We start from the raw sequence: 72,089 nt of genomic DNA, 5'->3' as shown, positions 1-72,089 counted from the left end.
CCAGTAGTTATGTATGTGAAAGATGCATGGAACAGAAAAGGAGCACTTGAGTCAGTACCATGATAGCCCAAAGGTTCAGTCCAAAGGCTGAAGTCATGGGAAAGCAGAAACAAAAAAACTTGCAGAGGAAACTTTGCAGAAAGAGAAATGAAGCAGACTTAGAGATAAAAAAATATGAGAACATCGCACTCTTCATAACCTTAAACATGGCACAGCAACTGGCATATATTAGGTATTGACACTGAGTATATACACTTGTTGAATAAATGAATCTGGGTCTACAGTTAGAGTCAGCCTATAGCTCCAGTCCACTAGCATATTTGTTAAGCACCCTCTGCAGTACCTATCCTAGGGCTATGTATATGAAGATGCTGATTAATGAATAAATGCTAGAGATGTAGTTGTTTTATGATAATAGTTTATAAATAGTTTTGAAAGCAAAGAGGATTTTGAACTGATAAACAGTAGAGAATCATTGCATGTTTTTGAATGGGAAAATGAAATGAAACTTAGCTTTTGAGGGGCTGTATGAAGTAAATTGATGAATGGTTATAACCCTGAGGTAGGAAATTGGGAAGCTGTTGCAATAAACCGGGTACAAGGCTATGGGCAAGTGGACTCAAGAAAAAGCAATGAGGGATTAAAGGATGCAAACAAAAGGGTCAGACATGAGGTGATGCTACAGCTCCTGACTAAACCTTCATGGAATGACGCTTTTCTTGTGTGACGTAATGGTTAATATCTTGGTCTCCAGGGTCAAACAAATCTGAATTCAAATCCCAGCCCTGCTGCTTAACTACCTGTATGACCTTGGGTATATTACTTACCTTCTTGAGTCCTATTCATTCATTTAACAAGTATTTACCATAACCTGTTATGTGCTAACCACTGTGCTGGGTCTTGGGGAGACAGTGGTGACCAAAATGGACACAGTCCCTATGATCATCAAGTATACAGAACAATCGAATAGACAGGCATTTAATATCATGTAACATATATCAGTACAAATTGTAATATTTGTAATGAAGAAAATATTTTGGATTATTCCCTTTGTCATTTCTTTGAGATTTGATTGCATCTGTATTTAAGTTAAAGTTACCAATTTTGGTTTTGAAAATTATTTCTCAGTCCATATTTTAATTCTTGTCATTCTCTCTAATTTAGATCTAATACAGTACATTAATGAAACAAATATGAGTGTTGAACATCTGGCTGATATTCTTTCTGAGAGAACTGGGAGCAGCAGCTGGGTGGTGGTTTTCAAAGCCCTGGTTACTGTGCATCACCTTATGGTGCATGGAAATGAGGTGAGCATGGGCTGTGTTCAAATTGCCTTCCTTTTAGTCCAAAGCACTGTCAGTACAATTGCAAGCTGTTCTTGGTTTGTCAAGGGCTTCCTACCTTTTACTTTCGTTAGTGACAATTGGGGAAAGTGAATAGCAGTGGGTATTAAAAACTGTTTTTCCATTTTTACTTATGAATATATCTTTGCAATCGGTATTTGAGGTATACTATTCTGGCCACTGGATAATAAAGTGAATAATAGAGTGGATATTTCTCTCAATTATTTAGATGATTTAGACCAAAAAAAAAAAAAGAAAACTCTCAAAAATGTGTTGATGCATAACTGCTTTACTTTACCAAGGGAAACTGCATACCTGAATGTATTCCACCTCTCCCCACATCCAAACACTCTTCGTATTTTACACAACAACTGAAATGTTCTGTAACATTAAATTACTTATTATTTTCTACTTTAAATTAACATTTTGTCTCAGTGACCTTTGCATTAAAAAATTAAAATTTAGAAATTGACTGGATTTTGAAACTTATTATAAAGCAACAATAATTACACATTATGTTATTGGTAAAAATATAACGTATATATAAATGGAACATGATAGAGAGCTTGGAAGTAGAACTGTGCTTATGAGAGCGTGGTGGCACTAAAGATGTGGGGGAAAGTATGGAATTTAAAATAAAGCCTTTTGGTACAAATAACATCCCTAGGAAAAAAATAGAGTGAGATCATTGTCTTACCCCATATACAAAAATAAATTCCACATGAATGAAATATATATAAATGCAAATAACTAAATTTTAAAATTGAAGAAAATGTAGGAGAATATGATTATGACATTCGCTTAGGGAAGACACCATAAAGTTGGAATAAGATATATGCAACAAATATATTGCAGACAAAAGATTAATATTCCGAGTACATTATCAGTAAGAAAAAGGCAGTCCAATGGAATAATGACCAAAAGAAATGAACAGAGAGTTCATAGAAGAGGAAATCAAGATGGCTGATAACTATCTGAGAACATGCTCAGATAAGCAAGATTTAAAATGCATGACAGGGGCTGGCCCCGTGGCTTAGCGGTTGAGTGTGCGCGCTCCGCTGCTGGCGGCCCGGGTTCGGATCCCGGGCGTGCACCGACGCGCTGCTTCTCTGGCCATGCTGGGGCCACGTCCCACGTGCAGCAACTTGAAGGATGTGCAACTATGACATGCAGCTATCTGCTGGGGCTTTGGGAGAAAAAAAAAGGGAGGAACATTGGCATTAGATGTTAGCTCAGAGCCGGTCTTCCTCAGCAAAAAGAGGAGGATTAGCATGGATGTTAGCTAGGGGCTGATCTTCCTCACAATAAATAAATAAATAAATAAAACTGTTTTAAAATGCATGACAGTATCAAGAGTTGGGAAGACCTTGAGGAAATGGAAACTCGCGTACCCTGTGGATGACATGTAAATATTAGTTGCTGCAGTTTATCACTGTGGAGAGGAGAGCATTGAGACATGTTTAGTAAAATTGAAAATGACCAGCCCAGTGACCCAGCAAATCTACTTCTCATAGCATATTTATAATAATTAAAAAGTAGAAATCACCTAAATTTCCAGCAGTAGGGAACAGATAACTAAAACAAGGTGTGTTTATACAACAAAATACTATATAACATTAGATGGGATGTGTACCAACAGGTAGATCTCAAAAACAATGCTAATAGAGGAAGAAAGTGGCAGAATGACATTTAGAGTACAATATCATTTATGTAAATTAAAAAATACACACTTAATATTTGTCCATGGAACAAATATATATGAAACTATAAAGAAAATAAAATGTAAAGATAGCACGTTAAAATTATGATACCGGTTACTTCCAGGTAGGAGAAGGAAATGGAACTTAGGGATGGGGCAAAGCGTACTTTTAACTTTATTTGTAATATTTTATTCCTTTTATGTTTAAAATAATCTTGAATCAGATATGTCAAAAAGTTAGCAGTTGTCATTTCTGGGTAGTGGGGTACAGAGATGTATCTAATTATTCTTTTTATTTTTCTGTAAATTAAATTATTAAATAAGTTAATATTAATTATTGAAATACAGTTGGCCCTTCGTTCATTTTGCATCCGTGGATTCAATCAATTGCGGATCAAAAGGCCTACGATAGTTGTGCTGAACATGTAAAGACTTTTTTTCTTGTCATTATTCCCTAAACAATACAGTATAATAGCTATTTACATAGCATTTACATAGTATTAGGCATTATAACTAATCTAGAGATGATTTAAAGTATACGAGAGGATGTGCATAGGATATATGCATACACTACGCTATTTTATATAAGGGACTTGAGCAGCTGTGGATTTTGGTATCCACAGGGTGGGGGCTGTGTTCTGGCACCAATCCCCCATGGATACTGAGGGACGACTGTAATTAATTAAAACCTCTCAAAATCAAAAACTGGGGAATGGCTCCATAGAAAGTCTTGGGGTAAAAGAGTGTGTATTCACATGAGCTTTAATGTCTACCCCCTTATTTATTTGGGGGTCATATATATAGAGGAGAGCTGACAACACTGCAGATCCTTCTATTGGGTAGCCCAGGATATGCTTGTGCTCACCTTAATCAATGTTCCTGAAATAGATAGAAGCTGTGTGATAGAATTATGTTAAATATGCATTCACAATGACAAAATCATTAATGCACTCTTTTTGTGGACAGAAACTAATTTTAGAATTTGGCACATTTGTTTGACAGCGTTTTATCGAACATCTTGCATCTAGAAACTCTTTGTTTACTTTACACAATTTTCTGGATAAAAGTGTCGTGGAAGGTAAGATGATTCTTTGATGGAAGTAGTTCTATTTGGGAAGGAGGGAAAAGTTCTGAAAACTATGCTTGGTCAAAAAAGTGGTTCTAAATCATGAAGGGTGTGGTGTGTTGTACATTTTACAGTGGTAAATATTTTCTAAATTCATTGATACAACACATATTTGAGTGCTTACTAAGAATAACAGAATATGTGCTAGAGATAGAGGAAATTGAAGTCTTCAGGTGTTTACTCAGTGAGGCCTTCCTTGGTCAGTCTACCAAAAGTTATGGCATAGCCCTGTGCCCCTTCTCTGCCTGAGTCTTATTCTTTCTGCTTCTCACCGACTAACCATCTCTGTGTTTTTCTTTTCTTTTGCTTGTCTATCTATCCGTATTGGAATGGCAGTTCCACAAGGGTATGGATTTTTGTCTGTTTTGTTCACTGCTCATAGTAGGCAGTCAGCAATTGTTGAATGAATAAATAAATTGAATAAATGAATCAAGGTGCATTTGGAGGTTGAGTAGTGAGGAGTTGAGTTTCCATCATGGCCTTTCTTTCTCCATTTTGTCTATGAAGTAAGGAATAAGGTCATTTGCTGAGTGGAGGGAGAGTGAGAGAGGGATGGTGACAGTGAAATGAGATGTTTCAGGAAAATGCTAAAAATTTACAGTAGTTTCTGTTGAAATGTGAAAGAAACTGATAAAGTTCAATTATTTCCTCTGTTCAGGAATGTCACTATCAACACCACATCATGAGGTGATAGCAAGGTTTTGAGGAAATAAAAAAATAATCTTTAACAGAAAGTTTGAGGAATGTTGGACTAGATGATTAATAAAGACCATTCTAGCTTTTGTGCTTCCAAGATATTATTGAGGTATATGGGTGAATGTGGAATGATAAGTCTTTGCATTTATTGACATATATTGTAAATGGTTAATATTGGTTAAATTGGAAAAATAAAAATGTTTCATTTTTAGGCTATACTATGTCGACCTTCATCAGACGATATAGCAGGTACTTGAATGAAAAGTCGCTCGCGTATAGACTGATCGCATCTGACATCACCAAAACCAAGAGAGGGTCAGTATATATCACTAGTTTGTAAGCAAGAAATACTGAAATACATATGTGCTCTGATATGTAGTTTGTCAAAAACACAGCTTTATTTCAAGATGCTGATGTCACAGTACGTCTCAAACTCTTAATTATTGGTGTTATGCATTTCTGTTATATTTTGTAGGACGAATGGTATGATGAGAACTATGAATACTAAAGAGCTGCTGAACACACTTCCAGTTATTCAAATCCAGTTTGATGCTCTTCTTAATTTTAATGTAAGAGCTTTATAAATCATTTTCTAAACTATTGGTATATGGCATTGTTTAACTGTAAGTGGGAGAAGGAATTATTTTAAACTGTAGTGGTAATTGATTACTCTTTTATTTAACTTTCAGGCAAATTCAGACGAACTAACTAATGGTATAATACATGCCGCTTTCATGCTCCTCTTTAAGGATTCTCTTCGCCTCTTCGCAGCCTATAATGAGGGGATCCTTAATCTGCTAGGTAGGCTAAAGAATACACATTACTTTTTAAAAAATAAACTGGTAAAAATTATTTGTAAAAATCTTTTATCTCTACATTTAGACTTGTTTTTGTTTTAGATTCAAAACAGAAGATCTTTGCAGGGTCATATATTTTTAAATAATGAGACGTTATATTGATTTTTTGGTTAAAAATTTTTTAGGTAATTAGCAACAGAACTGTTCAGTTTTTATATAAGTGCTAACTGATATTTCTGGGAAACTTACCAGGGAATCAACATGGGTTGCCATATTTATACATTACACATTAAGGTCCACTCCACCAAAGTCAAATAATACAGTTCTGACTTTCCTAACAAGATAGGGCCTGTAACATATGTAAATGTTATTCATTATATACAGGCATGTATTTCTTAGGCATTTCAGGAAATTTCTGTCATCATTTAGCCCTAACGGATGATTTATTTTATAAGAAGAGTTCTCCAAACTTCATTGATGAGAATTTGAGGTTTTTCTTATACTGAAGGAGTACCGAGTACATTTGTAGCATTATAAAAGAATAGGAAACACAGCCCCTTCCCTCAGAGAGGTTCAGACTTGATGTTAATCAAAAAGATTACAGACTAGAAGTTGTAGAAATTAAACTAAACTATCTAAACTATCCGTGTATGCTACTAAATTCTATATATATTCCCAGCACCAGTGTTTGGCATGCAGTGGTTACTCCATAAAAATCTGTTGATTATACAGATTGAGCAGTGTTGTGGCTTGTTAAAACAAAAAATAACTGGATTAAAACTGTAATTATTTTGAACAAGTTAAAATCATATCCAGAATCAGCTTAAAATAGAATCATCAGAATGGAGTGAAACTTGAAAATTGCTAAGATATTGGCTTCTTCATGGTAATTTTTTTTTCTATTTATAGACAAGTATTTTGACATGAGGAAGAACCAATGCAAGGAAAGTTTGGATATTTACATCAAGTTCCTCAGAAGAACGACCAGATTGGCACAGTTCCTAAAAGTTGCAGAGGTATAGAAATCTATTTCTATCCAAGGCTTTTCTGCTGTTTTCTGTATTAGTTTATTATCCAGTATAACTATACCTCCCCTCATCACCACCACACAAACACAGAAATTGGTAGTAGTTTTAACTATTTTGTAAACAGTAAAACTAAAAACTAAAATTAGGTACTTCAGATGTACCATCCAATGTGCACTTGTGCTCAAAAGCAATCTTACAAGGATTTCTGTTTGCAGCCATGAGGATAACTGATACCAAGCTTACTTTCCCACCAGAAACAACTGTAAAACTAGGCCAAAATATATATGACATAAGTCTTTTCAGGCAGTGGATAACAGGTAGAACAGTTCTGTGATCAATGAGAGAAGGAAACACATGAGGTGAGCCCCACATTCGCCCTGACTCCCAGAGGAACCCAAGCAGGACAAATACAAAGACCTAGGGGCCGGCCCGGCGGCATAGTGGTTATGTTTGCACATTCCGCTTCGGGGGCCCAGGGTTGGCAGGTTCAGAACCCCAGGCGCGGACCTATGCGCTGCTCATCAAGCCATGCTGAGGCGGCGTCCCACATAGAAGAGCTAGAAGGACCTAGGTCTACGATATACAACTAAGTACTGGAGCTTTGAGGAGAAAAAGAAAAAGAGGAAGATTGGCAACAGATGTTAGCTCAGGGCCAATCTTCCTCAAAAAAAAAAAAAGAAAAGAAAAGAGAACCACACCTGAGACAAGCAATAGTTGAACTTCTGAAAACGAAAGCAAAAAGGCATATTAGCCACAGGAGAACAACAATATGAATAGTAGCTGATTTCTGACTGCTTGAAAAATTAGAACACATTTGTGTGATATCCAAAATGCAGCTTAGCTCTTCTCAAAACAGGAAAGACTCAATATCTGGCCAATCTTTTGTGGTTTTATCCTTAGGACAAATATAAATTTGTACTTAAATATCCATGGCATACTTTAGCCTGATGTGTTTTTCTTGATCAGATAGGTCGCAGCCCAGCAAAGCACTCATGCTCTTGGGCTCACAGTTGCTTTTCTTTGTTGCCACTCCATGCTGTAATGTGTACTTTTTTCCCCTGTTTTTGTGAATTCAGCAAGTTGGAATTGACCAGAACAACATTCCACATCTTACTCAGGTCAGTGTATCTCTCCTATGTGTTTAAATGACTTTTTGTTCCTTAGGTTTGTGTGTTTATTATATTAGCCATCATCTGAGAGGCCATTCTTTGCCATGTACTTAACGTGTGTATTTTCATTTCTCCATGAGTAACACACACACACACACATGCATACATACATACATACATACATACATAGACTTGTGTCTTCTCAACAGGTCTGTGAGCTGTTGGTCTTATAAAAGAGGCCATTGTCTGCTGAGTGGTAAATGGTGACTCATAGTATAACAACTAGACCATGCTTTTTCAGTGGAGAGAACTGATCCGTGGAAACAGTAGAATATTTGGAATAATGAATGTAGGTTTGAGGATGCCTTGTCCGCCTTTCAGGTGTGTAATCTCAAGCAACTCATTCCCATTCTCTGTGCCTCATTTCTGCAACTGCAAAATGGGTGTAATACTATTGTCTGTCTCATAGCAGTGTTGTGGGAATCAAATGAACTCAGGCTTTTTCCTTCCCCAGAAGCTGGTCATCAGGAACCCCTTACATGACCATCGCTATGATGTGAGGTAGAGGAGCTCATGCAGCCTGCCTGTGCCCTCTGAATTTGCCAGTGCTCCGTTCCAGATGTACCATAGGGCTGGAACAGCAGGACTGCTGGCCCAGCCTTGACCTACTACAGAGTCCTTTCCTGCTCTGGGCCCCAAACTAATGCGGCAGGCTTTTATGTTACCTTGAATATGGGCCAAAGCAGTTTTCCCTTGTGTGGGAACGTGCTGTCTGCAAAACCCAAAGAGGCCTACCAGGTGTTAGGCTTCCTTTTTCGTGGTGGGAAGTGCAAGATACAATAGTTTATCTTTTATTTTGGATGGGATTTCCTGGTAGACCCCTGGCCACTGGAACCCTAAAAATTTTACTGATGTAGAAGGCTCCTGAATCTTTGTAGGGTTTATCTCCTACTCTCTGGAGAGCATGTAGCTTTCCAAGGTCTCCACTGTACTGGCCACTTCCTGCTCATCTGATCCAATTAGCATGACATCATGGATATAACTGGATCAATGTGATTTTTCTGAGGGGTAACCAGATGGTCTAGACTTCTTCTGACCATATTATCACAGAGGGTTGAAAGAGTTAACGCAGCCTAGGTCAGAACTGTTAATGTATACCATTGTCCATTCCATGTGCCTACAAACTCTGATCCATACTTTTGATGGCAATGGAAAGTAGAACATTCACCAAACTGATAGCCACATACCGTCTACCTGAGACTACAGTAACCCACCTCTACCAAAGAAACTATAGTAACCGTGGCTGTAATTGGGTAGCTACTTGATTGATTATGCTGTAGTTTGTCATTCTCCAGGGCCTGACTGGTTTTGGGGGCCATACTGGTGAATTACATGTATATGTGATGGGGACCATCACCCCTGCATCCTTTTTATCTTTAAGATTGGCATTAATTTCTGCCATCCTCCTGGGAGGTGATCTTATTTTTTATTTACTATTTTGCCTAGAGGGCGGGTGGAGGGTGTTTCAGAGGCATGTCCCCAGCTAGGCTATGCTGTGACTTAAGAGTAGTTAGAGGTCTAGAGGCCAGGAGAAGAGTGGGGATAGATCCTGATGGAGCATGTAACTTGTGAGGTAGAGGTCTCTGTATCATCTCCAACAAGGGAGGAGGAGGACAGTTCTTCAGGACTTTCATGATCATCCCCCCAGCTCTCCCCATCCCATAAGTCAGGGATTTTACTCGTTTCCAACCAGGACCTTGACCCTGGTGTGGGAGACCTGCCTTGGTTGGGATTGGAGGAATGTGGAGTACTCAGACAGTGCCTGGCTCAGGTGGTAGTCTTGTGTATGGGAAGAAGCCTGTGAAGAGAGAAAGGGTGAAGATATAGGGGGAGAAAGGGGTAATATTGAGGTCCCCTAGGCAATGAGATAGGATATTGGATCAAGAATACAGTGGATCCAGCAATGGCCTCAAATAAGAGGATAGAGGAGGCAAGGAGGAGAGGATGGTCAGAGATGCAAACAACTGTTAGGTTTGGTGGCAGAGAAGGACGGAGTTTCTGTCTAATGTCTTCTCATAAATCTTTAAAGGAAAGAAATGTGTCCTCTCAAGTATACACAGCACAAGCATTCCTTCGTGTACAGATAAGTACAAGGGAGACTTGTGCACAGACATGGAACTCCATAGAGTGGGGTGAAATAATGCACGGCTTTCTGTTTTTTTTTGTGTGTGTGTGTGTATGTGAGGAAGATCAGCCATGAGCTAACATACATGCCAATCCTCCTCTTTTTTTGCTAAGGAAGACCGGCCCTGAGCTAACATCTATTGCCAATCCTCCTCCTCTTTTTTTTCCCCCTTTTTCTCCCCAAAGCCCCAGTAGATAGTTGTATGTCATAGTTGCACATCCTTCTAGTTGCTGTATGTGGGACACCGCCTCAGCATGGCTGGACAAGCAGTGCGTCGGTGCGCGCCCAGATCCAAACCTGGGCTGCCAGTAGCGGAGAGCGCGCACTTAACCGCTAAGCCAGGGGGCCGGCCCCAATGCCCTGATCAGAGTTATCAAAATGTAGTCCTCTGATTTTTTTTTCCACATTGACGTCACTTCCTCGAGGGAGATGGTGGAGGTGGCAAGGAGTCCTTTGCTGAGAACAACAGCTTGGCCATCGTGGGGGCACAGACGAGCATTAACTGACCTGGTCTTGGCATCTTGGCTTCTGCTTCCTTCAGTGCTCAGCGCCTGTGGCCGGAGCTCTAGGGAAACATCTGACAGGAGGAGCTGCAGGATGGAGGTCCACGGTTCCCATTGGGCCACCCTCTCTTCTCCTTACTCAGGACTCCTGAATCAAAAACAAAGTAGATGGCTATGGGAGAGGCTATGGAAGGCACACGAGGGTCTTTGTTGGTAAACTTTCATGCAGATCCCCCTTCCCTCCTCCGTAAATCAACTCCTTTTACTGGAAGAGCTTTCTTATCAGTAAACTGGCCCCTGGGCCCCAGCCAGAACAGAAAGTCATTTGTCATGGCCTTGGGTTGGCAGAGCTGCTCCTGCCACGTGCTTTCTCGGGTGTCTTGGAAACCCTGGAATGGAGTGAAGTGCAGGGCTCCATGGGGGGTGGTTGAGGGAGGAGGTTAAGGAGGCAAGAATTAAGTCAGCCTCTTCTTGCCCCACTCAGTCAGTCTCCTTGACAGAGGTCTACTCAAAACAATGCACAGTTTCAAGGAGCATTTACAGCTGATCTGCTGCTAGATCTCTCGAAGGGTGTTAAGTCTTCCTCTGTGCCTGTAGGTTGGCCAGTTTCTCCTTGTGCTTCCAGCAGTCTTTACTTTATGTGAATGGATGCTGGACTCTTAGGTGCTGGCTCACCAAAACCCTTCTGTTTTCTTAAGTAGAAATCTCCCTCCTTTCCTCGGCTAATCCTTTCTGCCTTGCTTTTGACATCGTCTGGGCCTCACAGAGCCTCCTTCTGTGAGCGGCTGTCTGGTGTGTCTGTCTGTGTCTGTCCCTCTCCTTTTGACCATTCCATGCAGTTCATGTTGGGTGCCCAACTCTAGGAAACTCACGTAGCAGGGTCTGCTCTGTCTGCAACCCGATGCATTTTCATTTTTCACTAGAATAGTTCAAACAGATATCTCTGGGCCACACCCCTCATCACAGCTCCAGGGGCACAAACATGGGGACCTACCAGATGGTTCCACCCTGATGTGCACCTGGATGCATTTTCCCACCTTCGCCACAGCGTTTCCGTGGTTTTTGTGGGTGGAGGGTAACGGTGTGCCTCACAAAAGAGGTCTTACGGCCTCACATCTACCCTTTCATTATAAAGCACCTTGGTGCATTTTAAGTTTTCAGTAGTTCTAAGCAGTGTTCCACTAATCACGTCTGCTAACCTTGGGTGGCAAGGTTTCCACAAATTTATAGCTCTCAGTGAATTGTCTGAAAGCAAGTCAGATGAAAAAGAATGTTTCCAGCCAACATTGTTCAAGTAATGACCATGTTTGTTATTTTAAAATATTATTTATTTTTTGTTATTTTGTTATGTATTTAGAGAATGACTGAATGAAAGAACCAGAAATACTCTGTCCCTTTGCCAAACATGTATATTTGCCCTGGGGACACTGGCAGTCCCCTGATCATTTTTGGGAGTCCCTCCACTCCTTCTTGCCCATCTTGTATGTTTGAACGTTTGTAGTTCACCCTGGGCCCTGGACTTCCTGGTCTCCCCACTACCAGTTCAGCAGCCATCTATGACTATCTCTGCCACTACACCATCATCCTAGCTTAAACTTCCTTTATCTCTTTTTCCAACCAGTCTGCCAAGTATATACTCTGCCCCCTGCTGTTTGTTTTACACAATGCAACCAGAGTGCTGATCTGATAACTTGCAAAATACAGATGTGATAATTTCACCCCTCACTTAAAAGTCCTCCAATGGTCACCCAGTATTCTTAAGATAAAGTCCGTACTTGCCAACATTGCCTTTAACTTAAAGTCCTGCATCATCGAATCCCTACCTACTCTCCGGCATCATCTCCCCCACACTCCCCTTTGCTCTTTCTGCTCTAGCAATGTAGTTCATCTTTATTCTTGGTCTGTGTCTTGTACATGCTATTCTCCTGCTTACAATGCTCATTCATCTCCTACCATCCTACTTATCTCCTGGATATCCTTCAGATCTCACCTCAACTGCTACTTGCTTCTCTGACCCTCCTGACTTGGTCAGATTCCCTGACTTAAACACTATCTGAGTGTCATGTACCTCTCTGCCATAGTACTTTTCACAATTTTGATTTTATGTTTATTCATGTGATTATTTGATATCACGTCTCCCCTAGCTCTGTAGACTGGAACTTCCCAGGTCATGGAGCCTGGGACCAGGTTGTTTTTGCTCGTGGCTGTATCCATAGTGCCTGATGTATAGTAGTTTATCAATAAACTTTTATTGAAGAGTGATTCATTGCATCAGGAGAGAGATGGTGGGATATATAGAACCCTGGTGAGGAATCGACCTTATGTAAGAAGCCCACTTTTTCCATTTTTAATGGGAATGGAGAATGAAAAGATGCATCCACATTCATTCAGGAAATATTAAGCACTTACCATGTGCCAAGCATTTAAGATTCCTTAGTGAACAAAACTGACAGAACACCTGTCTTCATGGAGACAGAGAATAAACATACAGAGAAAGTAACCTATAATTTCAGTGAAGATAAATACTGCAAAGAAAAATAAAACATAGTGAAGGTAAAGAGACTATTGGTAGATACTATTTTATATAGGGTAGTCGAGGAAATCCCCATTGAGGAGGTGACGTTTTAGCAGAGACCAGAAACCATGATTGAATTTGCTAATGAGGGAAATTCTCTGTCCCTTTTTTCTTTTTTTCTCCCTGTTTCCTTCTCTCCCCTCTCTCTCTTCTCCACTAGGCTTAATGTGTTTTACTTAAATTTATTTAGTGATCTGGTGACTCATGAAGGAACCACAAATAATGAATGATTTCAAGTCCATTATCTTCTCCAAAGGGAGTAGATATTTTAGCAGTCCTTTGATCATTCTAAGAGGCTTTTTTTGTTGTTGTTTTAAAAAAGTGTACATAAAAGCATAGTTTGAAAATCTGATTTGATACCAAGATGCTACTTTTAATAATTAATTTACTCATAGCCATTATTTAGGTTTAAAGCATTTGCTATACAGGCATCTTAATTTTTGTTTAAAACCTTTATATGATGTAGGAGAGTATGAATTTACTAATAATATCAGAAAATAACTCTTTCATAATAACTTTATTTTTTAGGCACCCCACAGCTTACTTGAAGCGCTAAAACAGCATTTAGCTTCTTTGGAAGAGAAAAATGACATTTTACCTCCTCATAGGTAACTTAATCAATGTCTTCATATAGGTTAATTTTGTTTCCCTCTAAATAATTTCCCTCATTTCCACAACATAAGAGTGACTAAATAATTTATGGGCTTTGAATATGATGCAATGCTATGCAGTGATTTTTAATGATAATATGGAATAGCATTTTTCAGTCTTTTTTTTTTTTTGTGGGATTCCATACTCTTCACCAGGGTGATATGCTTCGCAAAGGAATGTCTTTTATTACAGTGAGTGATTCTCAAAGTCAGAGGTTGGGATTCGAATAACCCCCGCTTTTGAAGAATTTGATTTCTTCCCTTAGGGGCTCCTCTAGTGAGAATAACTGTTACAGATGATTATTTAATGGTATGCAAACTGTTTATCAACAAAATAGTGTGCATAGTAACATTCAAGACATATATGTGTCTGTGGGTATACACACAGATATATACACATACATGCACTCCTCTATATATGCATATACAGACAAATTGAATAATACAAATTTTGAGGTATATCACTTCAAAATGTTCACATTAGCTATTTCTGAGTGGAAAAATTATGGTTGATTTCAATTTTCTTTTTCGTACTTTTCAGTATTGTCCAAAAGTTCTAGAAGGGTCATGCATTATTCATTCATTCCACTTTTTTAGGTTATATTAGTTGTTAATTGATTTATAGTATCACCCTCTATTAGACAACAAGTCTGTTTAGTATTTCTTAATTATATCTTTATCACAATAGTATATAGTTGGATGGATGGATTCATAGATGAATGAATTAAAGAAATGTAGGCTCAGCTGGGTAGGATATATTTCAATCTGTTTATTCTCCAGTGTGCCTCATCTTTCTTGTGATCTCTTAAGTCTCCAGCATGCATTGATTCCATCCATCCCAAACAGTCCAGTTGTGAAAGCTTCAGCAAGCAGACCTTGGTTTGCAGGTAATAGAACTCTATTATAAGATTATGTCAGTAATAATCGAGGGCAGAATTAGAATTTTTCATTCTTCTACTGCTTAACCACCTGCTACATCTGTTGCCTCTTCCTGAAGCAGTCTTTGACCTAGCAATTTCATTTCTAGGAATGTATTCAACATTTATATTCACAGTTGTGAAATGATGTTTGAACAAGGCTATCCATTGCAACATTGTAATCACAAAATGACTATCAATAAGGGGCTTGTTTTTATGTACTGAAGTGGAATGGTCTCCCAGATGTATTGTTAAATGGAAAATGAACAAGGTATGAAACAAAGTATGGTATGCTACCATCTTTGTTTTTAAAAACAGAAAAAAAAGAATACATATGTTTATGTAATTTCTTAAAGAATACTTCTGGAAGGATATACAAGAAATGAATAAAACGTGCTGCCTCCAGGAAGAACTTGGTTGTTCATGGAAAAGGATGGGTAGGAGAGTCTTCACTGTATACCGTTTTGTAACTTTTGAATTTTGTACATGCAAATAATTACTAATTAAAGATCAATTTTACAAAGAAACACATACTTACATGCATCCAGTGTGATACCTTGTAATGCCCAACGTGGAACTCCTTTGTCGTGTCTTACGGGTGATTTGATGTGCCTCATGTTTCAGTCACGTGCTAGATCTGGCTCATAGCAGCTCACAAGAGCTAATTGCTGCATTTTCTGGAATTTTGCAAGCTGGTTGATGTCACAGTGGTAACTTGAAATTGGCCATGATGGAAGTGTTTGCACTGCAGAAATGGGCAGATACTACAAAATAGGCCTTTTGTTTTTTGTGGAGAGCTGGTTGTTATACATTTATTGGCACATGACTACTCATAATCAGCCATATTCTGTTTTTTAATGGGTAATTGTGTTTCAACGATGTTACTTGATTCTCTACTCTAGACACAAATCCAGGTAGTAATGAGCTATATTTTCATGGGGTTTATATGTATTTGAATTAAAGTTTGTTGTTAATTTAACTTGAAGACTTAAACTGTATCTATTTTAAATGTTTTTATTTTTCTTTTATACATATATTCTCAAATGGACACACTTTCTGCATTTTCAATGGGTGAGTTTGACCAAAACTATGATGAACAAAAGTCCTTTGAGTAAAACCATATGTACACTTGCTTCGTTTCTAAAAGAATCACTACTTTTCTGAGTCCCTATGGTTTGGGAATCATTAGTGCTTACAACAGGTATGACAAAATACGTTAAACCTGGTTGTTGACAAGCTGTGGATTCAGTCTGATGTGAATGTGAATCCCAAGGAGAGTAGAGGGAGGAGGGGAACTACTACTACGCTGTTTTAAAGGCCCATGGGCCTGATTACCAACAGATCAAAACCACTTTTTCTCTCAAATTGTTGTGATTTAAAAATACTGGCCATGGAACCAGGGTGCTTGGGTTCAAATTTCACTTTACCCTTCATGAACTGTGTGGCTTTGGGCAGATCACTTAACTTCTCTGTGCCTCAGCTTTCTTATCCTCATAAGGTTGCTGCCAGGATAAATGAGTCAATACATGTAGAGTGCTTAGAACAGGGCCTGGCCTGTGTGTTACTTAGAAGTGCATTTTTTAATTTCATGCGTGTGGGGATCCTCTAATTATCTTTTCTGTTATTGAATTCTAGCTTACTTGCACTATGTCAGAGAGCCTTCTCTATATAATTTCACTCCTTTGGAATTTGTTGATACTTGCTTCATGGTCTAGCATAGAATCATTTTGTCAAAATCACCAGTGACCTCCATGTTCATACACTTACTTCAGTTTGCCTCTTGGTTTTATTCTTATCTAAATCTTGGCTCCTTTTTAGACTTTTTTCACTGGTTCCTCCTCATTTCTTTATCTATACTTACTGTTTCCTAGATGAGCTCATCCAGGCTCATTGCCTTAAATACCATTTACATGATAAGGACTCCCAAATTAGCGTCTCCAGGTATAGCCATTCCTCCTGAACTCCAGAATTGTATATCCAAGTGTCTATTCAGTGGTTTCACTTGAATATCTAATAGGGTTCCAAAACTAAGCTCCTGATACTCCACCCCAAACCTGCTTTTTCCATGGTTTTCCTCATCTCAGTTAATGGCAGATAACAACTCATTTCTTCTAGTTGCTCAGCCCAGAAGCCTTGGAGTCATCCTTCACTCCTTTCTTTCTGTCATACCCCACATCTAATCCATCAGGAAATCTGTTGACTTTACCTTCAAAACATATCCAAACGTTGACCACTTCTCACTACCTCCAGTGCTAACCACCCATCTCTCTTACCTGGACTATTACAAGATCTTTCTGACCACCTCCCTGCTTCTGCCCTTGCCCCCTGCAGTCCATTCTTTACATAACAGTCAGAGTGATCTCGTTAAAACACAAGTCAGATAGATCATGTCTCTCTGTTCAAATCCCTTCAATGGCTTCCCCATCTCAGGGAAGTTGGCCTGAGATGGTGGCCTCAGAGTAAAAGCCAAAGTCCTTACAATTCTTTAGAAGGCCCACCATTGCCTTTCTGTCTCCTTGGATCACTCTGAATCTAGACACCTTGGCCTCCTCACTGTTCTTCAAATACACCAAGCACACTCCTTCCTCAGGGCCTTTGCTCATGCTGCTCCCTGTGCTGGATCCACATGGTTCACTCTCTCAAATCCTTCAGGTCTTTACTTAAAAGTCCCTGTGATGAATCTTTCCTGTCTAAAATTTAAATATCCCGTCCTCCACCAACATATCATGCCCCTGTCCCGGATATTTTTTCCTTAGCACTTGTTACCATCAAACATATTATATACATTATTTGCCTTGGTTATTTTCTGTCTCCAATAGAATGTAGCTACATGAAGGCAGGGATTTTTATCTTTTTTATTCACTGCTGTGTCTTTAGCTCCTAGTATAGTGTCTAGCGTATAACAAGTGCTCAATTAAAATTTATTTAATGAATAATTTAACATGACTTTATTTGTACTCATTAACCTAATAATTTGAGGTCCTGTTAGTTTGTAATGGGAAGATACATATATGTCATTACTGTATTGATATAAATTTAGTCTAGGTTTGTATCTAATTCTGTCTCTTATTTTCAGATTATTTTCCCTACATGATATATCACAACCAACATTCCCTTCACAAGCCCACAAACCTGTTGGAGCCAGACAGCAAGGTGGAACAATTATAGCAGACAACCTGGACGGCTCACTTGCTAGCCTTGTAGGAAGTAAGCATCTATTTTAAATTAATATTTTATGTATATACATATATATTTTTAAATGCATTTTAAGAAAAAGTATTTATACAAAAATAATGTAAAATTTGTGTTTGTTTTATGAAACAGATATTAACTGTGGAGAAAACCCAGTCAACAAGTAAGTTTTTATTATTGAAAAAAGATAACCAATAAATAAATGTTAGAGGAAGGGACTCATGAGGGTAACAACTAGAAAATAATTATTTTTAAATTAGATATAAGAATCATTTGTTATAAAACTCTATAATATGTCAATTTTTTTATTTAAATAATTAAAGTAGAGAATTTATTTGTTATATATTATCCCAATTTTGTAGGTAAACTTCTTGGTTAAAGTATACTGTATTACATAGTTCTCCTCCTACCCCTCTGACAGTCTCTTCATGGTTCATCTGAAGGATCTTCTTTTTCTAAACATGTCTTAAATATCGGCATTCCTCCTAGTTCTTTGTATTCTCAGTTCTTTTCTTACTTTATAATATAGACTGTATTAAATTATTATTGACTGTGTTAAATGAGTAATACTTATTTTTTGTTTTATTAAACAAAGACAATAAAACTACCAGTTGGAGCTCCTCAGCATCATAAGATAATCAGTGTTACTTCAGTGAGTGAATCCCTACATTTTCAACCAAAAAAAAAAATAGGCAAAAGGAAACCAAAGGAAGGCAAAAGTGATAATATTAACAACAAATAATGTGGAATGTAAGGTTAAAAGCACTAAACAGAATAAGGAGGGATACCATATAATGATAAAAGGCACTATTTATGGAGATATAACTGTCTTTGTGTATGCACAAAGCTACAGGCATAAAGCAAAAAATATTAGAAATACACAGAGAACTTGAGAAAAATACAACTATAATGGGCGATTTCAAACCACCTCTTTGATTATTGAACAGATCTAATAGATAAAACATAAGTAAGAACATAGAAGAATTTGAATAATACATAATAAATAAATGATAAATAAATAAATAAAAAATAAATAAACCTGTGTACACACACAGAATGCTCATTTTCTTCAGAGCAATCACAAAGAAAACCTTAACAAAAAAACTAAAGAATTTTACAGACTACATTCGTTCATAATCCAATAAAATTAGAACTAATTAATAAAAATTTGACCATGAAAATCTTAACTACTTATACATTTAAAAATATAATCCTTTTGCCAAAGAGGAAATCACAAAAGGAAAGTTATCAACTATCTGAAGGTAACGAAAAAGAGAACTTTATACCAAAGGTAATGGGGCACTGTGAGAACTAAACTCAGAGGAAAATTTCATCATTGTTAAAGAAGAGAAATTAATAAGATTTTAGTTTTTATCTTAAGAAAATAGATATAAAATAAAAAATATATTACGAAGGTAAAATTTTTAAAGATAAGAGCTTAAACTAGTAAAATTGCAAACAAAAACAAATAAATCCAAAACTTATTTCTTTGTAAAGTCCAATAAAATAAGCTCCTCTGATTAAACAGAAAAGAGAATGTAAAATTGTACAATATGAGTAATAAGAGAGCTGACATAACCACAGATGCAGGAGAGATTAAAATAATTATAAGTGAATACTTTGTGCAACTGTTTGGCAACAACATATTTGAAAATCTAGAGGAAACTGATGATTTCCAAGCAAAATATAAATAACAAAATTTATCCAAGAAGAGGCAGAAATATGCATAGACCAATTACCACATAAGTTTTTGAAAAAGGAATTGAAGATCTGCCAGTGTATCACGAGTTCATGGATGAGCTTTATCTAACCCTTAAAGAATAGGAAATTTCAATTCCAGGCTGTAGAAAAAAGGGAAGATCTATAATTCAGTGTATGAAATCACATGACTTTAATATCAAAGCCCAGTAAAGATAGAACAAAGAAAGGAAACTGCTGACCAATCTCACTTATTCATTATAGATGTCAGAATTCTAGATAAAATATTCACAAATAAAGTCCAGGAATATATTTAAAAATTCCACTACCTGTGCATACTGCTTTTCTGTTAGAGTGTGCCATACAAAACCCCCTGTCTGGGATGGTAGTAGTGGAGGTGGTATGATGAAAATTGGATGCATTTGGGATGTATTTTGGAGGTAGAGTTGATAGCACTTGCTGTTAGAAGTGAAGGGGAAAAGAGGGATCAAGGGATACTGCTTAGGTTTCGGGCTTGAGCTACTACATGGATGCTGGTGTCACATATCATGATGGGAAAGACTGGAGGAGAAATAGTTGGAGTGGGTAAGTTGAAACAAGAGTTCTATTTTGACATGTTATGTTTGAGATATGTATTAGACATCCAAGAGGCAGGTAAACATACGAGTCCAGAGATTAGGGCTGGAGATAAAAAGTTGTGAAGTCATCAATGTGGTAGTTAAAGCTTTAAGACTTGATTAACTAATCTTGGTAGAGAATAAAGAGGATAATGGTAGGTCCAGAACTGAACTTTGAAAACATCCTAATATTGTAGAGGTTGAATAGAGAAGGTTAACGTGTCAAGAATTGAGGAAAACAAAGCACAAACAATGGATCAGGAATAAGTGTAGCATTGGACCTTTAAATAATGACACTGAAAGCCAGAAGACAATACTTCAACCTGTTAAAAATTCATAGTGGGGGCCGGCCCCGTGGCTTAGTGGTTAAGTGCACGCGCTCGGCTACTGGCGGCCCGGGTTCGGATCCCAGGTGCGCACCGACGCACCGCTTCTCTGGCCATGCTGAGGCCGCGTCCCACATACAGCAACTAGAAGGGTGTGCAACTATGACATACAACTATCTACTGGGGCTTTGGTGGGGGAAAGAAGGAGGAGGATTAGCAATAGATGTTAGCTCAGAGCCGGTCTTCCTCAGCAAAAAGAGGAGGATTAGCATGGATGTTAGCTCAGGGCCAATCTTCCTCACACACAAAAAAAAATCCATGGTGAAATTTATTTCCAATCTAGAATTCTGTACTCAGACAAGCTTTCAACTAAATGCAAGAGATAAATAGACATTTTCAGACACCCAAAATCTAAAAAAATTACCTACCATGCACCTTTGCTCAGGAAGCTCCTATTAGGTGTGCTCCAGCAAAACAGAGAAGTAAACTAAGAAAGAGGAACCCGTGGGGTTCAGGGAAACACAGAGCCCTACTTAAGTGAGAAGTGGAGAGAATTCCCAATACAGTCATGGGCTGCATAATGACATTTGAGTCAACGATGGACTGCATATACAACAGTGGTCCCATAAGATTAGTATTGTATCCTAGGTGTGTAGTAGGCTGTACCATCTAGTTTGTGTAAGTACACTCTATGATGTTCACACAACGATGAAACTGCCTAACGATGCATTTCTCAGGAAGTATCCCCATCATTAAGTGACGTGGGATTGTATAACAACGGTGGAAGTCCCAGGGTGACATTAGTACAGCAAGCCTAGAGAGCAGTCAGTTTAGATTGGAACAGAAGGATATAGAGCTCCAGGACAGATGTCTCCAAGAAAAAATCAAAATGACGGTTTATTTACTCTGAGCCAGATATTATTCATTCTAAGTGTTTTACACGTAATAACTCATTTAATCTTTCTACTTGAGACAATTATTATTTCCACTAGATCATAAGCTCCATGAAGGTATATATTTTCGTCTGTTTTATATATTCCAAGCACCAAGAATAGTGCCTGCACCTAGTAGATATTTAATGGATATTTGTTGAATGAATCCACATTTCACACCTGAGAAAATTGAGCTACAGAGATTCTGTAACTTGCCCAACCTTATACAGTTATTAAATGGTTGAACTGAGATTTGAACTCAGAGTCGGGGCTATTAACCTCTATAGTATAAAACTATATATATATATATATATTCTTTTTAAAAAATATATACTTCAGAGATGAGGGGAGGTGGGAGGGAAGTAGGGTATGGTATGAGAGTACAAAATTTTCCAAAGGAAATCAATAATGTCTGAAATTTATAAATTCAGATATAGTAGTATAAATATCTTTGAGATTATAGAATTAAATACCATGAGAAAGAGTGGCTACTTTGGGGAAGGGGAGGTGGTGACTGCTGTTTTTGGTTTTAGATCTTTTAGCAGTATTTGACTTTTTAAACTCTGTATCACCTAGATAAAACCTAAATTTAGTTAAGTCAAATGATGAATACAACATAAATATGAGCTTTTATTATCTACTACTTAATGAAGGAAATCATATGGTATTTGACCTTAAACAAACACATAGGGACAGAGATTGGATTGGTGGTTACCAGAGGGGAAGGGGGGAGGGAGGAGGGCGAAAGGGATAATTCGGCACATGTGTGTGGTGATGGGTTGGAATTAGTATTTGGGTGGTGAACATGAGAACATGATGTAATCTATGCAGAAATAGAAGTATAATGATGTACACCTGAAATTTATACAATGTTATAGACCAGTGTTACTGCAATAAACAAAAAATTAAAAAAATAAATAAAGATTTTAAAAAATAAATAAATAAATAAATATGAGCTTTTAGAGACAAGAACCATGTCTTAGAATTAACACTAAAGTATATGCAGAATAGAGTATTACATGGTTTGGTGGAGGAGTCGAAATAGATGTAGAAGATAAAGGTAATAATCTTAACCACTGGTAGGGAGTATAGACTCCTAGTCCTGCCATTAATTAACTGCAGACCTTGAGCAAGATATTTGTCTTCTCTGAGACAGTCTTCTCATCAAGGTTACACAGCTAGTGACTAGCCTGGTGGGGCTCAGATTTCAATACTTCTGCCTCCTACCCTAGAGCCCTCTTGACCCACCCCCATGGGGAATACTAGTTTTTTTCTTTAGATAAACTATTAAAATAGTTTAGGATAAAATGTATTCATTCAAGTCACTTTATTTATGAGAAACTGCTACTATTGAATTTTTTCCATGATCTTTCAAACTCTGTTAGTGGGGAATTTAAATTAGGCATTATCTATCAAAACTAAGCTGAAACATTTAGTTTTATAATAACTTAATTTCGTATAGAAAATAGCCAGTGGTCTTTTTGGGGGGGCTTTCTTTTGTGATTCCTTCCTATTATCTCTTACCTGTTGATAAGCATAAACATTGTATTAAAGGCTGTATCCTGACTAGATGTTTAGATGGTAGATTTGTCACCCCCAAAACGAGCTGATTTATAAATCCCATTTTAGATCTGACACGAAGTGGCGTCAACCTTCAGAGATGGAAATTACTGGTGGAATGAACTGGCAGCTTAATACCTGCACCTGCACATCAACCCTCTGGAATCCCATTTCTATTCCTCCTGTTCCCCACATGGTAACATTTGTGACGCATACCTTACTTTTTAAAACTTTTTTGATATATACATATAACATAGAAATTTGTAATGAGGAAGTAGATAGAGCAAGAAATGTTTTATTTTTAATAATTTTTAATGTATTGTGCTAAGATTTCTTATAGACCTGTTAAGCTAACTATTCTACTATTTTGCTCCACATTTATTGAGCACCTATTAGGTATCAGGCACTATGCTGAAAAATGAAGACACAGGAGCTGTAAGAGTAGATAGACGTGTCATCAAATAGAGGCATTGAATATTATAATTGCTGAGGTGGAGTACTTTAGAGGGTGTGCTATGAATTTTATAAAGGATCTGAGCGTGAGGTAAAAGGAGATGAGTTGAATTGCCAGTCACTGGTTGGCAAATGGCTCATGCCAAGCAGAGGGAGCAGTGTGAGCAAAGGCAGGAAACTCCGTGGGCTTTCCAGGGAATTGTAAGTAGTTTAACGTGGCTATAGCATAATGTATGATGGTACAACAAGAGATAAAGCTAGAGCATTGAACAGAGACTAGATCTTGTAGGAACTTGTATAGGAGTTTGGGCTTTATCTTATAAGGAGTGGGGAGCCAAAGCTATAACACGATCGCTGTTACATTTTTGAAACATTAGCCTGGGAGGAATGTGGAAGATGGATAATAGGGAAATAAGACACGGAAGTCTTTTTAAGTCGTCCAGGCAAGAGATCTAGAGTGGCCTGGTCTAGAATGCTAGAATTGTGGCAGTAGATTGAAATAAAGAGATTTGAGAGATGGGTATGCAGATAGAATTGATAGGAGTTGCTAATAGATTGAAAGTGGAAATATGGGTCCCCAATGAATTATCTGCAATTTTAAAATTCAAAAAGCTCTGGAAAACAAGTTTTTTTTGCTAGGTTTGCAACAAACTCTTTTGGCTGCGCATCTTTACCTGAACTAAAATGAGGCTATAGTCAACATTTATCTCACTAAGTGTGAATATTCACACATGAATTTTGCATTTTCATTTTGCTGCAGAAATATTAATGTGTTTCATTAGAGAGTGTTATTTCAGCCCCCCTGGGGTGTTACTAATATGTTCTACGTGTAATTTCTAAATTATCTGTCTAAAATATGAAACATTCTGAATTCCAAAACACATTTGGCCCCAAGGATTTAAAATAAAGCATATGGACTTATGCTATTTTTTGTGTGATTTTGCTTTAAAACTTCATTGGTCCAATGATATAACAAACTGCATATTAACTATTGAGTACATAGTGACTTTGTTCTTCTAACGTGCAGCTGAGGTGCATTCTAGGAATGAGAATTTTGATAGGATTTGGGAAGCAGAAAGTAGTAATTTTGAAACATACTGAGGAAAGGTGTGCTGTGCTGCTGCAGTAGATTTGAGAATAACATAGGTCAGTTTGAGGAAATTGCATGCTTAATGGAGGACACAGATGACTAAGAACCTAGAAAGGGTATAGCAAGGAAGTTTTGGGTTTGGAGTAAAAAGGATGAAATGTAGAAACAACATAAGAATTTGGGTTAAATTTATGTTCATAAAGCTATTAAGAGTATTCCCCATTTTCCTTTTAATGTCTACAGGATTTCTGGTGATCTCCACTCTTCCATTCTTGATATTGATTTGTGCCTTCTCTCTTTTTTCCTTTGTCAGTTGTGCCAGAGAGTTATCAATTTTATTTATCATGTCAAAGAACCAACTTTTAGTTTCACTAAATTTTCTTTATTGGTTTTCTGTTTTTGTGTTGATTTCTGCTCTTATCTTTGTTATTTCCTTCTTTCTGCTTGATTTGGGCTTATTTTGCTCTTCTCCTAGTTTCTTGAGGTAGAAGTTTAGATTATTGATATGAAACTTTTCTTCTTTTCCTTCTTTTTTTTTTAATTTTTTTAATTTATTTTTTCCCCCAAAGCCCCAGTAGATAGTTGTATGCCATAGTTGCACATCCTTCTAGTTGCTGTACATGGGACGCGGCCTGAGCATGGCCGGAGAAGTTGTGCGTCGGTGCGCGCCCGGGATCCGAACCCGGGTCGCCAGTAGCAGAGCGTGCACACTTAACCGCTAAGCCACGGGGCCGGCCCTCTTCTTTTCTAATGTGTGTTCAATGCTATAAAATTCCCGCTAAGCCCTGCTTTAAATGTAAGCCACACGTTTTATTTTCACTTTTGCCCAGTTCAATGCATTTTCTAATTTCTCTTTGACTCATAGGTTATTTAGAGGTGTGTTGTTTAATTTCTAAGTGTTGGGAAATTTTATTGTTATCCTTCTATTACTAATTTCTAGTTTAATTCCTTTATGTTCAGAGAAAGTATTTTGTATGCTTTAAGTTCTTTTAAATTTGTTAAATTTTGATTTATGACCCAGGTTATGGTCTGTCTTGGTGAACGGTCCATGAGCACTTGAAACCAAGTGTATTCTGCTGTTGTTGCGTGGAATGTTCTATATATGTCAATTAGATCTTGTTGGTTGATTGCATCATTCGGTTCTGCTACATCTTTGCTGATTTTGTGTGTAGCTATTCTGTCAATTACTCAGAGAGGGGTATTGACTCCCCAGCTATACTTGTGGATTTGTCCATTTCTCCTTTCAGTCTGGCCAGTTTTTGCTTTGTGTAATTTGATGCTCAGTTGTTTGGTTCATACACATTTAGGATTATTGTATCTTCTTGGTGAATTGACCCTTTTATCAATACATAATGTTCTCTTTATCCCTGGTAGTTTTCTTTTGCTCTGAAGTCTACTTTGTGTGATATTAATGTAACAGCTTTCCTTTGATTAGTGTTTTCATAGTATATCTTTCTCCATCCTTTTACTCTTAAGCTGCCTATATCATTGTATTTGAAGTGAGTCTCTTGTCTAAAGTGTATAGTTGTATAAATTGTACGGTGCATACTTTTTAAGTCCATTCTGACAATCTCTGTATTTTATTTGGTGTGTTTAGACCCTTTGCATTTAATTTCATTATTGGTGTGTTTGTTATTGTCCTGTTTCCTCTTTCCTGCCTTCCTTTGGGTTCTTTGAACATTATTTTAGTATTCTATTTTAATTTACGTATTGTGATTTGGTCTATATCTCTGTGTAGTTTTTTAGTGTTTGCTCTAGCAATTACAAAACACATACTTTTCACAGTCCATTTAGAATCAATATTTTATCATTTCAATTGAAATATAGAAACATTAGCACCATATAGGTTCCCTTATCTTCCTCCTTTTATGTTAGTTGTCTATACATACATTACATTGAAAAAAACCATCAGGCGATCTTACACTTTTTGCTATCAACCATCAAACATGTTTTATAGAACTCAAGAGTGAAAGAATAGCCTATTATACTTAGCCAGATATTTAGCATTTTTGGCACTCTTCCTTCATTCCTGATATTCCAAGTTTCTTTCTGCTATCGTTTCCCTTCTAACTGAAGAACGTCCATTAGCAATTCTGGCAATTCTGGCATTAGCAATTCTGGCTATGAATTCTCTTATTTTTCCTTCATTTGAGAATGGTTTTATTTCACCTTTATGCCTAAAACAATTTTCGTTGGATATAGAATTCTGGATTGACAGCTCTTTTCTTTCAGCCCTTGGAAAACAGGCCACTTCATTCTGGCCCCCATGGTTTCTGATGAAAAATCCACAGACATATGAATCATTGTTCTTCTCTAGATATTGCATCATTTTTCTGTGGCTGCTTTAAAGATATTTGTCTTTCATTTTCAGAACTTTGATTATGATTTGTCTTGGCATGGATTTTAGGGGGTTTATTCTGTTCAGGTTTGTACAGCTTCTTAAGTCTGCCTTTTTATATCTTTTGCCGCACTTGGACAGTTTTCTGCCATTATTACTTCTAATATTTTTTTCAGTACTGCAGTCATTCCCTTCTCCTTCTAAGACTCTAATAACACAAATATTAGACCTTTGGATGTTGTCCCACTGGTCCCTGAGGTTCTGTTTGGTTCTTTTAAATGTTTTTTTTTCTGTTCTTCAGAATGAGTCATTTCTATTGGTCTATCTTCAAGTTCACTGAATCTTTCCTCTATCATCTCCATTCTAATATTGAGTCCTTCCATTGGGAATTTTTATTTCAGTTATTGTATTTTGCAGATCTGAAGTTGCCATTTGGCTTTTCTCTATATCTTCTGTTTCTTGGCTGATGCTATTTTAACTTTTGTTTAAAGAGTGTTTATGATTACTCATTCAAGCATTTTTATAATAGCCACTTTAAAGTCTTTGTCAGATAATTCCAACATCTGTGCCATCTCATCATTGGTGTCTGTTGATTGTCTTTTCTCATGCAACTTGCGATTTCCATGGTTCTTCCTGTGCCAACTAATTTTGGATTGTGTCCTGGACACTTTGACTATTAATTTGACTCTGGGTCTTGTTAAATTTTATGGAGAATGTTAATATTTGTGTTTTAGCAGGCACTTAACTTGGTTAAGTTTAAGCTACAAGTTCCAGGCCTCTCCTCTGGACTGTGGTCCCAGCGTCAGCTCGGTTTCCACAGCTTTGTGCCGCTATTCAGGCCCGTCCTGCATGTACACCACCCAGTGGTCAGCCTGGGACCTGGGCGTTGGTTCTCCCCTGGCTTAGTAATCAAAGTCTTCAGTATGCTCACCAAGAACAGACCCACCCCTGCACAGGTAGGGGTGAGCCCAGGTGTTCATAAACAGCTTTCCTGAGCTTCTCTATCTCTGCTCTCTCTCTATTTTCCAGTTTCTTGGGACTCCCGTTCTCTTTACTCTGCCAAAAACCCCACTCACTTCTGTGATTGAGATAAGTCAAGGTTCTGAGGGGTCGTAGGACAGAGAGAATTAAAAAACATTTTTTGTCCCTTCCTTCATGGAGTCCCTCTCCCTCAGATATTTGGCTCTTGCAGTTTTCTGCTTTTGCTGCCACCATAGCCACTGCTTCAAGATTGCCTGGGAGCTGGGATGTGAGAGAATGGAGAAAAAGGAGAAAAAGAAAAAACACTAGGGGATTTTTCTGACTTGCACTGAGCTTTAGGAGTTCTCTTTATAGCTACTCAGGCCAGAACTAGAGGACTTCTGGAGTTTTCTCTCATCTGCTCAACCATGATCTCTTCCAGGTTTCATGCTGCTTTGAGTCCAGTGTGGGTAATACTGGAAGGGAAAAATGATAAATTCACTGCCAGTTCAGTACTACTTTGAATTCTGGTGTTGTTTCCTGATATGTACGTTTCGGAGTTTTCTGATAGCTGCCCACGCATCCTATCCAGGTTTTATAGTTAGGTGTTCAGTGGGAGAAGAAGGTTGTCTATGCTTGCTCAATTTTAACTGGAACTAGAACCCAATCCTTGTCTTTTAACTTAAGTTCAGTTAATATATTTTTATGTGATTATGTATATATTTGGATGTTTCTATTATAGGGTTTTTTTCCCTTATTTTTCTTTTTTCCCCTCTCTCATTTTTTGCCTTCTTTTGCAATAATTAAATTCTTTTTTTCTCCCTTCATTTTTTACCCTGTTACCTTCGAACTTATACACTCTATTGCTATCTTTTTAATGTTACTCTAGAGACTACAACATGCATGGTTAAATTACCAAAGTCTAAAGTTAATCAGTGTTTTCCTCTGAAACAACATAACGACTTCAGAAAACTTTAACCCTGATCATATTCCCTGCTGATTTAATATGCTATTTTTGTACAGTATTTTATTCCTATCTCTTTCTTTACTTCTTTATTGTGGTAAAATATATATAACATAAAATTTACCATCCTAACCATTTTAAGTGTACGATTCAGTGGCATTACATACATTTGAAATGTTGTGTAAGCCTTACCACTATGTATTTCCAGAACTTTTTCATCATCTCAAATAGAAACTCTGTACCCATTAAACAATAACACCCCATTCCTCCCACCCCCGAGCCCCTGGTAACCACTTTTCTATTTTCTATTTTCTGTCTCTATCAATTTGACTCTTCCAGGTACCTCATATAAGTGGAATCATACAACATTTGTCCTTTTGTGTCTTGCTTATTTCACTTAGTATAATGTCCCCAAGGTTCATCCATATGGTACCATGTATCAGAATTTCATTCCTTTTTAAGGATAAATAATATTCCATTGTAAATATTTACCGCATTTTGTTTATCTGTTCATCCACTGATGGACATTTGAGTGGTTTCTACCTTTTGGCTATTTGGAATAATGCTGCTGTGAACATTGAGGTACAAATATCTGTTTGAGTCTCTGCTTTCAATTCTTTGAGTATATACCCAGAGATGGAATTGCTGCATCATATGGTAATTCTATGTTTAATTTTTTGAAGAATCACCATACCATTTGCCACGGTGGCTAAACCACTTTATATTCCCACCAGCAATGCATGAGGTTTCCAACTTCCCAACAACCTTACCAATACTTGTTATTTTCTAGATTTTTAAAAAGATTTATAATAGCCATCCTGATGAGTGTGAAGTACTATCTCATTGTGGTTTTGATTTTCATTTCCCTAATGATTAGTGATGTTGAGCATCTTTTCATGTGCTTATTTGCCATTTGTATATCTGCTTTGGAGAAACGTCTATTCAAAACCTTTGGCCATTTTTTAATTGGGTTGTTTGTTTTGGTGGTGTTGAGTTGTAGCAGTTCTTGATATTTTTTGGATATTAATCCCTTCTCAGATATGTGTTTAGCAAATATTTTCTCCCATTCTGTGTTGTCTTTTTACTCCCTTGATAGTATTCTTTCATGAACGAAATTTTTAAAATTTTGATGAAGTCCAATTTATCTTTTTCTTTTGTTACCTGTACTTTTGGTGTCATATCCAAGAAATCATTGCCAAATCCAGTGTCATGAAGATTTCCCCCTATGTTTTCTTATAAGGTATTTATAGTTATAGCTCTTAAATTTAGGTCTTTGATCAATTTTGAGTTAATTTTTGTATATAGTGTGAGGTAAAGGTCCAACTTCATTCTTTTGCATATGGATATCCAGTTGCCCCAGCATCATTTGTTGAAAAGACTGTCCTTTCCCCATTGAATGGTCTTGGCGTCCTTGTCAAACATCAATTAACTATATGTGTGAGGGTTTGTTTCTGGACTCTCTGTTCTGTTTCATTGGTCTATATGTCTGTCCTTATGCCAGTACCACGCTGTTTTGATTACTGTAGCTTTGTAGTAACTTTTGAAATCAGGAAGTGTGAGTCCTCTAACTTTGTTCTTATTTTTTGAGATTATTTTGGCTACTTAGGGTCCCTTAAGATTCCATATGAAATTTAAGATAGGTTTTTCTGTTTCTGAAAATGAAGTCATTGGGATTCTGATAGGGATTGCATTGAATCTGTAGATTACTTTGAGTAGTATGATCATATTAACAATACTAAGTTTTCCAATCCATGAACATGGGATGTCTCTCCATTTACTTAGGTTTTCTTTAATTTCTTTCAGCAATATTTTGTAGTTTTCAGTGTACAAGTCTTTTGCCTTGTTGGTTAAATTTATTCTAAATATTTTATTCCTTTTGATGCCATCATAAATGGAATTGTGTTCTTAATTTCATTTTGGATTGTTCATTGCTAGTGTATGGAAATATAATTGATCTTTTTTTTTTTTTTTTTGGCAGGAAAAGATTTACCCTGAGCTAACGTCTGTTGCCAATCTTCCTCTTTTATTTTTCCTCCCCAAAGCCCCAGTGCATGGTTGTATATCCTAATTGTAAGTCGTTCTAGTTCTTCTCTGTGAGCTGCCGCCACAGCATGGCAACTGACAGACGGGTGGTGTGGGTCTGCGACTGGGAAATGAACCTGGGCCGCTGAAGTGGTGAGCACTGAACTTTAACCACTAGGCTATCAGGGCTGCCTCTATAATTGATGTTTTGTGTGTTGATTTTGTGTCCTGTAACTTTGCTGAATTCGTTCAATAACTCTTAACAGTTTTTTGTGGAATCTTTAGGGTTTCTACATATAAGATCATGTCATCTGCAAACAGAGATAATTTTACTTCTTCCTTTCCAACTTAGATGCCTTTAATTTCTTTTTCTTGCCTAATAGCTCTAGCTATATCTTGAATATAAGTGGTGGAAGTGGGCATCCTTGTCATGTTCCTGATCTTAGGGAGAAAGCTTTCAGTCTTTCACCCTTGAGCATGATATTAGCTGTGGTCTTTTTGTATATAATACTATGTTGAGGAAGTTCCCTTCTATTCCTAGTGATTTTATCATGAAAGGTGTTGAGTTTTGTCAAATGCATTTTGTGCCTCAACTGGTGTTATTGTGTGTTTTTTTTCCTTCATTCTATTTATGGGGTGTATTACATTGATTGACTTGCATATGTTGAACCATCCTTGCATTCCAGGAATAAATCCTACTCTGTCATGGTAAATAATCCTTTTCATATGCTGCTGAATTTGGTTTGCTAGTATTTTGTTGAAGATTTTTGCCTCAATATTCATAAGGGATATTGGTCTGTAGTTTTATTTTTCTGTATTGTCTTTGGCTTTGGTATCAGGGTAATGCTGGCCTCATAGAATGAGTTAGGAAATGTTCCCTCCTCCTCAATATTTTGGAAGAGTTTGAGAAGAATTGGTGTTAATTCTTTTTTTAATGTTTGGTAGAATTCCAATGAAGCCATGTGGTCCTAGGCTTTTCTTTGTTGGGAGGTTTTTGATTACTGATTCAATCTCCTTACTCAATATGGATTTATTATTCGGATTTTCTATTTCTTCATGAGTCAGTATCTTTTTCTTTTAACCACCACAAATTAGACATAAGTATCATTGTTTTACAGAGTCAGTGTTTGTTTAGATTTAACTACATTAGTTGCTACTTTCTTTCTCATCATTTGTTATTGCATCTTAAGACCTTCTGTATGGGATCACCTGAAGTACATCTTTAAAATTTCCTTTAGTGAAAGTGTATTGGTGGCCAACTCAATATTTGTTCATCTGGGTATCCCCTCTAGTTTGACAGTTATTTTCTTTTAGTACTCTAAAGATATCATCCCAATCTCTTCTGGCTTCCATAATTACCACTGACAAGTCAGCTTTCAGTCTAATTATTTTACTTTCATAGGTATGGTAGACAAAATAATATACCCCCAAATATTTCCACATCCTAATTCATGGAACCTGTGAATATGTTTGGTTATGAGGCAAAGGGGAATTAAAGCTGTAGGTGGAATTAATGTTGCTAACCAGATTATCGTGTATTACCCAGGCAGGCCCAATAAAATCACAAGTGTCAAAGTAGAAAATGGAGGCAGGAGAGTCAGGGAGAGAGATGTGGTGATGGAAGCAAGGTCAGAGTAATGCCATGTTGCTGGCTCTGAAGATAGAGTAAGGGGATCACAAGCCAAGGAATGTGGGTGGCCTCTAGTAGCTGGAATGGGCAATTAAACTGATTCTCCCCTAGAGCCTCCAGAAGGAATGCAGCCCTGCCAACACCTCAGTTTTAGCCCAGTGAGACCCATGTCAGACTTCTGACCTCCAGAACTAGAAGATAATAAGTTTGTATTGTTTAAGCCATTAAGTTTGAGATAATTTTTTATGGCTGCAATAGAAGACTAATACAGATATTCTGAATTATTTTATTGATTTTAAGATTTTGTCTTTTTCTAATTAGTTTTACCTTGATGTTTCTAGGAGTAGATTTATTTATTTACTTACTTAATTATCCTGCTTAAGATTCATTTGGGCTTCCAGAATGAAAACTGATGATTTTTCTCAGTTCTAAAAATTCTTAGCTATTTTACTTCTAAATATTGGCTCTCCTCTTTTCTCTCTAGTGTCTCCACTGGTACTCCAATTAGACTTTGTTTAGACCTTCTCACTCTCTCCTTCCTGTCTCTTAACATCTCTCTCATGTTTCCCATCTCCTTATCCCTATGTGCTTCATTCTGGGTACTTTTTCCAAATTTCTATTCTAGTTTACAAATTTTCTCTCCATCTCTGTCTAACTTGCCATTTATTAGATCCATTGAGGGTTTGTGTTTGGTTTTTGTTTTGGTAAATTTTATTGAAACATAACATTCATATAGAAAAGTGTACAAATGAATTTTCATAAAGTGAATATATCCATCTTCAACCAAGTCCTCCTATTATTCAACTCTTCTGTTAAAGTTTCTGTTTTGTGAGTTATGCTTTTAATTTCCAAGAATATGTTCTCATTATCTGCTCTTTTTTTATAATATCCTGTTCATTTTTCGTAAGTACAATATTGTTTTATATGACTCTGTTCTCTTCTGTTCACTGCAATTTCTTTGTTTGCTTGTTTTAAATTCACTTTTATATGCTCACTCCAGTCTTCTTTTGTGTTGTTGGTTTTGCCAATTTTTAAATTTATATAAATGGAATCATACTGTACATATTCTCTTTTGACCTGCTTCTTTCAATCAGTATCATGTTGGTAAGATTCATTTATGTTAATGTTTGCAGGTGTAATTCCTTCATCCTTACTACTGTATAATATTTCATTGTATGAATATTTATGTTGGAGATGTACTTATGTTGTTTCAAGGTGTTTGCTCTTATGAACAAGATTGCTACGTATATTCTTTTGACTATCTCTTGGTACAGATTCAAGAGTTTCTCTAGGGGATCTACCTAGGAGTGGAATTGCTTGGCCATAGGGTTTAGGTTTACTAGGTAATTTTAAACTGTTTTCCAAAAGTGCTATAACAGTGTATACTCCCACCAGTGGTATGAGAGTGTTATCAGTGTCATCAACACCTGATGTTATTTTAATTATTTAATTTACATAAAATAATAGTAATGTTAATTATCCACTAATATTTAAATACAAATATTTACCTAAAACTAAAATATAAATATTATAATTTAAAATGTGCCATTCTTGCAGGTATCTAATGTTATCATGGTATATTTTCTTTTTGGTGTGTGTCTAATTCATAATCTGGTTGAGCATCTTTTGATATATTTATTAACCATTAATTTCCTTTTTTGTGAAATGCCTGTTCAAGTTTTTACCTATTTTTTGTTTGGTTATTTGTCTTTTTCTTAGTGATTTATGAGGTATACAGAAATCCTGAATACTATTCCTTTGTCAGTTATTTGTATTGCCCACATTTTCTTCTCTTTGTGGCATTTCTTTTCAAGAAAGTATTAGTGTTTTAGAGAACTTTTAATTAATCACAGTTCCTGTGAAATTTAAGAAGTACGTGTAGGAGCCAGGTGGGAATTAAAATTCAGATCGAGTTTTATTACTTAAAGTACAGAACTCCATAGTAAAGCTAGATTAGAGAAGATGACAAGGCCTTCTACTTCCCACTTGAAATTGAACTGCTCACCAAATCGTTCTTGTACATAGTGGAGACTTCGAAGGGACAGGAAGACCTGTCCAGATGAGCTTACTTCTTAGGAAGAAGAAAGTAGTAGTAATGCATGCCACTTGCTGGCAAGCCTTAAACAGACCAGGAGGAATTTGTCATACTATAGCATAGAAGTTAAGAGTGTGGCTCTGGGGCCAGACTGCCTAAAATTTGAAACCTAGTGGAGCCTGTTTACTATCTGTGTGACCTTATACAAAGTACAGAACCTCTCCATGCCTGTTTTCTCACTTGCAAAATGGGGCTAAAGATAGCACCTACCTTATAGGGTTGTTATGAGGATTAAATGAGGTAATACATGTAAACTGCTTAGAAAACTGCCTAGGTCACAGTAAGTGCTCGATAAATATTAGCTAGCAATATGGTGATGGTGATGATGATGATAATGATGATAGTGATTTTGTGGCACAGTACTCCCACCCACTAGTATGTGAAACATAGACCATTAAATTAAATACCCTCAGCCCTCAGAGAGGGATATGAAAATAGGAAGGCAAGGAGAATAAGCATTCCCCCTAACAACAATGAAGATGCTCTGGGGGAATTGTGAACATACTGGGCATACTTCTCCCTTGACAGAATTTTCTAGACTGTTGCTACACTTTCTTATTCTTGAGCTTTGATGTGCCTGTGACTCACCTGGGGGTCTTGTTAAAATGCAGTGGGTCTGGGATGGGGATTGAGATTATGCATTTCTGGCAAGCTCCCAGCTGATGTTGATGCCTCTGGTACATGGATCAGATTTTGAGTAGCAAGGCTTAATGGTAAGTGCCTGGTAATAGGGCACAAGCAGCAAGAATAAAAATTATTCATGGGACAAATTTTGGCTCAGATGATATATATCAAGAATGAAGAAACTTTTTATAGCAGAATTAGGAGCCCAGGTTTAAGAATACTTTGGGAAAGATCAGGAAGATTGATATTAAAGATTTACTTCTGCCTCTTTGTTCAAGGCCTTCTGGCCAATCACTAGTACTCTGGAGTCAAATGTCTAAGGTCAAAGACTACTGTCTCTTATGCTATATCACCTAGTAATAGACAAAGAAACCAAGACGAGGATTAAAGTTATGACTGGTATAGGCAAGGAGACTAATTCAGGGTTGAGAGCCAGGCATAATTTGACGTTATGCTGATAGCATTAAACATATTACTCTGCTTTTCATCTGTTGTGATGAAAGCCAAATTATCTTCATTTTTCACATTATCTCACACATCTGAAAGATGTCAGGACCAGAGACTGGAAGTGAACATTGAAAAATTAAGAAACTTTTATTTGTTGGAGCTAGTGAGATTGTGGTTGAATTTTTCTTTCTTTCATTTTGTCTATTAATGCTATTATTTTATTTATGCAGTATAAAAAGAAGAGTGATAACTCTTTCTTTCTTAGCTAAGTTCATATTTCTCTTGGGTGTGGAATGTTATCCATGCAAATTCCTAGGACTCAGGGAAGTTGAGCTGCTGTGAACTCTGCTATGGCTTCCAAAACAACATGCCAATAATTGGAAGTCCTTAAACCTCCTAAATCTGTCATGTTCAAGGAAAGATCATTGTCCTGACTGTAAATGGTTCACTATATTTGTTCTCAATATTAAACCTATAGCAGAATGTTTTCTGTATCTTATAATATTTCTTATTAAATACTAGTAGAAAATGTGCCACACTTTTCTTCAAGGTACCACCTCCAGTGGCCTATCCAGTGACTTCACAGCAAGTGCCTATGTATAGAATGGTAAGAAAAAACCCTTTTAAGATATCAAGAGTGGGAGATATAGTTAAAACTCCCCATCGTTTGCACTAAAAGAAAAAAACATGATATATAGATAATTTAAAATGGAAGGAAATCCATCCATATCCTTTTCCTCTGACAAATAATACAGCAAAAGCTTCGTGAGATAGCTAAAGGGAATACAGAAACGAGCACTAGAAATGAGGAGGAGAAGGGATGTGTGGAGGTGGAATAGTTAAGAGAAAGCTGTTCCAGAATTAATAGATAATCCAAAATAGGAATAATCAATATGCACATAATAGAGATTCAAGTATAATTTAGTTTAGTTTACATTCTTGGTTTATTCCAAGAGTTATGAGCTACTGTTTGCTGCTGGTTTTCCTCTGTTTCTGCAAGGATTTTGTTGTTGTTTCATTTTGTTTTGTTTTATTTCCCATTTTGCTGTTTGGGATCACTTCCACCCAGCATTAAGCAGGTAAAAAAATAAGTGGAATTTAATAATGCTGAATTTGTTCTTATTGTTCAAGACTTCTAATGGGAGAAATTGTTAATACAGGTAGAATATCTGGAATTTTTCTGATTTCAGGCTTTTTATCCAACATTTACTAACTCATTTTAGTTTGTTATTTTCTGTTCTGCCTATTTGGCAATGTTTTCATTATTTAAAGTTTTTCTTTACTTAGTTAAAAATTGTTTGCAATCACAAGTTCTCCTTTTTATAGCTTCAGTGCGTTGCATAAATTTCATGTGATGTAATTCAGGTAATGGAAACTTAACTCATTCAGTCCACACAGCCTCACCCCTAATTCACTCATGTTTTTACTGTTGGTGTCAATTAGGAAAAATGTTAAAAATACAGGAAAATACAGAGGATAACAAACATCTGTGCTTCGATATCCTGAATTACTAAATGTTAATATTTTGTCATAATTTTTTCAGATCTTATTTAAATGAAATTTTACGAATAAAGCCAAAGTCTCCCTGGCACACCGCTGGTCCCAATCACCCTCCACTTCTCTGGAGACAATGACTATGATGAATTTTATGTATGGCCTTCCAGAACATTTCCATACTTTTACTATGGAAAAATATGTAGTACTATTCTACATTATTTTAAAAAATTAATTATAATTGGCATCATTCTGTACTTATGTTTTTGAGATCTATCTAGATTGCTACATATTAATTATAATGGCTCAATGGTATTCCACATATGTATATACTACCATTTAGTAGTGTATTTTATCCCTTTATTGAAAAATTCCTCAAAAGAGTTCTCTATATGCTATGTCACTACTTCTTTTCCTCTCATTCTCTCTTGAACCTCTTCTAGTAAAGATTCTGCCTGCCACTGTTGTGCTTATCTCAGTCATGAGTGACCTCCATATTACCACGTCCAGCGGTCACTCCTCAGTCCACATCGTGTCTTATCAGTGGCATTTGATACAATTGACCACTCTCTCCTCCTTGAATTGCTTTTTTCACTTAACTTCCAGGACACCATGGTCTCAACTGGTTGTTTCTTCTCAGTCTTCTCTTTCCCATCACTAAATATTGGAGTGCCAGAGAATCAATATTTGAGCACCTTCTCTATCAACACTCACTCCCTTGGTGATTCCATCCAAGTCATGGCTTTAAATGTACATTTATATACTGACTCCCAAACTTGTATCGCCAGCCTACAGCTCTTCCCTGTTACCCAGATTTATATATCCAACTGCCTAATTGACATCTTCATTTAGATATATAATAGGCATCTCAAACTTCACATGTCCAAAACTGAACTCTTGATCTCTCCAAAGCTCTTCTACCCATAGCCTTCCCAATCACGGCTGATGGCAACTCTGTCTTTCCGGTTGCTCAGGCCAGAAACCTTGGAGTCCTCCTTGACGCCTCTCTTTCTTTCGCTCCATATCCAATTCATGAGCAAATACTATGGGCTTTATTTTCAGAATGCATCCTCAATTTTTCTAAGTCACCATCATCTCTCACTTGGATCACTGCAGTAGTCTCCTACCTGGTCTCCCTGATTCTGCCCTCGTGCCCTACAGTCTTCTCCACACTGCAGCCAGAGTGATTGGCTTACAGTGTAAGTTAGATTAAGCCACTCTGCTACAACTGTCCCCCAATTCTCTCAGAGTAAAAGCCAGGGTTCTCCATGCTACCTCTCTGCCTTCATCTCCTGGCACTCTTTCCTTGCTTAGTTCATTCTGGGCATAGGGCTTCCTTGCTGTTCTTTGAGCATACCAGGCACCCTCCCAGCTCAGGGCCTTTGCACTTGCTGTGCCCTGTGCTTGCAGTACTCTTTTCCTAGGTACCTGTTTTGCTTACCACCTTACTTACTTCAGGGATCTGACCAAATGAGTCCTTTCTTGACTACCCCATATAAATAGCACCCTACTATTAATGTAGCTTCTGTCCCCACTATTCTACTTAAATTGCTGACATGAAAGTCTCCAATGACCTTCATGTGACAGAATCTAATAGTTACTTCTCTGTCCTTATCTTACTCAACCCTTCTCTCCTATCACTCAGTAAGCACATATTCATTAAGCCTCTAGTATGTTCCAGGTACTGTTTTAGGAGCAGGGAATATAGCAATAATAAAACCCCCCCACAAAACTCCATGCCCTTGTGGGACATACATTCCAAAGTGGAGGGAACATAAACAAAAAAGTAAATAAGGTGACGAGTGCTATGGAGAAAATTAAAGCAGGGAAGAATAATTAAGTGTTTTGAGGCAGGTTTCCATTTTAAATAGGCTGGTCAGTGAACTCTTTACTGAGAATGTGACTCAGTCTTGAGCAGAAAACTGAAAGAGGAGGGGGAACAGGCCATGTGGAAGATCATTCCAGGGAGAGGGCATGGTCAGTGCAAAGGCCCTGAAGTGTGATGAGAGAGTAGATGAGATCACCTAGGGGTGAGTGTAGACAGGAGCACAGGTCCAAGGAGTGAGCCCTGGGAATACCTGTCATTAATGGGGCAGGGAGATGAGGAGGAAGTTGCAAAGGAGGTAGAAAAGGAGTGGCCAGTAAGGGAAGAAGAATGTTTCTTGAAACACTCTTTCCTCTTAGATTTGGAAACACCATACTCTCCTAGTTTTCCTCCTACCTCACACCTCTTTTCAGTCTTCTTTTTGAACTTCTCTGTGCAACCTCTATAATAATAAACTATATTTGCCAGTTAATCCCCAAAAGAGGATTAGAGTATTATGTGATGCTAGGTGTGCCTGTATGCTAGAAGTAAGTGTCAACCCAAGCCTGGAGAAAGTAGACTTAATAGGAATATAAGGGAATAGGAGTAGAGCTGAGATATTGCACAGGAAAGGATGGGCAGTCAGGGTCCAAGTCCCAAAAGGAGTGTGGTAGATTCTGGGTTAGGCAACAGTAACCAAAGAGCATCTATTTTTAGTATAACAGGGCTTGAGGCAAAATGTGTGGATTGCAGAGTAAAAATGGAAAAGCCACATAAAGAACCAGATTATGTCACAGATTCTTTCCAAATAAAAGTGAACAGAATAGAGTCCATTTCCTAGGACGCTGACAGGAACCAGACACAAAGTAGGCCCCAGCATTGGTGGGACTATGGAACGGGTATCCCACTCTTCAGGCACGAGTAACTACAGACCCAGGTGGATTGAAGGAGGCGTACACACTAGGTTCCCCAAAAGGACAAGGTGCTCCATCTAGTCACCGTGTGGAGCTATTCCAGGGTGCAATATCTGATAGCATCATGGAAATGCACCAAGGTCTCCATCCTTGGGCAAGAGTACCTTTGACGATTTCTCAGCAGTGCTGGTTTGTAAGGCAAAAAGTCTTGGTATCTTCCTCAGGCCCTTTGTTTAGTCCTGCAGAGGTGGCAGCCCTGTAGTCTGAAAATAGCTGGGAGCTGCTTCTAAATTGCTGGCATGGGGTTAAGACAGGAGGAAGGACAGGAAAACTTAACTTTAAAACTTTTTTGTTTTTAATTTTTTTTTTGAGGAAGATTGGCCCTGTGCTAACATCTGTTGCCAAGCTTCCTCTTTTTTCTTTTTTCTCCCCAAAGCCCCAGTACATAGTTGTGTATCATAGTTGTAGAGTTGTAGCTCTTCTATGTGGGACAGTGCATCAACATGGCTTGATGAGTGGTGAGTAGGTCCATATCCAGGATCCGAACCGGGGAATCCCGGGCCGCCAAAGCAGAACACACGAACTTAACCGCTACGCCACCAGGCTGGCCCCTAACCTTAAAACTTAACCTTACTATCAACTAAAATTCTATTAGTCTTTTTCACTTCTCCTTCATTCACTTCTTCCCCATGGGGGTATTTTTTAGGGTCCAAGCACAAAACCTAATAGTTATCTCTGTTAAACTTCATCTTATTCAATTGGGACTCTATCTCTAGCCTGTGAAGAACATTAATGTTTCTGATTCTATTTAATATATTCATTAACCCTTCTAATATGTATGTTACTCACATGTTCAGTGAGTATGTCGTCTACATTTTCATTGATAATTTGGATAAAGATAACCTGGAAGACCAGGGAGATAGTCCTGCAGCATATCACCAGAAACCTCTCGGCAGGTCAACACATTAATCATTAACTTTTACATATGAGACACGTGAACAGTTTCCAATTTACCCAGTTGTCCTCAAGTGTAGCTCATATTGCCTCAACTTGTGAGGGAAAAGGGCAGTAGATAAAGATAGAGGAACAGTAGGCTTGGTAAGACATGCCAAGGAGTTTACACACTATCTACAGTCAGTGAGGATCCATTTAAGGGTTTTAAACAGGGGAGGGAGATGGTCAGAGTCTTATCTTAATGGGTCTGTGCCGCCTCATTATATTTGTCCTTCATTAAATGTCCCTCTTTATCTTTTGAATATATTTTAAAATGTATATACATATGGCAAGTCATCGTGTTGTACATTTTAAATATATACAATTTTATTTGCCAATTATACCTCAATAAAGTGGGAAAAAAATCTGAGCTCCTTGGGTCACTGCAAAGATAATACAAACTAGAGAGATGTCAAAGCAAGAATTGATGGGGCATCAATTCTCAGGCCTGAATGCCTGTCTAGCTCCACTCACCCCCTTGACCTGGTGTGCCTGCCCTTTCCTCATTCATTTCACCAGGAAAATTCCTGCACATCGTTCACATTTAGCCTTTAAATGGTCATATCAAATCACATACTTTTACTAACATATTTCATCAAAGATACACACATACCATTATATATTTAATATGTTCCATGTCTGCCTACAGACTTGCCTTCTCTTTCCCATGAGGACTATTGGCCTTGAGATATAGGAGTTCTTTGTCTCATAGAGAGTTCTTTGTGGGCCTTAATGGCAGTTAATTCATCCCTTCTTTTCAAGAAGTATTATTTAGGTCTTTCCCTTTCATACTTTATCATTAGCAGCTCCTTCACAGATCTGGTTTTCTCTCTTTTTTTTTGTATTTGGCATTTAGCATTCCTTTTAGTTGACATTCATTAAATGTAGTATTTACTCTAGAGGGGCTACTTGCCCCATTGGTGCTATTGTATTGGGACAGCAATTAAATACTAATTAGGTTTTCACTTTTTGTTTTCTTTTCCATTTGAATTCATAGGTTCCAACTCCAATGGGAGGTCCTTCTCTAATAGCACCTCAACCCATGATTTACACCCAGCCAGACTTAAGGACCAGCAATCCTTCCACTCCATCCACAAGAAATAAGGTATGTTTGAGCTGTTGTTGCTTAGGGCCTTGGTAGAGATGTGCAGTCACTGGAGGCAAGACCAGTGTTAGAATAGAGTTTTACAGTATATATATCTTTTGTGCGCTCTTGGTCTCTCATAGAAGAAAAACTAAATCTAACATTTTCAGCATTGTAAAAAGACACAGAACCATGCAGACCAGTCCTCTACAAACTTGTGTTGTTAAACCTCAACTGGGTTCTGATACCTATTCAGCAATCCTTTTATTCATTCATTCAACAAACTCAACTGTGATCAGTGCTGGAGAGGTAGATAACTCAGTCTGGAGATTTCAGGGACAACTCCCCAGAGAAGTGATACCTAAGTTGAATGCTAAGATTTAAAAATAGCCAGTCAATGGAGTGGGGAAATGATATTCCAGACAAACATATAAACAGATAGGAAAGCACAAAGTACCATGGCAGGTCAAAGGAAAGAATGACCAATTCAGGGATGGAAGGTTTCAGGGCAATGAGTATCAAATGATAAGGAGGATTTCAACTAGTAGATGTATACATGATAGAAGTTTGGCATTACAGGCAGAGAAAACAGCTTGAGCATAAACATAGAAGCAGGTGGTGATAACATGGAAGAGTGTAGCTGAAGCATATGGGAGAGTGTCATGATCCAGGTGTTTATTGCCTCAGTATTGTTTTCTAGAAGTTTTTACAGGGTTTCTTCCTTCCTTCAGCCAATGTATGGGGCTCCCTGGTTCCTGAATGTTTGTTTTAAGAGGCCTGACAAAGCTTCGAGTATTAGATAATGAGAAGATTGACCAGAGTTTTGTGTAAAAATATTTGTAATTTATTTTATAACCACAAAGAAAAATATGTAGAAATGATGAAAGATTCACATATCTATCTTTCTTTCACGCAGACACAATCCATGTAGAAGTATCACAGCAAAAAGATTCACATTCAAAAGTGAAAAAAATGATGATCTCTCTACAGCCTGAACTGTATCATCCACATCTTCCAAGTAAAATAAACATTCATTTGGGCATTCAGTACTCTTTTGAGATTCTTCAATTCAATGTTTTGGTGGTGATGCACTCTATTTGTCTGGTTTTAATGGTTATCCTTGAAATTTTACCCTGCAAAATTATCAAAAACTACAGGTAATATCTTAATCTTTGCTCCCAAATAACACAAGGACCTTAGAACACTTTTCAACAACAAGGGCATTCCTTCCCAACATACATACTATGGTGGCCCAATATTTTAGCCCTGTCACATTTTGTTAGCCCCACAAATTAAAAGTATTAGTATTTACAGAAACATTTTCATTTTAGATTTAGCTACATGTTTACGAATTCTTTATTCACCATCCCTTGTTGTGTTGGAATCATTTCCCTCTTCCTGAAGTACATCTTTTAGAAGTTCATTTAGTGTAGTTATGCTGGTGATAAACTCAGTTTGTTTGTTTTGTTTTGAGGAAGATTGGCCCTGTCTTCCTCCTTTTTTCCTTTTTCTCTCCAAAGCCCCAGAAGATAGTTTTATGTCATAGTTGTACATCCTTCTAGTTGCTCTATATGGGACGCTGCCTCAGCTTGATGAGCAGTGCGTAGGTCCGCTCCTAGGATCCAAACTGGCAAACCCCGAGCCACTGAAGCAGAGCACGCAAACTTCACCGCTACACCACTGGGCCGGCCCCAAAACTCAGTTTTTGTTTATCTGAAAATATATTTCTTCATACTCATTATTTTAAAACTAAATTTTAAATTGATGTACCCATACAAGCTCTATGTACCCATAGACATTTATGATGTACCCATAAACATTCTTGTATGAGACTTTTTGTGGACAAATGTGGTTATATCTCTTGGGTAAATACCTAGGAGTAGAATGGCTAGATCATAGAGTAGGTGTTTGTCTAAAATTAAAACTGCCAAAAGTTTTACAAAAATGACTGTACCACTTTATCCCACCGAAAATGTATGAGAATTCCAGGTGCTCCAAATTGTGGCCAACAATTACTGCTGTCAATGTTTTAAATTTTGGCCATTCTAGAGGGTTTGTAGTAATATAACATTGTGGTTTAATTTACATTTCCCTGATGACTAAGCAACCTTTTATATACTTATTGGCCATTCCAATATCTTTTGTTTTGTGAAGCATCCAACTATTTTGTCCATTTTGATGTTTTTCTTTGGTTTTTTCTGGTGAGGAAGATTGGCCCTGAGCTAACATCTATTGCCAATCTTTCCCTTTTTGCTTGAGGAAGATTGGCCCTAACTAACATCTGTGCCCATCTTCCTCTATTTTGTATATGGGACACCACCTCAGCATGGCTTGATTAGCAGTGTGCAGGTCTGCCCCCAGGATCTGAACCCATGAACCTGGGCCACCGAAGTGGAGTGCGCAGACTTAATCACTATGCCACCAGGCCAGCCCCTGTTTTTCTTGGTGATTATTGATTTGTAGCTCTTTATATATTCTGAATATTAATTCTATGTTAGCTATATTATAATTTCTCCCAGTCTATGGCTTGCCTTTTCACGTTCTTAATGGTATCATATGATGAGCAGGTGTTTTCTAATTTTGAAGTCCAATTTATCAAGTTTTTCTTTTATGATTAGTGCTTTTTGTGTCTTCAGAAATATTTGATTATCCCAACATCATGAAGATATCCTCGGTTCTCTTCTAGAAGCTCTTTAGTTTTAGCTTTTATGTTTATATCTATGATCCATCTAAATACATTTTTATGTTTGGTGACAGGTAAGGGTAGAGATTTACTTTTCCCATATAGTTATCCAGTTGTTCCTGCAACACTGTGAAAAGAAATTCCTTTCTCCTTGAGTTGCCTTGGTACATTTCTCAAAAATCAATTGGCAACATATTTAAGGGGCTATTTTTTACTTCGTTTTGTTCCATTGATCCAAACCTCTATCCCTAGTCCAATAACACACTGTCTTGATTACCATAGTTTTCTGTAGTTCTCAAAATCAGGTAGTTTTTGTCTTCCATGTTTATTCATATTTTTCAAGATTGTTTCAGGTATTCAGGTTCTCTTTGAATTCCATGAAAAATATTACAATTAGCTGATCAATTTCTATGGAAAAAAAAGGCCTGTGAGAACGCTGCTTGGGACTACATTGAATCTGTAGTTAAGTTTGGAGAAGATAGACATAAAGACATCTTAAGAATATCAGCACTTCCAAATCATGAACAGCTCCAACTGTCCTCCACCACCACCCCTATTCCAAGTCCTCAAGCCTCACCACTGTCTCCAGTCCTCATCTCCTCCACCTCCTAGTCCTGCTGCCCTACCCAATTTCTTCACTCTTCCAACATCATCCATCTCGCCAGCCCTTCAACCCCTCTCCTCTCTCCAGTCCTCTATTCCCTGCCCTATCAACAGTTCTGCAGCCCTGCCTGCTTTCCCTTCTCCTCCAGCCAGACCCCTCTCTCAGTATCCCATCCCTGCTCCTCTCCACAAACCTCCAGCCTCCCTCTGCCCCCAGTCCTCTAGCCTGGCCTCTCTCTCCAATCCACCTGCCTCCCTCTCCCGAGTTCTCTGACCAGGCCCAGTTTCCTCCCTATTCCAGCCACGTTCCCCTCCCTGAGCAGGTTCCTGAGTGTGTTCAGAGTGGAGAGTGTGCCCTTCCTCCAGTTTTCCTAACTTGCCCCCTTTCCTCTATCCTGTACTGCTCCGTGTCCCACATTTCCATTCCTGCTCATTGTCCTCTGGCCTTGCCCCCTCTTTTAATTATGTCATTCTTCTTCCCTTCTCTGCTCTTTAATCCTTTTCCCTGGCGCTTGCTCCATGCTCATCCTGCTCTGCTCTACCCTCTGTCCACTGTCCTTTCCCTGCCCCCATCCCCATCCCCCTCCCTCAGCTCTCAGATAGGCCTGCTTTCTTCCTACTGCTTTCCCCACAGAGTAGTTTTATTTTGAAATTTATTAGTTTTTGTGAGGTTGAACACATTTTCACATGTTTACAAGAAATTCTTACGTCTTTTTGTTTGTTAATTGTCTTTTGCCCATTTTTCAGTATGACATTTAGTCTATTTCTTTGGTACAATTTCGCTAATATTTTTTCCCAGCTTCTTAACAGTTTGAATTTGTTCTGGTGTCATTTTTGTAAGAGTTATGTTGTTGTTTTTTATAAATAGGCAAATGTATCAGCCTTTTCTTTTATTGTCCCTGGATAAGTCATAGAATGTCTTTCCTTACACCACAATTAAAGGGGGAATTACCCCATATTTTCTTCTCGTACTTATATGATTTACTTTTTTTACATTTATTTTCCTAATCCATTTGGAATTTATTCTTGTATATAGTTTGTGATATTAATCTAATTTTATTTTTTCCCTGTGAGGGATCATAATTGGCCACCTCAAAAGGTGTCTCATTGGCTTGATTATTTTTAAGAAGAAGATTCTGAAAGAAACTTTGACCTTCCCCCTAACTGCCTAAAAGAATTTAAGATAGAAGGCCTGTTCCAGGAAGGAGCTAATACCATAAGATAACATTGTCTATAGCTGGCCCAGCAAACACTTCTTTACCAAACATTTGCTTTTCCATCTCCATGTGAATTGCCTTCCTCCCCTTTGAAGCCCCAAGCCACTACCCCCAACATCCTCCTTTGTCTTTAGCTGAAAATGGTATTTAAGGGCGGCTTTGGCCATTCTGGTGAGTTACTCAGCTTTCCTGAGTTTCTCCCATGTATACATGTTATAAAGCTCTGATTTTCTCCTGTTATTCTGTCTCATGTCAATTTAATTCTTAGGCCAGCCAGAAAGACCTAGAGGATAGAGGAATTGTCTTCCTCCCCTACATCGCAAATGGCTACCCAGCTGTTACAACACTGTTTATTAAAAAGTACATCTTTGCCTCAGTGATTTGAGATGCCACCCTTGTCATTTACTAAATTTCCCTGTGTACTTGTCTGTTTCTGGACATTCTTTATTCCACAAGTCTGTCTTTCTTCATGCAAAAATGAACACTGGACTTGGAACTGAATTATTTGGGTTTTTTCTGCTCTACCCCAAGACTTTCTGTGAGATTTTAGGCACATTCTTTTCTCTTTCTAGGACTCAGTTTCATCATCTGTAACATGAGAGGCTCCAACTAGATTATTTCTATTTCTATGACTGTCTGTACTAATTAGTACTAATCTAGATTGCCTTATACTATTAGGAGCTAGAGAGTTCCTGCTGCAGCCTGCCTTCCTGGAACTTGAGGCATGGAGTTCTGGCTTCCCAAGCCTGACCCCTTCTTTGACTCAGTGTTGGGGTGACTTTGGGTTCTTGGTTCTCTAGTCCAGGATCTTTTTGCATGTAGCTTCATTTCTTTGGCCTTGAGAGGCTTTTCTTTGACCCTGAAGGGGAGGAAGACTATCCTTTACCCACTCTGGGTCCTTTCTGGCTGAGGTATGAATTAAATTGACATGAGACAGAATAACAGGAGAAAATCAAACAAAGCTTTATAATATGCATACACGAGAGAAAGCCAGGAAAGACTGGGTAACTCGACAAAATGGCTGAGGTTCTCCTCTTAAATACCCTCTTCAGCTAAAGATAAAAGAGGATGTTGGGGGAGTCAGTTATGGGAGATTACCAGAAAAGCACAGTAAACAAGAGTAATGTTATTATGCAGATTTAAGGCCTTGCCTTCCCCATTGATAAGTTTCTACAGATGAAGTCATCCCCCTTTCTTCCCAGTACAGAGAGGGAGATACCTTTACAAATGGAGATTTCCCTTACAAACATAAATGTTTGGTAAACAGAACTTTGATAAGAATGGGCTTAGCAAGGACCGTCCCAGTCTATCCATACCCAGAGTTATCTATAGGGATGGCCTGTCCTGGGGATAGGCCTTCTATCTTAAATCCTTTAAGGCAGTTGGGGGCGGGGTTCAAAGTTTCTTTCAGAGTCTTCTGAGCCTTGATTGTCTTCAGTTTGAAATAATCCACATACCAGAGTGGCACATCTTGGGGCAGCCTGCCCTGAACCCCATCAACCTCTTTCTGATTCTGCTGGCACCCTACCATGACAAGGTCACTTTATATATGTGCTCATAATGACCAGACAGGAAGGATGTTGGGATTGTCAACAAAAATAATCCATAACCAATCTATAAATCAAAATTGGGGTGAGTTTATTATGAGCCAGATCTGAGGACCATATAGCCCCAGAGAGTCCTTCCACAAAGGAATGGGTCACTCCAAATGCATCACATATGATTGGAATGTCCCTTTTACAACGGTCACGAGATTGCTTTGCTGGCACTGCAATTCGATGAACACAGCAGGTCAGTGGTCTGGAGGTGGGTGGTCATAGCAGGTCAGCAATCAATCCCTAGTTTAGGGAAAGATGCTTGTCCTTAAGGAAATGCTGATGTGGAGGAAGTTATATCCTTATCTTTAAGGGCATTGTTGTTGTCTTTGGGACATAGTAAATACTTAAAGCAGATATACAATGCATGCTCAACGGCTGTGTCAGGCCCTTTTGGAAAAAAACAAGTTCAGGCTGAATTAGTTTTATACCAAATGGCTTCCTCATATACTCCAATATCCTATTGCTTGTTATTTCTTTATCAGGATGTTGGGTGAAACAAGATAATCCAAATAAAATTCTTTGGTTGCCCTATTGTGTGGCAATCTTTACAACAGCCTTGTTGGTACACATTGTTATTCTCATTTTAAAATATGACTTAGGTAGTGTCTTCACCTGTGCTCCCTTCCTACCCGATGTGACTATTATAACATTTATCCTATTATCTTACAAATGGTTCATTTTTAAGGCCCTTTACTTGTATGTAAACTAGGAATGATAGCAGTCCCTCTCACACTGAGCTGTGGGGATTAAATAACATGACTCAGTGACTGGTACATAGTTGGTTTCTAATAAATGTTAATCACTGTGTGTGTCCCCACTAGGTAAGGGAACTGACATTTATCCTTTATTCATAAAGGGCTTGGCTCATGGTAGGCTTTGTGTGTGCGGATGAAGCACAGCTTCACTAGGAATCACTGCAGAGCAAGCAAAGGCAAGAATAAACATGGTGGTTAGATGTCAGAAAAGACACCAAAGAATAATTACTTGGGTATGTATAATGCACTTGCTCTCAAAGAGTTGTAGTGATGGGCAATGCTGGGGAAGTCCTTAGGACTAGAAGCCTCAGAAGAGTCCTTAGGATTTTATGTAGACTTAAGTTTTGAAAATGTTTGAGCTGGAGTGGCGAGATTCTGATCAAAGGATGCTTTCAAGAAAGGCTGGTGCAATGGGCGGGGTATTTATTAGAATCAGGCCAGTGACTCCAGAAACAGCCACAAAACAAGCCCCCTTCAAGGGCCAGGAAGCTCGTTGGGATGTTGGGACCAGAAAGGCACTGAAGCCAAAGCCCCATGGTGCCGTCTAGTTCCCAGGTTCGCTTGTATTCGAGAGGTGATCGAGTCACTTCAAAGGCCATTCTGGAGGGTGCTGCCTGTTTTGGGGTGGGAGTGGGGTCCGACTTGGTCCCCAATTCCCAGGGTCTCCACCCCTGCCTACCCACAACATCCCCGAGACCGTTTTTCGCAGGAGTCTGTATTGGTCCTTCCCCCGGAACCAGCTTCTCCTCCGCGGCTCTTCCACGCCTGTCACTCACCTGCGCGCAGCCAGTCAGCACCCACAGGCTGAGTCCGAGGGAGAAGGGGCGGCTACTTCCTGCGCGCCAATGAACGCGCAGACTCACAAGGGAGGGGAGGGCTTGCTGGTGTGAGCGAGCCAATCACGGACCCCCGGCGGCTGGCGGCTGGCGGAGCAGTTAGTCGCACGCTTGTTTCTCCAAGATGGCGGCCGCTAAGGACAGTTGTGGCTTAGGTGAAGTGCCCGCAGGGAACGGGCGGCGGCTCCACCTAGGGATTCCGGAGGCCGTGTTTGTGGTAAGAGCACGCTGGTCCTGGGCATCTTGATGCTAGGCCGTGGGCTACCCCTTCCTTGCCGGTCCCCACCCTGGCCTCGACTGTTGGGGAAAGGAGTTGAGCTAAAGGACCTGGGAAGAGAGTGCCCCGTCCGCTCTCCCTCCACGCCTGGACGGACTGAGCTGTGCTGGGTTCTGCCCGGGGGTGAACCGTGGTCCGAGAAGGCCCGAGAAGGGAAGGGGGCGCGGGGCGAGAGGACGCGGGAGCCGGGCCGGGGGCGGGGGCGGTCCCTGAGACCGACCCGCCCTCCCGCTCCCGGACGCAGGGTTTCGTCCCCTGCTGCCTGGAAAAAGGGAAGCGGTGAGAAGCTCGAGACTCAGCTTAAGTGCTGGAGAGACTGACAGATAAACGGTGACTTAGGATACCATGAGTAGGCAGAATAACTGCTGGTAAGGTGTGAAAACAGGAAATGACACCTAGTCTGTTGAAGGAATGCGGTGGTCTGTTGCCTTAGAGGAATGGAATAAGAGACTGATGGAAAAGTGGGATAGGGTGAAAATGTGAAGTCCTTGTGTGTTCTGCTGAGGAATTGAGGGTTTATCCAGTAGGCAACGGGATGTCGTTAGAAGGTGTCTAAATAAAGCCGTGATATAATCATATTTGGTTTTAGGTACATCATTCTAACAACTTAGTAGAGAATGAATCGTGTCGAGTTGAGACAAGAGGCAGGGAATGCAGTTTGGAGGCTTCACAGAACAGGGAGACCAACCCAAGTCCAAAGAGAAGCAAGTAGATGCTTTCAACCCTGTCTTTCCATCAGGCTAATCTAGAAATAGTATTTGAAAACTGTTTGAATAATGACAGAAAACCTGACTGGCCTTCCAAGCCGGTATCATCTGTCTTTCCCCACTCAGTTCTGGCTGAGTTACTATAAAATCTTAATGGAATTTTCTCGACCTTTTGGTTTGTACTTTTGTTGTGTTATCTCTACCTTTTTGTTAATGGTGTCTTACATCCTTCAAAAGACCCATTTGTTTTATTGATTCTTTTATTTATACCACTTTTATATACACTCTATATTGTATATTTGCATTTGCCGATTCAGTTTTGTAGTTATTTTCTTTAGTTATTTTGCGTTTTCTCCCTGAGCTGTGCCATTTATTTCTTTACGTTCATCTCCCAACTAAGTGTAACGAGAGAGAAAATTTGTTGAGTGCCAGGCACTTTCCTAATGCTTTTACAAAACTCCAGGAGGTAGATACTGTTGTCATTCCCGTTTTGTAGATGATGAAACTGAGGCACAGAACCCTTGAGTAACTTGCCCCGAGTCACACAGGGTGTAAGTGAGTTATCCAGGATTTGAACTTGGGCAACCTATGGGGCTCTGGAGCCTGTACTTACACATCGTGCTCTGCTACTGGGAGGAAAGTGAGGTAGTTACCTTGCTCAGTGTCATTTCTCCTGGTCCTCGCACAGTGCTGACACATAGTATAAGCTTGTAACTGGATGTCAAATTGAATTTCCATAGTGGCTTAAATACTACATTCATGGTGCTTAGCTGGAGATGGCTTCAAAAATCTAATTCAGGAGGATAAACTTTATGAGGGCTTTATAAAGTCTTATCTTAAAATGTTAATGGGTTATTTTTTCTAGACCTTAAAATTTCTACCAATATGATATAATAAGCAATCCAAATTTTACATAATTATTTTTATGTTCCCAAACTAATGGGAATAGTATGGTATTGTAGAAAGAACATTGGCATCTAAATAGACCAGGGTTTGAATTCTGCCTCTACTTCCCAATTGCTGCTTAATCTTGAGCATATTATTTTACCACTTTGAGCCTCCGTTTCTTTAACTGAAAGAGGAATAACAATACTTACAGAGTTGCCATGAGAAATGGAGAATGTGCTTTCAGTATTGCAAGTAGATGCTTAATATATATTAGTTTCTGTGATGATAGGAGGCGGTATACCATACTGGTTAGAAGTCAGACCTCACGCTTTCCCCTTCCCCCATTCCCAGTGGTGCAGTAATTTGCTTTTTTTCCCCCTTGTCCATTTACTGACCTCTTCATGTTTAGAACTTCATATCTAGTTCAGATATGACTTCCCTGTAGTTTTTCCTGACCACTGCTGCAAGACGGAATTCTTGGTACTTTCATCTGTTCCCTTAGCACATTGTGTTATAGAGATAGCTAATGTTTGTTGAGCATTTCCTAGCTGTCATGCACTCTTCTAAGCATTTTACACATGCTAACTCATTTAATCCCCTGTGAGGAAAGGTACTTTTTTTTGATTTTACAGATGAGGAAATTGAGGAAAAGAGAGATTAAATCACTTACCCAAGGTCAACACCTCTAGTATGTGGTGAAGCCAGAATTCAAACCAAGCAGCCCCTGTCTCTTAACCACAGTCCTATGCTGCTATAATTACTTCTCCATGTTAGACTCTAAGCTCCTAATAACAGGTACCATGTGCTAGAAACTTTGACTTATTTCTCTTTCCTGCAGTGGCCCTTCTAGGAAGATGGTATCTCCATTTTACATGCAGAGCTCAGCCCTTGCCTCAGCCTCACCTTTTCAGTTTCTTTTACTGTGTCTCTAGCTTGATGGCTTCATAGTTCACTCCCTTGCTGTGTTTCTCTTCCTTTTTCTCCTTGCTTTGCTTAAGCTAAAATATTCCCTCATAGCTAGTAAGTGTGGAGAAGAATAATGACCTAGAGATCCCATAAACCATAAGATAATTGAATTTAACTTACTTACAATGAAGGACTAAAGTTCTTTACAGTACTAGAAGGCTCTTATAGAATCTCCTTAAAGTTTCCATGTATTTTCATCTAGTTCTTGATCCTCATCTAATTAACTAGCTTTTCTTCAAGGACCAACATATAGTATACATTTTAAAAATGCTATTCGGTTTTACTGCTTTTCTTGTGCTTAATTATTCCTGTTACAAAAGATTGTTCTGTTTGCCTTTTAAGTTTCCTTTACTTCAACCACTTGATATGTAAGGAGGCGTTTGGGGCTTGCCTTGGGAACCTAATGACCATATTTAGCATGATTTCTATGGCAGAACTTGTTGAATTAAAAATTTAAGTGATAAAATCCATAATTTTGGCACACAACCTATTGAATCATTTTGTGGCTAGAGCACAGGACTGGGAAATGTGTTTAATTCTTGGTAATTTTCATATTTATTACTAGGGCTGCATGGAGGATGCATAAAGCAGGCAAGGTCATCTTTCTTTCCCTATATATAAATGAAAATAAAAAGAGGAAGATGAAGGAAGAATAAATTAGCTACATAATGTATGTGCACTGTCTAAAATGGCCTCTAACTTTTTATAACTACTTTTTTAGTTAAAAACAAGCCTGTGGAGAAAATGAAACACAAGCTTTTTTTCTTTTATGTTTTACAGATAAAGCTAAAGCAGTCAAAAATAAGATTAGAAGTTTGAATTCTAAAATTTGTAATGTATTATTTTTGATATTAAAGGAAGATGTAGATTCCTTCATGAAACAGCCTGGGAATGAGACTGCAGATACAGTACTAAAGAAGCTGGATGAACAGTACCAGAAGTATAAGTTTATGGAACTCAACCTTGCTCAAAAGAAAAGGAGGTAAGTGTAAAAATTTCCAAGTTTTTTTTTTTTTTAATTAACCTTGTATGGCTTACACTTTAAAAAAAAATTGAGACATTATTTACATACAGTAAAATGTCCAGATGCTGAATGTTCAGTTTGATGAATTTTGACAAATATATCCACTTCTGTAGTCATTGCCCAGATCAATATGTAGAGCAATTCCTATTACCCCAGGAAGTTCCTTTCACTCCTTTTCAGCCACCCCTGCCCATTGCCAGAGATAGTCACTGTTCTGATTATTTGCACCGTAAATTAGTTTTGTCTGTTCTTGAACTTCATATAAATGGAAGCATATGGTAACTACTGTTTTATGTCAGGCTTCTTACACTTAGTATAATGCTTTTGAGAGTCACCCATGTATTGTGTGTATCAGTAAATTCGTCTCTTTTTAGTGCTGAGTTATGGTCCATTGTATGTGGATGTACCACAAATTTTATCTGTTTGCCTGTCAATGGGCATTTGGGTTGTTTCCCCATTTAGTTTTTTCTTTTTTTTTTTTTCCCACCAAAGCCCCAGTAGATAGTTGTATGCCATAGTTCCACATCCTTCTAGTTGCTGTATGTGGGACGCGGCCTCAGCATGGCCGGAAAAGCGGTGCATTGGTGCGCGCCCGGGATCCGAACCCGGACCGCCAGTAGCGGAGCGCACACACTTAACCGCTAAGCCGAAGGGCCGGCCCCACACCCCCATTTGGTTTTGAGTCTTTGTGTTGACATGTTTTCATGTCTCCTGGGTAATTACTTAGGGGTGGAATTGCTGACTTGTATGGTAAGTGTATGTTCAATTTTATGAGAAACTGCCATAAGTCCTCCAAGGTCGCTGTACCATATTACACTCCCACCAGCAATGTATGAGCGTTCCAGTTGTTCCACAGCCTCGCCAGCACTTCGTATTATGAGTCTAAAGATGGTTTTGAAAACATAATAGAATGAATATTGAGGACCTTATTCCAAAGCTTGTAGGATCGTAACATCTTAGATGTCTAGTTCATTCTTCTCATTTTGCCAATGAGATGAGAGACCCACAGAGGTTATGACTTCCCTGAGATTTCATAGCCAATAGGCATAGGACAAAGGTATTCTTGCTCTCACTCCTTTATTTCCCTATAATTTTGTAGTAGCTTATAAAGTCAACTCGTTGTAATAAATATTTATGGATATCTGCTATGCACATGTGCCAGCATTCTTCTGTCCGTTAAATATTTATGGAATTCCTACTAGGTGCCAGATACTATTTTGGGTGAAATAAGGTCCAGTATCATCTGCTTTCAACAGGGACACTTTCTAGGGGCATGATAGATATATAAATAAGTACACAAAGTATAGCAGTTGAGGTGCTTTGGTACAAAGTAATGAGTTAGCACAGGGGAAGGCATGATCTTGAGGGGGACAAGGGATTCAGGGAAAGCTTCTAAGAGGAGCACATGGTTTTGTAGAATTTTGAAGGCTGGTTATGAGTTTGGAGGCAGAAGAGATGGAGAAGACTGGATGGAGCAGGTTTGGGTGAAGATCAGGAGTTCAATTCTCTACACATTTGAGATGCCTTTTGGGCATCCATGTGGAGATGTTAGGTAGGCAGTTAAATATATGATTCTGAATTTTGGGAGTGACCTGGGTTGGAGATAAAAATTTGGGAGTCATTTAAAGCCAGGGGACTGAATGAGCTTTATCACCAAGAGAGTGCATGTAAGTGAAGAGAAGATCAAAGATCTGGGCACTTCAACAGTAAGAAGTTAGGGAGAAGAGGGATAACCAGCAAAAAAAACTGAATAGAGGCTGCCAGTGAGGTCAGGAATACCAGGAGATCATGGGATTCTGGAAGCCAAGCTGAGGAAATGTATCATGGAGGAGGGAATGATCACCTGCATTAAATACTGCTGATGGCTCTAGTAGGCTAAGGACTGAGAATGGACTTGGACTTAGCAAAGTGAAAGTCATTGGTGTTCTGGATGGCAACAGTGTTGGTCCAGTGGTTTAAAAGAAAATGATAGAATGATGGAGACAGTAAATATGGAAAACTTTTTTGAAGAATTTTACCCATTTTAGTAGTGGGTTGGTTGTTTTTTTTATTTGTAGTTCTTTGTATATTGGATACTAATCCTTTTAAGTTATATATGTGAGAAATTTTTCTTCCTTTTGTAATTTGTCTTGTTTCTTTCATTATGGTTTCTTTTTTTTTTTTGTGAGGAAGATCAGCCCTGAGCTAACATCCATGCTAATCCTCCTCTTTTTTTTTTTTTTTTTTTGCTGAGGAAGACCGGCTCTGAGCTAACATTTATTCCCAATCCTCCTCCTTTTTTTCCCAAAGCCCCAGTAGACAGTTGTATGTAATAGTTGTACATCCTTCTAGTTGCTATATGTGGGACGCGGCCTCAGCATGGCCGGAGAAGCGGTGCATCAGTGCGTGCTCGGGATCCAAACCCGGGCCGCCAGCAGTGGAGCGCACGCACTTCACCGCTGAGCCACGGGGCCAGCCCTCATTATGGTTTCTTTTAATGAGTAGGTTTTTTTTTTTTTTTTTTTTGGTGAGGAAGATTGGCCCTGAGCTAACATCTGTTGCCAGTCTTCCTCTTTTTGGCTGAGGAATATTGGCCCTAAGCTAACATCTGTGCCCATCCTCCTCTATTTTGTATGTGGGATACTGCCACAGCATGGCTTGATGAGCGGTGTGTAGGTCCACACCTGGGATCTGAACCTGCGAACCCCAGGGGCCTCCAAAGCAGAGAGCCAAACTTAACCACTATGCCACTGGGCCAGCCCCTGATGAGTAGTTCTTAATTTAAATGTTTTCAGTCAAAATTACCCTAAACAGTTATTGCTTTTTGTGTCTTTCAGAAATCCTATCCTATATTTCCTATCCTATACCCATGTTCAAAAAGACAAACTCCTATATTTTCTTCTAAAAGTTTTAAAATTTTGCTTTTCACATTTAACTTCTTAATCCATCCTAAATCTATTTTTATGTATGGTGTGTGGTAGGCTTCTGATTTCTTCTTTTTTTAATGGATATATCATGGATATACTATGTGAGTCAGCACCATTTAATTTTAGTGTGGTCCAATTTAGCAATCTTTTTCCTTAATGGTTAATGCTTTTGTATCCTGTTTAAGAAATATTTGCCTGTCCCAAGTTCAGGAAGATATCCTCTTAATGTTTTATTCTCAAAGCTTTATTGTTTTATCTTTCACATTTAGATCTATAATCCATGAATTATTCAGAAGTATGTTGCTGAATTTCAAAGCAATTGTGGGATTTTCAAGCATGTTTCTTTGTCCTCTCTATTTATTATAAATTGATAGTTGGATCTGCAGTCTTGATCATATTCAGGATTTGTTTGTTTTTTTTTTTTTTTGGCAACACTGCTTCATAGATTTGTGTATTGTTCTTCCATTAAGAGGCAGATAGTATCTGCTTGTCTCTTTGTATGATAATGCCTAGATCCGTTAATTATGAATTGCAAAATGGTGATGTTCTAATTCAGTTATTTCTTTTTTATTTATTAATAAGCTGTCATACTTCTGTAAAGAGAACCGTCCCCTCATGTACTATTTGGTAAAAGTGGCCACAGGAATCAGCTCACCTCTCAGTTTTTTCCCTTGCTGGAGTCTTAGCCCTGTAGTTCCTATCACCTCAGCAGCTCTCTGCTGCCTTCCAACAAAGGAGGGGTTTATTTTCTCTGGCTATTTGAGCAGTTAGAGGTGCAAGTGCTGGTCGGCTGCCATCTTAACCTGAAACAATTTCTATCCTTTTTTTTTTTAATAACTTTTTAGTCTATTTTATTAGATGCATGTAATTTTAGAATTATTATGCCTTCTTGGTGAATTTAACCCTATGTAAAATAATGCTTATTGTTTAATCAAGTCTATTTTGTTGGATACTTACAGCTACCACAGATTTCTTTTGGCTAACAGTTTCTTGGTGTATCTTTTCCAGTCCCTTTACATTGAACCTACTTATGTATATTTGAGTGTACCAAGTAAACAACATATGGTTATTGTTTTTAAATCCAGCCTATCTTTTTAGATAAAGTAATTTTTCTTTTTGGATACTTTCAAGACCATCACCTCTTTGGTTTTATTTCGCTATGGTTTGTCTGTGTGTGGGTATCTTTAACTATATGTCAGCTTCCTGTAACTATGGATACCCATGTGGTTTGCCTTTATCTGTAGAAGATTATGCTTTTGCGGGGAGCTGTGAGTCTGTATCAGCCTTGGACCAATTAAGCCCTGTTCCAAGTTCTTGTGCTTAATATGTGAACTCCCCCAGTGAGCTGCAAGTCAGGGCCCAGGCTCAGGTCTACAGCTGGTATTGCATCTGCCTCATGATACCTGCTTCTCTCTAGTCTTCACTGCTCTATTCAAAGCCTTTTCCAGTTGTTTTCCCTTTTATTTTTTCTGGAATTTCTCTCACATCTGTGATATCAGCTATGCAACAAAAACTGTTTTTGTGTGTGAGCAAGTTGTTTTGCAGCAGATGGCTCTGTTTAGATTGGATACTAACCTTTTTCTTTACACATGTTGTAAATCTTTTCTTGCAGCCTGTCATTTATCTTTAACTTTACCTTCAGCTGTATAAAAGTTCTTCAGTATTTCATAATTCTCTTGTGGTGACTCCTCTTTGACACATGAATCGTATGCTTTTTATCTTTCTTTAGCTGGAAATTTTATGATTATCATATTTTTCTTTTTCTATCATCTGTTAATTTTTTTCCTTCTCTCCTTCTGGGATTCCTGTTAATATGGATGTTGATGCTTCTAATTCTGCCTTTTATTTCTGTTTATTATTTCCTCTCTTCTGCTGACTTTGGTAATTTGTCTTTTGGCAGTTAGCTGGATATCCATGAGTTCTTTATTTCAACCATTACATTTTTTATACCTAGTAGTTTTGGTTGGTTCTTACCGCTACTTGTTTCTTCTGCATATTACCAATATTGTGTCTTTTGTCTTTGAGGTATTTTTAAATTACTATAATCTTATCTTTTACTATTTAATTTTGTTTCATCTGATAGAGGTTGTTGAGTTTATTGTCTTTATTTTATTGTAGTTGAGTTTATCAGATTATCATTTCTTTTACCTGTCAGCTCATATTCCCTCAGGGATATTAGTTACTTTGGCCAGTAATGTATCGTGGAGGTGGGAGTAGTTTAAGTCCCTTCTGCTGAGTAGAGGTAGGAAGAATGCTGCTGGTGTTACAATCTAGGGCACACCCATTGGACAAATGCTCCTTCTCCCCAACCAGGCAACTTGGCCTCTGGCGGATTCTTTCTGTCCCTCTGCCCTTGGCTGTCTTCACTGTCATCACCCCTGGCAGTGGGAGTGGGGAGAGAGACACTGCTGGGAGCCAGTACTACTATCTTCTCAGCTCCTCAGCCTGTCCTTCTCCCTGCCTCTGGCCAACTCTACTCTTTTTCTACCCCTTGCAGTGATGGGGTAGGTAATCTGAGTCACCCAGCGTAATTTAGAGGGATAAAAAACACCTAGAAAATTCTCCTTTAGCCTTACTTCTCTTTTGAAGACTTGGTCCACTTCCCTTCTAAGCTACTGTCTCCCCTCTCATTCCCCTACCCACTCCTGGGATGTATAGTAACAAAGACCTAGAACTGACCCAAGTGTCCATTGACAGGAGAGTGAATAAAGAAGTTGTCTTATATTCATAATTGAATATTACACAGCAGTGAAAATGAATGAACAAATCTTAGGAACCTAATTGAGTTAAAAAAGCACACCCCAGAAAAATGTTTACAACATGAGACCATTCGTATTAAGCTACAAAACCAGCAAAGAATATATTGTTTAGGGATACAAGTAAATGTGATGAAACTCTGAAGAAGAAAACAAGGGACTGTAAACACACAGTTCAGGAGAGCTGCTAACTCTTGGGACAGAGCAGGGTGGGGCGCGGTGTATTGCTTGGACAGGTGCAGTGGCCTTGGCTGTCTGGTTCCTAAGTTGGCTGGGGTTGCAGATGCTTGATTCGTTAATATGCTTCATAGCTTATATATTACGTGTAATATTTATACATACAGAAATATATGAGAAATTATTTACTTGAACAAAAAACTTAATCTGGACATAATTCTTATGTTGTATGTGTTTCAGATATTTTACAAATGAATACATCTACATCTTTCTAACATTTACCTATATCAACACAAAAATAAGCAAAATTGAGAGACCTACAACATCCATATGGAATTGTAAAGAGTTCGTAGAACATTAGCCTTCAAACTAAGTCAAAAAAAATGAATGCTAAGTGTATGTTTCTAGATTATTCACTGGACTATATTACCAGATAGTGATACTGTTTTTTTTTTAAGCACCAGGCTCATCTAACACATTTCTCACCAGGTCAGTAGCACAGGGTGTAATAAAGTTTGCCCTGCTGGCCTCCTTCACACATACTGTTACTTCCTTTATATGATGCAATAAGTACATTTTCATTATCATATTTAAATTTTGTTTACGTACTGATCTCCAATAATATTTAGTTAAATGTATTCTGAAAGAACCACAGCTTTGTTTTTGTATCTTTAGTCTGTTTTGTTACAAATTACATTGTGATTACACAAGGACCCCAGAACTATTTTGCACATTTTTACATGCAAAGCATGTTAAAGCCTTGGGTGGCTTCTAATCATCATAAAAAAGAGGTAAAACCTCAGTGACCAAAAAAGAAAAAAAGTTTCATTCTTCCCTTTCTAAGTGACTTTGAGTGTTTTTAGCATATTTTTATCTTATTTTCTTATCAGTGTGGTTGATTTCACTTGCGAATCAGTTGCTAGTAGTTTTTTGAAATTATTATTATTTTTTTCTTTTTTTTGTGAGGAAGATCAGCCCTGAGCTAACATCCATGCCAATCCTCCTTTTTTGCTGAGGAAGACTGGCCCTGGGCTAACATCTGTGCCTATCTTCCTGCACTTTATATGGGATGCCGCCACAGCATGGCCTGACAAGTGGTGCATCAGTGTGCGCCCGGGATCTGAACCCGGGCCGCCAGCAGCAGAGCGCACGCACTTAACCACTATGCCACCGGGCCGGACCCTGAAATTATTTTTTAATAGACTATTTTTTAGAGCAGTTTTAGATTCCTAGGAAAATTGAGCAGAAGGTACAGAGATTTCCCATATACCCCCTGTCCCCTAAGCATGCACAGCCTCCCCCATTATCAGCATTGCCCACCAGAGTGGTACATTTGTTACATTTGATGAGCCAATATTGATGTTCATTATTAACTAAAGTGCATATTTTATCTTAGGGTTCACTCTTGTGTTGTACATTATGTGGGTTTTGACAAATGCATGATGTCATATATCTATAATTATAGTATCATAACGGAGTAGTTGCACTGCCCTGAGAATTCTTTGTGCTCTTATTCATCCCTCCCTTCCCCACTAACCTCTGACAACCACTGACCTTTATACTGTCTCCATAGTTGCTCCTTTTCCAGAATGTCATATGTTTGAAATCATACAGTATGTAGCCTTTTCAGATTTGCTTCTTTCACTTAGTGATATGCACTTAAAATTCCTCCATGTTTTTTCATGGCTCAGTAGCTCATTTCTTTTTAGCACTCAATAATATTCTGTTGTCTGGATGGACCACAGTTTATTTATCCATTCACCTACAGAAGGACATCTTGGTTGCTTCCAAGTTTTGGTAATTATGAATAAAGCTACTATAAACATCCATGTGCAGCTTTGTGTGTGGACATAAGTTTTCAGTTCCTTTGGGTAGATACCAAGGAGCACGATTGCTGGATTGTATGGTAAGAGTATGTTTAGTTTTAAGAAACTGCCAAACTATCTTTCACAGTAGCTGCAGCATTTTACATTCCCACTAGCAATGGATGAGAGTTCCTGTTCTCCACATCCTCCCCAGCACTTAGTGTTGTCAGTGTTTTGGATTTGAGCCATTCTCTAATGTATGTGTAGTGGTATCTCATTATTTTTTGTGTGTGTGTGTGAGCAAGATCAGCCCTGAGCTAACATCCATGCCAATCCTCTTTTTGCTGAGGAAGACTGGCCCTGGGCTAACATCTGTGCCTATCTTCCTCCACTTTATATGGGACACCGCCACAGCATGGCCCAACAAGCAGTGCCTCAGTGCGTTCCCGGGATCCCAACCCAGGCCGCCAGCAGTGGAGCACGCACACTTAACCGCTATGCCACGGGGCTGGCCCCAAGTATCTCCTTATTTTAATTTGCATTTTTCTGATGACATATGATGTGGAGCATCTTTTCATATGTTTATTTCCCATCCGTATATCTTGTTTGATGAGGGGTCTGTTGAGGTCTTTGGCGCATTTTTTAGTCAGGTTGTTTATTTTCTTATTGTTGAGTTGTAAGTGTTCTTTGTATATTTTGGATAGCAGTCCTTTACCAGATATGTCTTTTGCAAATATCTTCTCCTAGTCTGTGGCTTGTCTTTTCATTCTCTTGACAGTGCCTTTTACAGAGCAGAAATTTTTAATTTTAATGAAGTCCAGCATATCAATTATTTCTTTCATGGATTGTGTCTTTGGTGTTGTATCTAAAAAGTCATTGCCACACTCAAGGTCATCTAGAATTTCTCCTATGTTATCTTCTAGGAGGTTTATAGTTTTGCATTTTACATTTAGGTCTGTGATCCATTTTGAGTTAATTTTTGTGAGGTGTTTAAGGTCTGTCTAGACTGATTTTTTGGCATGTGGATGTCCAATTGTCCCAGGCTAGTAGTTTTGCTATAATATAGCTTACCTGTTAAAGTCTGATCGGTCTCATCATGCCCATCATCGTTTTCTTAAATTTCTTGTGTTCAAACCAGTGATCCATTCATAATTTTAAGAGCAGTTGTTACCTAACTTGAAAATAGCATTTATCAACATAAAAGTTAAAGAAAAATTACCCAAAGATTAAATGAATCACTAAACTATAGTATATCATAATGTGGTGTGTTAGGTGTTCAGGTGATATCACACATTTCTTACAGTGTGAAAAGCACAAGCACTAAGAAACTGTCACTGTACTTTGCTGGCTTTTAGCTAACTGTGACGTACATGTATCTGCACTGAGTACACTCACCGGGAACAGCTACATGCAGCACTGGATAAGGAGTTGGCAGTTTCCAGTGGTTTTGAATTTAGAATATAATATTTGAATGCATGTTATTTAAAAAATTAATCTATTTAAAATGCAATGCTAATTAAATGCAGAACCTGTGAGTCACCTCTGTAATATGGTTTGCTCTAGAAATGTTAAATAATGATGAGGTGGTTGACATGTAGAACAGGGATTTGTACACAAAAGGCATTCCATAAATATTTGCTATTATATCTAAATGTTTTAGTAAATATTTATATCTGAAATATTTTTGATATTTTAATAAAATTTATTAAATATTTTAAATATATTTTAAATATTTTATATTTGTGAATAGTTCCTAAAAACATAGCAATAGAAAACGCAAAGCTAGTAAGACTGTGTCCTGCAAAATACTAAGTTAACCTTTGTCTTATTCACAGGCTAAAAGGTCAGATTCCTGAAATTAAGCAGACTTTAGAAATTCTAAAATACATGCAGAAGAAAAAAGTAAGTGCATTTTTGTTTGTAAATAAGAGTGAACCAGGATACTTCAGCAGAGATGTGTCTTCCTTGACTCTTTGGTCACTGGTATTTGATCTGTGCTAGAAGCTCCAGTCTGTCTTCCTGAGCACATGCACTGATATTACAGACAGTATGCTTGTGTGATAAACATTGCTTTGTGGCTTTCCCCCCAAAGTCAGGTTTAATTCTAGGGCCCACATTTTTTGGATTATTTTACTTAAATGTAGTATTTGCAAAACTTAAATGCAATTTGAAATTATTTTACGTACCAAAAGAAAATGTCTTATCTTGAGGTAGCAGCATCTAAGAGTTTTTGTTTTTGTTGTTGTTGTTGCTCTTGTTCTCCCTAAGAGTAAGGAGTGAGTCCAAGACTTATAGAGCTGGAAAGAATCTTAGATATTATGTTTCACGTTCTCATTTCACAATTGAGGAAACAGTGAGAGAGAGGTTGTACTTGGCCAGTGTCACATAGCCAGTTACTGGCAGAACTGGATTTGAGGATCTTTGAGTCTTAATCTGATACTCATTAAATAAAAGCAGGCTGTGAAGATTAAATTTCATAAGCATACTGTATTTAAAAGATTGTATGTATATATATGATTTATTACTTGACTGTTAGAATAACTACATTTCTATTATTTTATGTGGTGAATTCTGTAAGAGACTTCAGAAAACTGATTGGTTGGGCATGAAGCACTGATGAAGTAATAATCATAGCTAACTCTTGTATAGCACTTACTCTGTGCCAGGCACTGGTTTTGTGTGTGTGTGTGTGTGTGTGTGTGTGTGTGTGTGTGTGTACGTAGACGTTCAGAGGTGAAGGGACTATTGTTATCCTCATTTAACAGATGAGGAACCTGAGACACAGAGAGGTTAAGTGATGTGCCAAATTTACACAGGTAGTAAGTAGGTGAGCCAGATTCCATGCCCTCCATGCTCAACCTTCTGGTTCCAGCATTCATTTCTTTTACCACTACACTTAGTCTGCATGATGATACTGTTTTAAATGGCTTAGGTTCAGCTCTGCAGTCTCTCATTTATAACTTTGGTATTAAACTGGCCTGTTGACAGTACTGTCATTCTTTTGAAGGAGTCCACCAATTCACTGGAGACCAGATTCTTACTGGCAGATAACCTGTATTGCAAGGCTTCAGTTCCTCCTACCGATAAAGTGTGTCTGTGGTTGGGGGTAAGTAAATGTAATAGCTGCAGCTTCCTTGGCTGACATTTGTAAACCACTGAGTTTTTCCCAGCCCAACAGTATTATTTGAGCTGTGTAAAGTGCTCATCTCCCTTTGACTGTGGAGGGAGTGAAGGGGTAGAGTTCAAGTGGTCCATATTAGAAACTGACTGGAATTGGGAATATGACAAAGATTGCTGCAGAAACATGCTCAAGTCTCTCCCAATCAAAACAAAACTGACCGAAACCCTACTTCCCCTCCAGCTAGTGCTTTATCTCTTAAATGCAACAGAAGGAAGAGCCATAAAAGTAAAATAGAAGGTACTGCTGAATCTCAGATAAAAATGTTTCTCCCCCATAAGAGTTTATTAGTTTTAGAAAGATCTTTAAACTTAAGGGGGGAAATGATTATTAACAAAAACCTTGAGGTGGTTAGAGTCCATTTTTTAAACCATGTATTTCAATTTTAGATAAGTTCATAGGCTTTGTCTGTGGTTTTTCCTGTCTTAGACTCCTCTCATTCACTTGATCAACAGCCCTGCCATTCCTGACTGTCCAGCTAGCTGTCCATAGATTTTATTACCTCAGGCAAGTTCCCATACAAAGTAGCAAGCCAAGTTTACTGCTCTCAGCTCTCCCTACTGGGAGGATTTCCCCTTGCTGCTGTCCTGTAGAATCACCTCTGAGAGGTACTCTGGTGCTAGGAAAGATTGGCAGATTAGTACACAGAAACTCACTTCTCTATCTCTTACTTCCTCCTCCTGATTTTTGTTAGTTGTGATATTTTCAGAGTTTGTACATTTAATTCTACAACCATAATTCCCATACTTGTTTAGTTTTAGTTCTGTAAATGGAACAGCTATCCACCCAGTGGCTCAAATCCTACAGGTCATCCTCCTTGGTTTCTTTTTCCTTGGCCCACATTCCATCAGCAAGTGGGGATAAGATGATTCCATAAACTAGACTGGGACAATAAGGAACTCTCTAGTAAGAATTATGACTGGAACCCACCTCACACAAGGATGAATTCCAAATGGATCACATACTTACATGAAATACTGACGCCATCAGAGTTTTAGGCCAAGTCATAACTTACTTCATAACCCTGGAACAAAGATGGTTTTTTAGGCCACAAAAGTCAGAAACCATAAGCAAAGTCAAAAGACAAACAATGAATAGGAAAAATATTTGTAACTCATATTGCAGGCAAAGGACTAACAGGTTTGCAAGGTGACTTGGAGTTGTGTTGTGGGCATGTCAGTCTTGAGATGCCTGTTAGAACATCATAGTGGAGAGGCTTGATAAGGCAGTGTTTGAGGAGTAAATCAACTAAGGAGAAATACTTGGCACAGGGTGCTTCCTGAATGAATGATGGATGTTTTTTTGACATGAATTAACTGTTTTTGAATGTATTGTATTTTTTCTTGTGAAAAGTAATCAAAGTGTAGAAATTTTCTAAAAATAAACGTAATAAGAAACAACGGTAATTGAGGAATGTGATTGGGGATCTGGGATTGGAGAGACATACTTTTCATTGATTTTTTTTTTGTCCTATTTGAATTTTTATACAGTTTTTCTAATTAGCATGGATTAGGTTGTTCAGTCACTAAGTATTTGTGTAGCACTTACTTTGTGCCACACACTTGCATGTTATCTCATTTAATCCTTACAACAGTCCTTTGAGTAATTTTTAAATTCCGTTTGTCAAATGAGGAAAGTGATTCAGGAAATGCCCGGTAGGAAGTCAGGTGATAGGAGGAGTGCAAAGCTGGGAAAGCTACAGTTCTCCACCTCCAGAGTGCACGCATCCCCAAGTTTCAGCAGTGACACCCAATCTCGAGAATTCCAGACGCAGTCATTTTGCCTGTGCCCTAGCATCTGTTGGAAGTAGGAAGAGGACAGTAAAAGCTAGCTATTTTTCTTATGGGATCAAATGTAGATAATGTATATGTCTTTAAAAACTTTTAAATTATTGTATCTTAAGCTCAGAAACAACTATTTAAATTGATTCAAATATCATACTATTTAGTGTCACAATGGAGGTAGTAGAAAGATAGGATTTGGTATCTAAACTTATTGGTTCTTATCCTAATTCTCCCATTTACTTACTAGCTATGCAAGCACAGGCAACCCGACCTCTCTGAGCCTCCGTTTTCTTAACTGTAAAGAAGAAGATAACTTGCCTCACCAGGGTTGTTATGAGGAGTAAATGATATAATGTATGTAAATATATTGTCTAATCCAGGGGCCAATAAACTTTCTGTAAAAGGCCAGAGAGTAAATATTTTTGGTTTTGCAGACCACATTGCCTGTCACAACTACTCAGCTCTGCCACTGTGGCACGAAAGCATCGGGAAATGGAGAATAGCTGGGTTCCAATAAAACTTAGCTTATGACAAAAGGCAGCGGCCGGATTTGGCCCGAGTGCTATAGTTTGCCAACCCCTGCTCTGACCTATAAAGCACCATGTAAATGTTTAGTAATTGTCATGACTTTCTCTCTTCAGGCTAATGTAATGCTTGAATATGATATTGATGAAGCTCAGGCATTGTTGGAAAAGAATTTATCGACTGCCACAAAGAATCTTGATTCTCTTGAGGAAGACCTTGACTTTCTTCGAGATCAATTTACTACCACAGAAGTCAGTATCCTTTCTTAAGGAAAAAAACAAAGGGAGGAAAGGAGAAAGATGTTTTTAACATTCTTACTTGCATTGCTTTAATGAGAAAAATGTCCTTATTCTTAGACTAATGTGAAGTTGCAGATTTTATGAGAGTAATAAATAACATATTTGGAACTAATACTTAAATAAGTTTGTAGATAGATTAATCTGAAGTGTGAAAATAGCAAATTGAAATTAGTGAATGAACATATTTCTTTCAAATATTTCTCAAGACACCTTCATAGCTAGTTGGATAGTTTAATTCCACAAGCATTTATTAAGGATCTCCTATGTTCCTGCAACTGTGCTAAGCCATGTGGGGCACAGGATGGTGAGGGAATCAGTACAAAAAAGAAAGAGTGGCAAAGTCTTGCTTTGTTAGAACTGCATGTGTAGAACAGCTAAATGATAATTTCATAGCAAAATGTAAGTAAGTTCATTTCATGTATGCAACACCAAGGCAATTTAAAGTTAGGGAAAGATAGATGTGAGCTGGAATTAGTTCAAAGAAGGCTTTGAGAAGATAGAACTTAGGCTATTTTTAAGGGCAGTGTAGGATTTAGATCAGCAGAGAGAACAGGCGGTGGGGGGGGTGTTTTGGTCAAGGGGGAGGGCAGGTGTGTTGAAACTCAGCTCTTTGCCTTTCCTCTCTGACCTGTCTCTCTTCCTGGTTCCTGTGACAGTCATTGGCTCCACATAGTCACCCAAGACAGAAACCTGGGAGTCGTCCTTCACTCCTCTCCTTTTCATCACCAAGAGCCATATAATCACCAGATTCTTGTCAGATTTCCCTTGTAAACCTTTCTGCCCATTGCTGTTACTCTTGTTTTGGCTTTCCAGAACCTAGACTTGGTAGTTTTCTAGTCTCTTTTCCACCCATCTGTCCTTCACACTATCTCCAGCATAAATTTATTGAGTCACACGTCTTATTTTTATCCTTCAGTGGCTCCTTGTTACATGTAAAGTATGCATATATGCACTCTGTGAGGTGTCCCCAGCCAGTCTTACCTCCTTCCACTCACCTCTTCCTGCCCTGGCCCTCCTCCAGTGCACCTTGGTTTCCAAATAGCCCTAATCAGTTATTCTCACCCCCCAAATGTGCCATGCCCTTTGCATTTCCACACTTTGTTCCTCCTACCTGGAATGATTTCCGCCTGTTTACCTGGGTTACTCCTTTTTATCCTTCATATTTCAGCTCAAGCATCAGAACATTTTCTAATCCTCTCAGGGTGTTTTGTTGTTCCTCTGTGCTTACTTAGCACTTTGCACATGGTGTTTTATCTGTTTCCCATGCCAAACTGGGAGCTCTTCAAGTGTAGGAGCTGCACTTTCTCTTCTCCACAGCATGTAGCATGCAGCAGGCACTGAGTGCTTGGGTGAGGGAAGGCAGGTCTGTTTGAGGCCTAGAGCAGGAGTTGGTGTGTGACTAGTAATGTGGAGACTTCATCTAGAGGAAAAAAACTATAAAACTTCTAGAAGATAACATTGAAGAAAATCTGGATGACCTTGAGTACAGTGATGACTTTTTGGATACAACACCAAAGGCATGATCCATGAAAGAAATAATTGATATGCAAGGGCCTACGCAGGGTGGTGCTTAATAAATTGAGGATAAGAGATAAAATTATTGATAATTAAATTACACTAATTTAAATATTACATGTCAGGATATGGTTTGAATGATCTTTGAAATTTTGTGGATGAGGGGCTTTCTTAAAACTTGACAGTGTCAAGCATATATTTCTTAAATATAATACCATAGTTGACTAGATATGCAAAACAATTGTTGATTTGAGGCTTTAGCTTGGTTTCAGTGGAATTTAGTTGCAGTATTTTCTTTACTTTTTTTTTTTTCTTTTTCCCCTTTTTCTCCCCAAAGCCCCAGTAGATAGCTGTATGTCACAGTTGCACATCCTTCTAGTTGCTGTATGTGGATGCCACCTCAGCATGGCTGGAGAAGCGGTGCGTCGGTGTGCGCCCGGGATCCAAACCCGGGCCGCCAGTAGCGGAGCACGCACACTTAACCGCTAAGCCACGGGGCCGGTCCCCTGCAGTATTTTCTTATCAAATGATATTATAGCAAGATAGCTCGCAACACTACTTGTAACCAATATTTTGTGTGTGTGATTTCTGTCTTTGATTCAGTGTGTGAGTGAATACCTAGTCATTGCGTATGTTGTCTCTAGAATTAGATTTGCATTTTCTTTGACACTTCCTGCAGATATGGCCAGGGTTTATAATTGGGATGTAAAAAGAAGAAACAAAGATGATTCTACCAAGAACAAAGCATAATGCTGGCAATTAAAAATGTGGTTCAGTTTTCCAAACATGCTATTTGAAATACCCCACAGTTTATCCTTAAAGGTTGACATAACTGAATGATTTTTTAACAGCAAGAATGATAATTAAAATGTTCAAAAAAGATAAAACCATTTTATTTATTTATAAAAACAAAATTAGTTTAAAATATTTTATGAAATTAGCAGTATTCTAATTTTTTTTCACATTTCCGACAAAGTAAATGCTGCTTTTATCTTTTTGTTGTTCGTTTATCATAAGAAAATTCTTAGATGAAATGGCTTAAAACGGTGAGGTATGCTATGGAAGCTGAATTCTGGACACTTTAGCACATTTTACTTTTTCTTTTTTGGCTGATGTTACTCTCACTTGATGCGGTTAAACCAGGTTAGAGGTAGGAAAAACACTTTGAATATTTGCGAACTTGTTTTTCTTTAGTGGACTTTATGGTCCTTTGTTGCCATTATTTGTCTTATGTAAATGGAGTTTCATCAATTACTGCTTAGCCAATAACTGTCTATTATAATATTCTGTACTTTTCAGGAAATTGTAATTTGCCTTCCTAAATAGTAAGAGAGCTATTGAGACAACACTTTTTCTTACCCCATGTAAGTGCATAGTGTCTTTGCACTGCCAACACAAAGGAGATCTTGGCCAACATGAAATAACAAAATTACCCACTCAAAACTGTTGGCTAAGCAATTTTGTATTTCTTAACATTTCTCCATAGCAGCTGAACAGGAATATTAAGATAGATATAAATCTGCAATGGTTGAAAAGAGTTGTGGGCTTTTTTATTCATGATCAAACCTCATAGGAATAGTAGAAAATCCCTGTGGAAAGCCGTTGGTACAGTGGCTCATACTGGGTGTTACAGATTCTGGTAAAAACACAAATGTATTATGCCATCTCCATGTAGTAAAAAGTATACTTGTACAATATTTTGTACTTGTATTTCATGATATTAAAACAGTGAAGTTAAAACTGTGGCATGGCACCTTTTTTCATGTTATTCTTTCTGAAGTTAACATGGGTCTTTTCACATATTTGTAAAATTTATTTACTTGCATGTATAACTACTATGTCTCAAGAACATCTTATGTTTGTAGAAACAACATAAAATCCCATTGGAAGCAATACAGATAAGCAAACAATTGAGAAGCTAAATCTGAAAGATACCAAAGTTCCTTGAGTCAGTTTTTGTTTCATAATTTTAAATTCTCATATTTTAGAATTTGAGGTTTGTAAACATCTTGAGATGTTATAGGTGCTACTTTTTCCCAAACTTTATTATAATAAATATATTGGTACAAAATGTCCCTGTGCATATTAAGATGGGAGTGATTTGCTCAGAAGATCTTTATCTTGTCTTAAAGTCCATGAAAATCTAAATATGAATTTTTAGGTATTCCAGGCAATATGAAGAAACAGCTTTTTAGAGATATGAATTACAGAGCAAAATTAATTTAATTTTTCAACAAATATATACAAACACCCAGTGTGTGTCGGGAACGGTATTAGGCTCTCTGTTAATTAAATAAAAGAAAGATATGTAAATCTTGGCTCTGCCAGATTGTTTCTCTTATAACAGTTTACATTTTCAGAATAACATAACCATCCTGATTTGACATGATATTTTCAAGTTTAATCTTAATATTAGTATAGTATACCCAGAGAGGATATGGGCAAAAGATTGACTACGAAACTTGATACCAACTAACAAATGTGTTGGAAATGCAAGTGAAATTTAACTTTTTCCATTATAAAACAGGTGTTCATTTGAGAAAATTTAGAAAATGGGGAGAAGAAAAGACATTTAAGTTCCACTTACAGTTCCCCTTTACATTTCTGTGTCTTCCATTTCTTTTTATATGCATAGGTTTTTTAAAAACATAATTGAAATAATTTTGTCTTTATAATTTTTATCCTACTTTCTTAACGTAAAATTTTCTTTATATATAATTGTATTACATTAACATTATTTTACTAGTATCATAGTAGTAGTCTTTTTTTTGTGTGTGTGATGAAGATCATCCCTGAGCTAACATCTGTGCTAATCCTCCTCCTTTTGCTGAGGAAGACCGGCTCTGAGCTAACATCTATTGCCAATCCTCCTCCTTTTTTTTTCCCCAAAGCCCCAGTAGATAGTTGTATGTCATAGTTGCACATCCTTCTAGTTGCTGTATGTGGGACGCAGCCTCAGCATGGCTGGACAAGCGGTGCGTCGGTGTGTGCCTGGGATCCGAATCTGGGCCGCCAGTAGCGGAGCGTGCGCACTTAACCGCTAAGCCAGGGGGCCGGCCCTCGTAGTATTCTAATGGGTGAACTATAGTAAACTGTGATTCACAGTTACACATTTTGGTTGTTTTTAAATTTTTTTCTCTATTAAAAGTAAGAAATGATTCAGCAGTTTACATTTTTACATAAGGCTATTTCTTGTATTTAGGATTGTTCCTGAGACTAGATTACCGAAAATGGAATTATGAAGTCAAAGATTATAGCGTTTTATTTTCTGAGGTTGACTGTGAGTAGTTTTGTCAGTAGCAACAGCCGGGGATGATGAAAAACACGGCCATCACCCCTGCTGCCTCTCCCCTCGTCTACCTTATAGACACTGACAGCTGCAGAGACAAGGGCCTTATCCAAGGCTGCATAGCCAGAAGGAGACCCAGATTCAGCTCCTGGGCTAATTTCCTTTCCTCTGTACCATGATGCCTCGCTCCTTTATTTAGAAATAGCTAATAACTAAATTTGGTAAACATGTTAAGTTCAATCTGTCAATGAATGAATACTCTCTTTTCTCTGTATATTTGGTATTCTCTGCCCTAAAACTCAGTGATAGCTTTAATGGTCTTGAACCATTTCTTAAAAGTTTGTCTTGGTTGGTTCTAATCCTATAACCCTTTATAGCCATGTCTGTGCCTATTTGGTGCTAATGTGGGATTGTGTTGTCTATGAAGATACTGCTG

At 38.2% G+C, this 72,089-nt stretch overlaps 1 protein-coding gene across 1 annotated transcript; it reads left to right on the top strand.

Annotated features, from left to right (window-relative positions):
• The first annotated feature begins 49,665 nt into the window (after positions 1–49,665).
• VBP1 (VHL binding protein 1) lies at positions 49,666–70,109 on the top strand. The gene is made up of 6 exons (XM_058535047.1): positions 49,666–49,774; positions 53,253–53,377; positions 62,899–62,965; positions 64,071–64,169; positions 66,667–66,805; positions 69,044–70,109. The coding sequence occupies exons 1-6, from the start codon at positions 49,682–49,684 to the stop codon at positions 69,112–69,114; spliced, it is 594 nt and encodes a 197-aa protein (XP_058391030.1). The 5' UTR covers positions 49,666–49,681; the 3' UTR covers positions 69,115–70,109.
• The last annotated feature ends 1,980 nt before the right edge of the window (positions 70,110–72,089 follow it).

Source organism: Diceros bicornis, chromosome X (genome assembly GCF_020826845.1).
Source record: "Diceros bicornis minor isolate mBicDic1 chromosome X, mDicBic1.mat.cur, whole genome shotgun sequence".
Classification (NCBI taxonomy): Eukaryota; Metazoa; Chordata; class Mammalia; order Perissodactyla; family Rhinocerotidae; genus Diceros; species Diceros bicornis.
This window is presented reverse-complemented; position numbering and strand designations above follow the sequence as displayed.

Bases quoted from the DNA above. Each gene is read 5' to 3' on its own strand.
- VBP1 (XM_058535047.1), top strand. From the start codon at position 49,682: ATGGCGGCCGCTAAGGACAGTTGTGGCTTAGGTGAAGTGCCCGCAGGG. The intron at 49,775-53,252 runs GTAAGAGCACGC...TTGATATTAAAG, and splicing joins TTCCGGAGGCCGTGTTTGTG to GAAGATGTAGATTCCTTCAT. The intron at 64,170-66,666 runs GTAAGTAAATGT...TTCTCTCTTCAG, and splicing joins AAGTGTGTCTGTGGTTGGGG to GCTAATGTAATGCTTGAATA.